At 39.1% G+C, this 72,089-nt stretch overlaps 1 protein-coding gene and 1 pseudogene across 1 annotated transcript; both read left to right on the top strand.

Annotated features, from left to right (window-relative positions):
* The first annotated feature begins 13,842 nt into the window (after positions 1–13,842).
* On the top strand, positions 13,843–18,831 carry LOC137079556 (uncharacterized; annotated as a pseudogene).
* Positions 18,832–36,960: 18,129 nt separating this feature from the next.
* On the top strand, positions 36,961–66,235 carry LOC137079089 (protein NLRC3-like). Its single transcript, XM_067447047.1, has 6 exons — positions 36,961–37,136; positions 49,951–51,945; positions 61,342–61,515; positions 61,609–61,779; positions 62,111–62,157; positions 62,231–66,235. The coding sequence occupies exons 1-6, from the start codon at positions 37,018–37,020 to the stop codon at positions 62,782–62,784; spliced, it is 3,060 nt and encodes a 1,019-aa protein (XP_067303148.1). The 5' UTR covers positions 36,961–37,017; the 3' UTR covers positions 62,785–66,235.
* Positions 66,236–72,089: the final 5,854 nt, after the last annotated feature.

Genomic DNA, 72,089 nt, shown 5'->3' with positions numbered 1-72,089 from the left:
GCCGCGAGGTTTCGAACCACTTTTATCCGAAAGCGATACTCAGAATGAAGCAATGACGTATTCAACAGAAAACGAGGCCTCGTTTGTCATCGTCACGTGATTTTCACGGAAACGATACAAGCCTCGAATCGGGGCTTCATCTGGAACGCCCCTTTTTGCTCGACACAAGCTCCGGAGCCTCGCTTCAGATGTCCCATCACTACGAGCAGTTAACTTTAGTAATCTCCAGGTTGCTGTCCATAGATGATAGGTTGCTTGCTTTGGAGTCGAAAAACTGTGTGGAAGATACTAACTTTAAGAAGAGAAGACGAGTGCCTAAGAGAAGACCAGTCCTAAGATTGCGGTAAGACTGTTATCTAAGCTAAAGTAACCTAAAGCAAAGCTTTTTAAGTAGCACAAGCTGAAATTAGCCTTGTAAAAGAACAAATGTAAGTTGCTTTATAAAAGTGTTTTCTTTTTCTGGTCATTTTACAGGAAGCAGTACGCCGTCTTCACAACTTCGCCATAACACTCATTTAATTGTTTTCCAGCTGTAAGACATAGAGACAGTACGCAGGAGCTTCAGGTACAAACATCCAGTTCTTGCATCGCACGCAGAAGCTGTGAAGAGTTCAGCTCGGAGTCGATTGAGAAGAAAGAGGGTAAGATTTATTAGATTAGATCCGTTTTTGGTCAGTGTGACTATTTTTCAGGTGCATTTTACGCAGTACATCGCGCAATACTGATTGTCTTTATTGTTTGTTTTTACAGCTGCTACAAGCAAGAAAGAGTGTGTTAGCTGAGGATGAGGTGGGCCTTTGGAAGTGCGCTACCATAGACCTGATGTCTGATGAGGAAGACGGCATCGTTCGCGCGGTGTCTGGATGGACTGTTCGACCAGCCAGGAGCTCGCCGAGCTCTGTGCCACGCTGCAATCGAGATTAGAGGCGATTCCAAAGAACAGGGCAACGCACGACAGACGTCTGAAAAATGGACTGAAATCAGACAGAATGGCGCTAGTTACCTACAGCTCTAAAGCGGAAAACAGAGACTTCATGGTGCTGTAGGATTTTGGGCTTCTCGTGAGCTTCCTATTGTTGTGTGGGCAGATCTCAAACGTTTTGCATTTGGTTGTGTGTTTGTGTTTATTCTAATAAAGCTCTTTCTTTGAATAAACTGCACGTCCCTGGCATATTTTCCTTTCCTCAATAAATGAATGTCCTTGATGGTTATAATAGCGTAGTCCATAGGATAACAATGACATGAATATAAAACATAATAGCATATCACATGAATATGAATATATACAATTAAAAAATAATATGCAAATCATAATTTTATATATGTGTGTAAAATTATTATAATTTGGGGGTTTAAATTTATTAATTTATTACCCAGGTTGACCAATAGTAACAGATCTGCCAACCAATCACGAGTGAGGAAATTCAAGCCATTCCGGCAAGGCGCCGCCCAGAGCTGCTATTCATATGCTAATTAGAGCCATTAGCGCCGGCACCAGCATGCCTCCGCAAGCTCCACATACGTCATGGTTCGTTTCCGTCAATATGTGGCACAGACGAACGCGACGTTCACAGGCTGTAAACTGACGTTAATTGTCGAAAATCAGGGAGATTTCCGGCCGTTTACGGGGACGAAAATCCCACTTTTCATGCAGTGTACCGGCCCCAAAGTGCGTCGGCCCACTGGGCAAATGCCCGGTATGCCAGATTACCAGTCCAGCCCTGGTGCCCTGGGCCCGTATTTATCAAACATCTTAGAATTACTCACAAGAACACTGCTAAGAATTGACTTAAGAGTAAAAAAAATTCTTGGCTCAAAGCTGCGCTTAAAAGTCAGTTATCAAGCGTCCCAATCATACTTTAAGTAAAATGTAGGACTAAATCTGAAGTGCTAGCCTTAGAGTGGATTTACGACACTTTGCTGTGCCACAAACAGGATTTTGGATGATGTCATAGGCATGGACCAATCACTGAAGAGATGTCCTTATTTAAGAATATCCTCAGATAAATTCACACTGAATGGTGAAATTCCTAAGAGGAGTTTACATCCAATACACATTTGACAATAAAGAGTTTAAGAGGATATATTATAATATACACATTTTAAATGAAAGATAAACATGTTTTCATTCATTTAATTACATTTTTTAAACTGGTGTGCTGTTAAATGGCCTGCCTATATATAGCCTAGATTTAAATATATATATAATCAGCCACAGTGGATTCCAAAAGAAAACCGGCATGGCAGGAGGAAGAAGCGATCGCTACTGCTTGCTGAATCACTCAAACAGTGTTTTTATTTTATTTTATTTTTTTATAAAACCCAACATTAACCAGCGCTGAAAAAGATGATGTCTGCTCTGTCCAAGCGATACTGTCTGATTAACTGCTTGCCGTCAAACATTTCGAACACTCCCTCTATTGAAAGATTTGTGCACGTCTCTGTCTCCTCAGCGCCATCACTGCCCCTACTGGCAACTCCTGACCACTTGAGAGACCTCTCGAGCTGTCTTAAATAACTGGGAGAGGAAGAGGGATTCTTAGCTTTAAGAAATTTGATAACTTGCTTTTATACTTAAGTTTGAAAGTAGGAGTAAATTTCATGAATTCTCAGCACTTAAGACTAAAATAGCAGTTTGAGAAGCTTGATAAATACGGGCCCTGGTTTCCTCTGTTGTAGGTGAGTGCTGTTTCCGGGTGCGATTTGTGTTTGGGCTCACATGATTTTAACCTGTGACTGTTACACGCTTTAATTTTACCACTGTAACTCTCTTTGCTGTGTCACTGTGCAGGTAGTAGCGCAGTAATTTTACCCGGCCTGTGGCAGTGCTCCATATATTCTCTCTCTTAACCCAATGGTTGCAGGTTGAGTGGTTTGGTGTTTCTTGTGTTCCAGGTGCTGTGGGTCTGGAGCAGGAGGGCTAGTTGCTCTTTTGGTGGTGGGTCCTTGTGAGACACAGAGCATGGTTTACAACCTAGAGTGGTTGACCCTTGGTTGCAGTGAGTGTGCGTGTGTGAAGTGTTGTGCACGTGTGGGTGTTCCCTGAGCATCGTCGACTCTAGCGACGCGTGGCACTAGCTCGTCCTGCTTCTGGTAACCACGAGCCCTGTGAGCTATCGTCAGTGTCATTCTTGTGGTGTGTCTGTGCCAGCAGTGATTCGCCCTTTTTGGGTGTTCAAAATACAAGTTATTCACTAGTGATCGACCGATATTGATTTTTTTTTATTACCGATGATTTGGGTGTTTATGTGCCGATAACCCGATATATAGAACCGATATTTATTTATTGTGTTATTTCTGTTTTTTTACAATTACAGCTACAGCACTTAACTGCGCTTTTTAAACACTGTAATTTTTGCGGTTTCACTCCCTTACATACAGAACAAAAGACATCTACATCAATAAATAGTCTGAAAAAAATTGCTTTTTTTTTTTTATACAGCGCAGTCCTTTTAACATTAATACTGTTTCAACTTTTTATTTATAAATGCTGCCATTTTAACAACAGGCTAAATACATTTATATAGTCTAATATTTTCAAATAGAGACCATAAATGAGAGTTGAGTCTATCAAATCCCCATAACTAAATATAAGCATTCATTTTTTTAAACTACAATTTTAAAAGGTTTATGTGTTTAATAGACTAAAGATTGAGTATTCTCTGGAACTGTAATAGCTATGACGTATTCGCGGGTTTGTTTCTTTTTCTTATCTCATCTAGTACGGTATCAAAATGAATGTTTGTGTATGTCTATGAAATGCTGACGACAGCGCTGTTTTCATCTCTGCGTTTAACTTACACATCTCGCGGAGATAGGCCTAAAAATACATTTTCACGGAGCTGTAATTAATTAGATATTTATTATAATAATGTTATATAGCAGACGTTAATATAATTAGGAGTTTTAAACGAGTCGGTCTTACATACGGTGACTATCCTATGCTGGAGCAGCAACTCCGTGAGAGAATGCGACAGAGCATAAACAACACCGAGAGAGAGAAATAAGTTTAGCGCTTTCCAACACGCTCTCATTCATGGTGGCCTAATAAGACGTTAATATAATTTAAGGAGTTTTAAACGAGTCGGTCTTGTTTAGCCTACATAGCCTACGGTAACGTTAGCATATATGCTGGAGCAACAACTCGGTGAGTGAACGGCTGAATGCAACTGAGCATAAACACACAGAAAGAAAGAATAACATACAACTTGTATGTCAAATAAATTCTGTTCACATTCATTCAATAGTTTGGTATGAGTACAAAAATCAGAATGTGTATCAGAAAAAATTCTCAAAGTCAATGAAATTTGAGCTCAACAGTCCTGAGTTTTCCTTCCAATAAATGTTAGTTTTGTCTCCCCTCAGAAAAAACAGTTAAGGAAAACAGCTCACTGGGGGAAAAAACAAAGTCCAGTCTTGTTGCGTGAAAGCGCAAGAAAAGAATAAGGGAAAAATAGCCCTTTAAACTCGATCCAGGAAAATTTTAATCACTCAGTCTCAAGTGATAGGAAAAATAGAGAAAGTGTGAGTGAAGATCCCACCTCAAATTGGAAGAAAATAGAGTTCACGATATAGGGCTTAAGCCTACTCAATCAGATGGTCTAGGGTCCAGATCCATGGGGGCTCGCCATCAAAGGGAATATCCAGAAATGTTTCAACAGGAACAAAAACCTGACCTGTATTTTAGGTCAAAATGATAATACAATTATTTCGATTTCAATCTTCTTACTTCTGAGAGAAATAACAGTATTAAGACAGCGGAGAGCTGCATTATTGTCTCGTTATAGCAATAATAACCCAAAATATAGCTGCAAGCAGCAATTGTCGGGGCCAAGCGCAAAGAAGAAGACAAGACATGCCAGCATGGCTGGAAGTGTCAAACCAACTGCAACAATGAGCCATTAAAGAATTATTAAGTTGATTTTAGGCAAAAAAGCAGTACAATTTTAAATACAGTCAATAATAATGGTTTAATGGTTTATCATTTTCGACCAATAGGTGGCACTGTTACTAAACTGATGTGGTGTAGTCAGATTGAGGAGACAATGACACATGCAAAGTTTGGTGTCAATATGTCAAAGCATTGCAGAGATACAGCCTCAAGAGTCATTTTTGCATCAGAGCTCAACTGCGTTGCTGTGGTATGACAACTGTTTTGTCTATCAACACAAAATCCATAATTATTTGTTCACATGGTCTGAAGACAATACGATTTAATTTTGGTGAAAATTGGACAAACGGTCTAGGACGAGTTTGAAAAAGTAGGTTTTTAACCAATAACAAGATAGAGGGGAGAGAGGTTTGCCAAATATGGGAAAAATTGGTATCTATATTCTCGGCATGAGCCATAGAATGATTTATAACCAGTCTCATTGCAATAGGCTAATTTAATCAAAAGTTATTAGCATTTTTGTACACTTTATTACAACTTTTGACCACAAGGTGGCGTTGCCCGAAAACTTTTTGAGTACCTTCAGGACATAGAGCGGAAGACACATACTGAGTTTTGTAATTATACACTAATGCATTCGTAAAGTATAGCATATGCATTATATACCCTAATACTGCATTGAAGTCAATGGGAATTTCATGTTTTGTTCTATTATAGCGCCACCAAGAGGCAGAATCCCACCATTTTTTATATGTCCTCAGAATGAGCCCATACATATGTGTGTCGAGTTTGGTGAAAATATCTCATTTTGTTTTGGAGTTATAAACAGTTGTATGAAAAAAACACGTAAAAAATGACTGACACCTGACTTTGATTGGATTTTACTACCCCTTACTATCAATATTTTGACATTTGGGAATTAGTGTATAGCTTTCGACCTATGTTTCCGAACTTCCGGCGCTGGTTTCGTCTCGATCGGAATGAAAATATACAATGAACTACTATTAGATATTACATATTTTAAGAAGTAAAATGAGTTTTAAAAGGAAGGGACATTTAATGGAATTTGTATGTTTCATTTTATTGTTGTGGATTTAATTAGGGCCAGAGCACTGACGGTGGTCTACATGTACAAAATTTAGTCAGTTATATTGTCACCTGTGGGCAAGAGTAAATTGTGATTAACTACTAATTAAGATTGAACCAAAACAACATCATATTTGGTCAGTCTAATAGTTAATAGACTTAATGATGTTAAATTTCAAAGATCTTGAGTTTTGTTGAACATGTCCGTGGTATCCTGACAAAGTCTGATGTTTCGGCAAAATTTTAGTTATTCATAGTGCTACTAGCTGGTCAAGTCGCCTTTATATATATAGCACTTTTAACAAGTCCAGTTTCAAAGCAGCTTCACAGTTTTAACAGGAAAATAATGCAACAGATTTTGTACAACTGCTCTGTTGAAAATGGTGATGTCATCCAGCTAATTTCAATTATCATGTAGTGTCAATGCGGGCAGATCAGTAATATAGTTGAAATTTAGGTGTCCCCAACTGAGCAAGCCAAGCCAAAGGCAACGGTGGCAAGGAACCAAAATTCCTTCAGGGCCAGGATGGAGATAAAAAAATCTTGGGAGAAACCAGGCTAAGTCGGGGTGCCAGTTCTCCTCTGGCCGACGAACAAACAGTGTATGATTATTATTTTGCGTATAACAGTGTATGATTATTTTTTACCTTTTAAACTGGCAACATTACAGTTCAGAAGTCATATTAGATAAATAGATATTCGTAAGATCATTTGATAGATTGGAGTTGTCGTGCCGGAGACAGGTTTATAAGGATGTCTTTTCGAGTCTGCATTTACAGGGCAGAGTTTAATTGACACACTCTCTTCAGACATTTCAGGGATGCATTGGTCATGTCCTGGCACAGGTCCACCCTCTGATCAGAGTACAGCCCAGTAGCAGGAAGTGTGGCAAATACAAATGATTGATATAGTCCTCCTATTTTTATATACTTAAATGCATATTGCCCACCGTGCTCTGTGTTCCTACAACCACAAGGTAGTGGTGGCACAGTTGCGAGGACCCTTTTATTCCTCTTGCAGCTTCAATGTAGTTTTTTATTTTTTACTTTTTGGGACCTCAGGAAGAGTAGTCACTGCCTAGGTATTGGCTAATGGGGATCCAAATAAACAAATAAACTTAGATCATAGATGGGAAAGAGCATTCATGGGTAAATTAACTAAGGAAAAATATAATATCATAGCTTTTTTAGGTGTCCTCAAAGGGGTCCATAAATATATGTCAAATTTGTTGTAAATATCTAATTTTCTTTTAAAGTTATAGCAAAATATATTTGAGAGCATGGGCTGCATTGATTGGATTTTTTTTTTCTTCCAAAATTTTGGCTTTGTTTTGGTCATTATTGTTTAGCTATTGACCTATGTAAGTATTCAGAATTTCCTATTGTGGTTTTGTTTTAATTGGACTAACTGTTTCCTACATTCGCAAAGGTTTTTTAGGTGCTAAAGTACACCTTTTTACAAACCATAAGGTGAAACCAGGAATGTTTGGTATTATTGGACTCGGCAAGGATTCAGGAGTCTAATGAGGTGAATACTGTGAAAAACACTGGCTTGAAAATTCTCAGGCTCCTTCAGTGCATTGCGCCAATGAAGTATGCTTTGTTTGTGATACGCCATTGTCCTCATAGACTATCATGGCACCAAGGATAAAGACAATGAATGCCCATTTTCATCTGACTAATGTTTGGGTGCGTATATTGCCAGTTTCATGAGTTTTTCGCCTGTTATAGCGCCACCAAGTGATCAATCGTTGCGATTTTTTTCATGTGATCTCAGACTGATCTCACTCACACGTGACCTTAATTTGGTGGAAATATCTCGTTCTGTTCACAAGTTATAGCCATTTTATTAAATAAGGTCCGGGTCACATCAAACATTTTGGCTCCCCTTAGCAACCATAAATCAAAATGTTTTTTTTTTTTTTTATAATTATTGATAGTCTCTCTCCAGAGAACATTTCTGCAGTGGTTTGGTTCCGATCAGTCAAATAAGCTGGGAGTAATTTGCAAAAGTAGGTTTTACAAAAAACCTAAAATATCTCGAAATTGGCGCCTGAAGGGCGAGCAAATCCGAGATATGCATTTTGTCCGTCTCGAGCCAAGGATTCCAGCAATATAAGACACTCGAGGCTAAGCCTTACGGTTGAGGAGTTATGAGCCGTTTCGTACTTTTGGTCGCCGTTTCGCACTTTTGATCGCTGTAGCGCCCCCGTCAGGCCGATCGGGGCGGGCTTCGGTGACGTCTGCAGTGGTTGTGAGTACTACCGGCCCTGAAAGTTTCAAGTCTCTACGACTTACGGTTTGGTCTGCCCGAGCAGTTTTAGCTGGAAAATGATGCATCATGGGGAAATGAACAGTTCCAATAGGGTTTCAGCCTGACGCCTGACTTTGATTGGATTTTACTACCCCTTACTATCAAAATTTTGAGATTTGGCCTCACGACTGTGCCTAGCGACCTATGTTTCCGAACTTCTGACGCTGGTTTCGTCTCGATCGGACCAGTGGTTTCGAAGATATCGGCTAATTTTCTTAAAGCGCTAAATTACAACGGTGCACAAACCATACGCCGAAACCTGGCAAGAGTGGTATCGTTGGACTCTGCAACGATTCAGGAGTCTAAGGAGATGAGTCGCGTGAAACTAAGTCAACCACACCCAAAGTTATAAGCACTTTTAAAAAAAAATCTCAACTAGGTGGCGCTGTTTCGAAACTTCTCAGGCTACTTCAGGGCATCGTGGTGATGACCCATGCCGAGTTCCGTAACAATCCGTTCATGCGTTCATAAAATACAGCATTTTGGCACATAATTCAAGATGGCCGACAGCCAAAATGGCCGACATGGTAAAATTGGACATCAGTTGACTCGGCATGACGTCTCGAATCTGACGAGACCACTTTTGTGATTTTTGGGCAAACGGTTCAGCAAAAAAAAGCAAAAATAGCCATTTTTCCTATCTCCGGGCCAGTAGGTGGCGCTGCGCCGAAACGCAGCAGGTTGCCTCAAGACATGCTTGTGCCAACATGTACCAAGTTTGGTCTGAATACGATAAAGCGTTGCGGAGATACAGCCATACGTCTGTTTTTGCAAGCGCTACGTAAAATTTGTTTGCGCGTTTAACGGAAAAGATTTGACGAATCAACTTGAATTCCATAACTTTTTGTCGACACTGGCTGCAGATGATCTGGTTCAATTTTCGTGCAAATCAGACGAACAGTCTAGGACGAGTTCGCAAAAGTAGGATTTTGGGGAAATTCAAAATGGCGGGAAACATATAATGTCGGAAATGACGTCATAGGGTGCTTTCGGATTGGCAGGAGCTCAGAAATCTGAGGAAACAAGAATTTTGTTTCTAGCCCTTAAGGTTCAAAAGTTATTAGCATAAACATAAGTGCAACTTTGGACAGGTGGTGGCGCTAGAGGGATTGAGTTGGAGACACCAAAATTGGTGTATTTAATGTTGGGACTGCCCTCTATCAGAATGTCAAATCGTTACAACTTTCCCGCAAACGGTTCTATGGGCTGCCATAGACCTCCATGGCGGAAGAAGAAAGTGCGACAACGGTTTCAATAGGTGCCTCCGCACCTTCGGTGCTTGGCCCCTAATAAAAAGGCAATAAAAAGGGTATAAAAAGGCATATAAAAAATAGACCATAGGGTTTGAGCACTTGAGTTTTGAGCTGCTGGTTGCTAAAACTTTATCAAGCCTGGTGACATGTGCATTGCAGAGGTCAAAGGTCAATTTTTGCATTTTCAGCTCATTTATCATGAAAATGGGGTGTTTTTATTTATTTATTTTTTTACCTTTTAAACTGGTATGCCTCTACTGATGGCCCGATCTCCGCCAAAGTTTGCACGCGTCTTTACAATAATGCGGCGCACATGCTCAGCCGATTTGGTGAAGTTCTGCGCAAAGCAGGCAATTTTTAGTCATTTAAATGTCATTTTGCATAGGATAATATAGGGCATTTGTTTTTCACCAGTTTAACAGTTGGAGGGCCCGATCTCCGCCAAAGTTTGCACGCGTCTTTACAATAATGCGGCGCACATGCCCAGCCGATTTGGTGAAGTTCTGCGCAGAGCAGGCAATTTTTAGTCATTTAAATGTCAATTTGCATAGGATAATAATAGGGCATTTGTTTTCACCAATTTAACAGTTAAAGCGCCCCGGCGGCCATAAAAGCCTGCAAGCCTCTTTAGGGTCACGTGACGCATGCGCACGCGTGATTTCGTAAAGCTGTATGCCAATCAGGCAGGAAGAGGGCCGCTTTCAGGCCTTTAATGGGATTTTCCATAGAAATACATCATTTTGACCCCTTTTTAACCATTATAGCGCCACCAAGTGGCCGGTCCCCACGTCCTTTTTCACTTGGCCACAGAATGAGCTCTTACATAGGCGTGCTGAGTTTGGTGAAAATACCTCATTCCGTTCACGAGTTTTAGCCAATTTAGTAAAAGGGGCTACTCCCCCTTCCAACGTTTTGGCTGCCTTTAGGGTCCAGGAACCCAAATTTCCGTTTTTTTTAAATGACTTTTGACAATTAGACTCCAGAGAATCTCGCTGCGCTGGTTTGGTTCCGGTTGGGCCAAAAACCTAGGACTAGTTGGCAAAAGTAGGTTTTGCAAAAAACCCGAAATACCCGAATTTTTCCCCACTATTCCGAGCCAATCCGGGGCATGCATTTTGTCCGTCTTGAGCCAAGGATTCCAGCAATATAAGACACTCGAGGCTAAGCCTTACGGTTGAGGAGTTATGAGCCGTTTCGTACTTTTGGTCGCCGTTTCGCACTTTTGATCGCTGTAGCGCCCCCGTCAGGCCGATCGGGGCGGGCTTCGGTGACGTCTGCAGTGGTTGTGAGTACTACCGGCCCTGAAAGTTTCAAGTCTCTACGACTTACGGTTTGGTCTGCCCGAGCAGTTTTAGCTGGAAAATGATGCATCATGGGGAAATGAACAGTTCCAATAGGGTTTCAGCCTGACGCTTGACTTTGATTGGATTTTACTACCCCTTACTATCAAAATTTTGAGATTTGGCCTCACGACTGTGCCTAGCGACCTATGTTTCCGAACTTCTGACGCTGGTTTCGTCTCGATCGGACCAGTGGTTTCGAAGATATCGGCTAATTTTCTTAAAGCGCTAAATTACAACGGTGCACAAACCATACGCCGAAACCTGGCAAGAGTGGTATCGTTGGACTCTGCAACGATTCAGGAGTCTAAGGAGATGAGTCGCGTGAAACTAAGTCAACCACACCCAAAGTTATAAGCACTTTTAAAAAAAAATCTCAACTAGGTGGCGCTGTTTCGAAACTTCTCAGGCTACTTCAGGGCATCGTGGTGATGACCCATGCCGAGTTCCGTAACAATCCGTTCATGCGTTCATAAAATACAGCATTTTGGCACATAATTCAAGATGGCCGACAGCCAAAATGGCCGACATGGTAAAATTGGACATCAGTTGACTCGGCATGACGTCTCGAATCTGACGAGACCACTTTTGTGATTTTTGGGCAAACGGTTCAGCAAAAAAAAGCAAAAATAGCCATTTTTCCTATCTCCGGGCCAGTAGGTGGCGCTGCGCCGAAACGCAGCAGGTTGCCTCAAGACATGCTTGTGCCAACATGTACCAAGTTTGGTCTGAATACGATAAAGCGTTGCGGAGATACAGCCATACGTCTGTTTTTGCAAGCGCTACGTAAAATTTGTTTGCGCGTTTAACGGAAAAGATTTGACGAATCAACTTGAATTCCATAACTTTTTGTCGACACTGGCTGCAGATGATCTGGTTCAATTTTCGTGCAAATCAGACGAACAGTCTAGGACGAGTTCGCAAAAGTAGGATTTTGGGGAAATTCAAAATGGCGGGAAACATATAATGTCGGAAATGACGTCATAGGGTGCTTTCGGATTGGCAGGAGCTCAGAAATCTGAGGAAACAAGAATTTTGTTTCTAGCCCTTAAGGTTCAAAAGTTATTAGCATAAACATAAGTGCAACTTTGGACAGGTGGTGGCGCTAGAGGGATTGAGTTGGAGACACCAAAATTGGTGTATTTAATGTTGGGACTGCCCTCTATCAGAATGTCAAATCGTTACAACTTTCCCGCAAACGGTTCTATGGGCTGCCATAGACCTCCATGGCGGAAGAAGAAAGTGCGACAACGGTTTCAATAGGTGCCTCCGCACCTTCGGTGCTTGGCCCCTAATAAAATGACATATATAACATTCACATAAAGGAAGTCAAGATAAAACTCAAATTAAACCATATATACATTCAAATAAACTCAAGACTACACTTAAAACACATGCTTTCTATGATTTCGTCACACAGTTAATGTCACATGTAAACACATTTACTGATCGCTGATCTCATTTCAACCATACAAAAAACATTAACACTCACCAAATCCTTGTTTAGTGATAACTTCTATAACTTCAAATATTTGGCCTCAAAATACCGATGTTCAAACAAAAACATCCACAGGACCTCTGCTCTAACACTTCTCAAAATGGAGGATTCAATTCTCCCTCTGCCTGAGAGCACGTTCTAGAAAGAGCAGGCTTAAAGGGGCAGTACTCTATTTTCACATACATGACAAAACCAAATGAAAAACTCAAAAATAAATTAAAACACATAGAAAAACAATTTCTTTTCACTTCTTTCTTTCAGAAATGTTACTTCTGCTTGTTTTTGTAATCAAACAAATTATGAGATTTTAATAAAATCAACATAATTGAATTAAATCACTATTGTGCATTATGTATTGTATCTCTTGTCACTATGTAGCTAAATCACCTGTGCTACATACGTCTTTATTGTGACATAACGGATTACCTGATGACTGTCAATCTCTACAGTGCCAAGTTTAAACTATATAATATCATCTCATATCATCTTATTTGTGCATATCTCAATTGTGCATTAATGTAATGTCAAACAAAGTTTATTAATTAAGGGATGCAGGTTATTTTACCTTTGAACACAACACCGTTGTTGACTCATCTCCCCTCAGACAGTCCATTAATGGCGTGCTCGTATGCAATTCTCAAAACGTCCACAAGATGGCGCCATTTATCGGCCAATCCGATATTACAAAACCAATACCCGATTATGAAAAAATGCTTAAATATCGGGAAAATATCGGGAATCCGATATATCGGTCGATCACTATTATTCACTCCAACACACCAACATTTTTATCTTGGCTTAATAAAGATTTTGTATTTTTGTAACTCCACGTCTCTGAGTTTATGTCAACGGGGAAATCGAACCTGTGTCCTTATTAGGATAGTTCCCTGGTCTAGTGACCAGGGTGGCGTAGTCAGCTCTTTTCTCTTTACTTTTTCTCTCCTTTCCTTTTCCTCACCGGAACGTCACATCTGCTTGGATACTCATCAAGATGGACATGTTGACATACTTTTAGTGTGAGTTTGTCCATTTAAGCGCAAGACTTGAAAGAGATCTCAATATTTGCGCGCTGTGAGACGAGTGCGTGCTTTCGGAGGAGTGCACGGAGACAGATCTTCTCTCAGCGTGCGCGAGCTCATTCGCGTCTTCTGGCTCTACATCGGGTGATGATGACGGAGAAAATGACTGCTCATATTCGAGCATACGGCAGCACTCGCATGCATTAAACAAAGTTTTTAAAGAGGGACTGTTTTGCTCACGGTTTTCTTTTATTATCGCTGTTGTAATGTATCACCGAGGAGCCAGCACGTGTATCCACTGACAGAAACACAGTATTACAGCATTATTTTCAAGTTACAACCCATATTAAAGATGCGTCACTGTGCAAGTGCATGATTTATTTCGTGGGTTTATTTCGTCTGGTCCCATCCCCCATCAGGTAATAAATGACATGCGTAAACTATGGCAGACTCGCATGTGGTAAAGACAAACCGTTTTGAGAAATGGAAATGCCTGCCTTAAATTCTTAACGAATACATTATCAATCATAAAGCACAGACGAAACCCGTAAGATGAACGAAAACATAGCGTAATTCTTCGAATGCACCCGATGACGAGCAACAACCTCCACACTGAACTACATAACTTATATTTTGCACATTTACAAAAATGCTGTAGTGTAGACGGAATAGGCTGCTGCAGTTAAAAAGACGAGGCATGACGTGATTGGCCGACAAAAATGCAGGCGTTAGTCATTTAAGTTTGATGTATTTAGATGTATATGTACTAATTGTATTTATGATGTTCTAATTGTTTTGGAGCTTTTTCATGTGCTATTATATAAAATGTAATGTGTATTTGTCTTTCATAAATACAAATACCCTCCCCCCGGAGATAACACATGTCCTGTGCCATCTATGCAGACAATTTTTTTTTTTTTTTTTACACATTGTGTTAAAACTCTACTCAACGTGTGTTGGAATGCTATCAACACAACCATGTGTGTTGTTTTTTGACACATCTGTTTTTGCAGTGTACTACACTACAAAAGTCCAAACGCTATGAGGGCCATGATGGACGGCTAGGACAGGTGAAGGTGTTCACGCTGGTCAACCGCTTCATCAATATAAAGCTGCAGAACTGGCACAGCTGTGTTGAGACGGCAGCAGATGTGGCGTTCACTGACTGTAAACGTGTGATCGTTAGAACAATACGCTTGAATAAAGCTTTGTTTCATGTGTTGACTTTTATTCATTTATTGGGATGTTTACTTTTATTAATTCTTTTACTCATTTATTCATGTTTCCTATTGTTGTCAGTAAATAAAATTATTCACATCGGCTGCATTTATTTGTCTAATGTGTATTCGTGGCATGCATCGCTATGTCATATGACAAGTTGCCTTTTGCTTGTTTTACTAAAACGATATAAAAAAGTAATATAATTAAGTATTGGTCAGCATTATTATTGTAGGTGTTTGCGGGTGTGCTAGCAGGGCAGTTCATTCTGGGGGAAATCTTTCTTTTTTTTTAAAGTGATACTTACATTTTTTTCAAGTATACAATCAACAGTTTCCTCCAAAGGCGAGATGTTGGAGCAGCTGATAGACGTCACTGAGGGAAACCGCACCGGTCAGGCTGTGGAGTTACTGATGCTATGAGCTCTTACTGCACCGCTCACTCATATCTGATCTTTTAGTGTTTTATAATTACATGCTGGTATATTTACCAATTAACAATCATAATGATAAAACTAATATGGGTTTGTGTACATTATATACACAGAAAAAACAATAACAAGGTTAGATATCTAGAATAAATCATCATAATGCAATAATTTTTATTTATTTGTTTGTTTTAGTTGTTATTTCATAAGCCTGGGATGAAACAGGAGTTAAATTTAACAAGAAAAAGGGAAATATAAAGGATATTTAGCCCACTTTTGCTTGTGGATGACATTTTTTTGTATATAAAATAAAGAAATTAACAGCATATTCAAGAGATCACGATTTGGGGTTTTTGCACGGATAAAAAAGGATGAAACTGTCAGATTAGTAGAGTTAAAATGTATTTATTATACTACAATGACAAAATAAATGGGCAGCTGTTTCTTAAAAAAGACCACAAAATGAGCAAGCATAAACCAATATTAATATATAGACAGATGAATTAAACCTGACACACGAGTTGTTGCGCTTGTGATATCGTCATTGGTCACATGATAACGTCAACATGGCGCATAAAGTGTGGATCGCATTCATACTTAACGAGATCTGGATATATAGTACCTACTCTTTTAGCGCTCGTTATGTAAGTACTTATTGAAATTGAGTACCTACTCAATGAGTATGCGGTTCCCAACGCAGCCACTGAGAACCCGGAAACCGGAAGTGCCGCAAACCCGGAAGTGAACTGAGTTTATGAGAAAGAGTCACACACTGAAGTTGTGATTTGAGTTATATATATATAATAAAAGACGTCAGCAGTCCAGCCAACCCCCGTGTCCTCTTCCTTCCTTACCTATCGAATCGTTACAGCTGTTTATTTGAATGCAGCTCTTTTATAACTTTACTTCACATGCATCAGTTTTGTCATGTTAGTGCAGTGCCAGTCGGAGATTATGGAAAGAGAGATGATTGAGAAAATACAAAACAGAAAAAGGTTGAAGGAAAGTTACTTGAAAATTAAGTGTTTTACAAACGGACAAAGTGATATGACCTGCTGGAAACAGGTGCAAAAGGCTGATGTTTATATGGTAATATGGCTGCTGTGAAATTGTGCCGTAAAATAACGATAATCTACTGGCAGCTGTGGTGCCAGCAATGTACTGTTAAATAACAGCCCTTTACTACTCCTTTTTTTTTTTACAGTATATTACCGTAATAATACAATGAAAGGTAATTTTTTTAATTTGAAAAACTGATTGCTTCAAATTGTTCTCATTTTAAAACTGTTTGTACTGTGAACTGATTTTATTTGAATCCACTGAGAAGGAACATTTCTTAATTTAAACTGCAAAGTGTAAGGTGTAGTAGTTAAACCATTAAAACATGACTTTAATCTTTGCAGTTCATGGTGAGCAATAGCACACACGCATGTGATAAATTACTCAACAAACGGCTCATAGCTGCATCAGCACACACAGTCACTCACTGCCGTTAAATAAAGCATCAGGCAGCATATCATCAATGTTTCTCTGCTCATCCTGGACTGAAGCACAGGCTCTACTCTTCAGCACAACGGTAACCCACAAAACTAATGAATTCAACTGAAAGATCTCTTCTATATCATCTTGTGCAACAACACAGGTCATATTTTCTCTCCTTATCCATTACTGACTTTGCACAACTTTTTATATGAACTTTGACTAATATATCAGTGAAAATATCTTGATTCATCTGGTAAATCTGACTTTTACAATTTACAGTGTATTGCTTTTTCCTTGATTTTACAGTAATCTGCTGAATTGCTGTTTTTTGATAGCACTTTTTTGTAAATTAATTTAGTTGCTTACTGTTAATTCATGTCTCACTGGGTTTTTTTTTCTCCATTTAATCCCTTTAACCCTTTTAACCTCTGCTAAATAACTGGGAGAGTAAGAGTGATTCTTATCGGGCCCAGGGCCTGTATTTATCAAGCTTCTCAAAGTGCTGAGATCTCATAAAATTTACTCCTACTTTCAAACTTAAGTATAAAAGCAAGTTATCAAATTTCTGAAAGCTAAGAATCCATCTTCCTCTCCCAGTTATTTAAGACAGCTCGAGAGGTCTCTCAAGTGGTTAGGAGTTGCCAGTAGGGGCAGTGATGGCGCTGAGGAGACAGAGACGTGCGCAAAAAGAGCTTTCAAGAGAGGGAGAAATTGTTTGAAATGTTTGACGACGAGTTAATCAGACAGTATCGTTTGGACAGAGCAGACATCATCTTTTTCAGCGCTGGTTAATGTTGGGCTTTATAATAAAATATAATAAAACGCTGTTCGACTTACTCAGCAAGCAGTAGCGATCGCTTCTTCCTCCTGCCAGATCGGTTTTCTTTTAGAATCAATGGTGGCTGATTATATTTAAAAAAAATCTAGGCTATACTGTAGATAGGCAGGTCAGTTAACAGCACACCAGTTTAAAAATTGTCATTAAGACAGATGAAAACATGTTTATCTTTCATTTAAAATGTGTATAATGTATTCTCTTGAAAACTCTTTATTGTCAAATGTGTATTGGATGTAAAAATGTGAATTTATCTGAGATTATTCTTAAAAAAGGACATCTATTCAGTGATTGTTCCATGCCTATGACATCATCCAAAATCCTGTTTGTGGCACAGCAAAGTGTTGTGAATCTACTATTATTCACGTTGGCACAAATGATGTTCGACTTCGCCAGTCGGAGATCACTAAAACTAACATCATAGAGGTGTGTCATCTCGCAAGTACATTGTCAGGAAGAGTAATCTGTTCTGGCCCCTTACCTGTTCGTCGGAGTGATGAAATAGTTAGCAGATTATCATCACTCAATGGCTGGTTGTCTAAGTGGTGTCCTCAGAATAATATAGGTTTCATAGACAATTGGCAAAGTTTTTGGGGCAGACCTGACCTGTTGAAAAGAGATGGTATTCATCCCTCCTGAGATGGTGCTGCTCTTCTCTCTAGTAATTTGGCACATAGTCTTAGAGCTGAAACATGACACACTGGGGCCCAGGTCAGGAAGCAGACAAACTGGCTAAACCAACCGTCTGCTGGCCGTCTCACATCACAGAAGTCAGATAATTTTCAGCACAAAAACCCTTCCAAACCTTTTACAGGTAAAAATTTAATTGATGTTCAACAAATTAAAAACACAGATAATACAGATAAACAAATGAGAAAGCTTGGGTTGCTGAATATTAGATCCCTTTCTTCAAAAGCACTTATTGTAAATGATATCATCACAGACAATAATCTAGATTTGCAGTGCTTGACAGAAACATGGCTAAAACCAGACGATTACATTACTCTAAATGAGGCTAGCCCTCAAGGTTATAATTCCCGTCACAATCCCCGAAGCAAAGGAAAAGATGGAGGTGTTACTGTAATTTATAGTAATATCTTTAATATTAATCAAAAGTCCTTCAAATATAATTTCTTTGAAGTTATGGTGCTTTCTGTAACATTATGTAAGTTGACATTTGTGCTGGCTACTGTATATAGGCCTCCAGGGCACCATACAGACTTTATCAAAGAATTTGCTGATTTTTTTATCTGAGTTAGCACTGGCTGCGAATAAAGTCCTTGTTGTCTGTGATTTCAATATCCATGTAGATAATGATAAAGATGCATAAGGATTGGCATTTACAGACATTCTAAACTCTTATTGGAGTTAGACAACACGTGTCAGGACCCACTCATTATCGTAATCATACTTTAGATCTAATATTGTCGCATGGAATTGATATTGATGCTGTTGAAATTCTGCAGTAGAGCGATGACATCTATACTACATTTAGCCAAGGCTACGAAACCCGCCACACAGTCATATATATGGTAGAACTGACACTTCTGCTACTAAAGATAGCAGTTTCGTCGCCTTAGTATACCACATAGTCTAGAAGACATCGATATTGCAACAGAAACGATGGACTCTCTCTTTTCCAGCAAATTAGACACAGTTGCTCCTCTTTGCTTAAAGATTAAGGAAACTAGTCCAACGAACGCCGTGGTACAACGAGCACACTTGGGCTCTAAAGACAGCTGCCAGAAAAATGGAGCGTAGCTGGAAGAAAACAAAACTAGAAGTTTTGTGCATCGCATAGAAAGACAGAATGATTAGGTATAGAAATGATTAGGTATCTTCTAATAGAAAACAAACACAATCCTAGGTATTTATTTGACACAGTGGCTAAATTAAGGAAAAACAGAGCTTCAACTTCTGATGTTTCCAAACAGCACAGCAGTAATGACTATATGAATTTCTTCACATGCAAGATTGATAATATTACAGAGAAAATTATAACCATGCAACAGTATCATGTCAGACAGTGTATTGTAGTGTCCCTGAAGAAAAATTGAATTTGTTCGTTCCTATTGGAGAGGAAGAATTCTCTAAACTTATTAAATAATCAAAATCAACAACATGTACGTTAGACCCTATACCTACTTAGCTATTGAAAGAGATGCTTCCAGAGGTCGTAAATCCTCTTCTTAATATCGTTAATTCATCTTTATCGCTAGGATAAGTACCGAAAACTTTTAAGATGGCTATTATTAAACCTCTTATTAAAAAAACACAATTTGATCCTACAGAATTAGTCAATTACAGGCCAATCTCGAATCTACCTTTTATGTCCAAAATTCTAGAAAAGGCAGTTTCATCACAACTATGTTCCTTTTTAAAAAGAAATGGTATCTTTGAGGTTTTCCAGTCAGGATTTAGACCATACCTTAGTACTCAGACTGCTCTAATTAGAGTTACGAATGATTTGCTCTTATCATCCGATCGTGGTTGTATCTCTCTATTAGTATTACTCAATCTTAGCACTGCTTTTGACACTATTGACCACAATATTCTTTTGAATAGACTTGAAAGCTATGTTGGTATTAGTGGAACTGCATTGGCTTGGTTCAAATCTTATTTATCTGATCGTTATCAGTCTGTATTAGTAAACGAAGAGATGTCACACTGATCACAAGTTCAATATGGAGTACCACAAGGCTCAGTACTAGGACCGTTGCTTTTTACCCTGTATTTGCTACCTTTAGGAGATATCATTAGGAAGCATGGCGTTTTCATTGTTATGCTGATGATACCCAATTCTCTAAATTAACGGAATGCATTGCTGACATAAAAAATTGGATGACCAGCTATTTCTTTCTGCTAAATTCTGAAAAAACAGAGATTCTAATTATTGGACCAAAAACATCTTCACGTAATAACCTAGAATACTGTCTAACATTCGATGGATGTTCTGTTAAATCTTCATCGTCAGTGAGGAACCTGGGTGTGCTCTCTGATACCAATCTCTCATTTGAAAGCCACGTTTCTAGCATCTGTAAAACCGCTTTCTTTCATCTTAAAAATATATCTAAACTACGACCTATGCTCTCAAAGACAAATGCAGAACAGTTAGTTCATGCATTCATGACCTCAAGGCTAGATTACTGTAACGCTCTTCTGGGTGGTTGTTCTATTAGGGTGCGTTCACACTTGTCATGTTTGGTTGGATTAAAACGAACCCTGGTGTGATTGCTCGTTTAGTGCGGTTCATTTGAACATATGTGAACACTGCCATCCGAACCCTGGAGCGCACCAAACAAGCGGACCGAGGCCGCTAAAAAGATGGGTCTCGGTCCGCTTCCAAACGAACTCTGGTGCGGTCCGACTGATATATGAACACAACACGGACCAAAGACATGTAAACGGACCAAAAACCGGACGTAATGTCACAAGATGCCACGCATAATGCAGCTGATTTGACGATGCGGAAAGATCAGTGTATCCAACATGAATAACGTTAACGATAGAGGGCAAACGTAGAGCAACGAGGAAGAGCCTCATCAATATTTGGTCTGACGAGCATTTTTCGAAAATGCTAGAAAAAACACAAAAAGCAAACCTGGCTCTTCTCATCAAAGTTCCTGTGCTGCCCATTATTAGCAGGTGCAGACGACAGCGGCCGTCTCTGTTCTGCACAACGGAGGAAATCCTGCTGCTGTTTTGAATGTTTTGAATATTTTATGAGCTCTTCTCAGCGGGTAAAAATAATGCCACACGCATAAAATGACCGCGCTTAATCAGCACCCAGCGTTGTTTTGAATGTTTTGAACATTTCATGAGCTCTTCATGAGTTCTCAGCTGGTAAAAATAATGCCATATGTACACGCATAAAATGATGGCGTTTAATCCAGCACACAGCGTTGTTTTGAATGTTCGGTAAGCAAGCTCCTACGACATATAAGCTGACCAATCAGGTTGTGAGTGTCTCCCTATGCCTTTGGTTCAGTAACTTTAGGTTCGTGTGTTAAAAATGCCAGTGTGAACGCTAAGCGGACCAGGACTATATGTTTTGTTTTTGTTTTTTGGTCCGGACCAAATGAACCAAACTAACCGAACTACAAGTGTGAACGCACCCTTAAACAAACTACAGTTGGTCCAAAATGCAGCAGCTACAGTTCTTACAAGAACCAGGAAGTATGACCATATTATCCCGGTTCTGTCAACACTCCATTGGCTCCCTATTAAATATCGTATTGATTTTAAAATCTTGCTAACTACTTACAAAGCATTAAATGGTTTAGCTCCCCAGTATCTGAGCGAGCTCTTAATACATTAAAGTCCTTCACGTCTTAATTCAGGCCAATAGATAATACCTAGAATATCTAAATCAACAGCAGGCGGCAGATCCTTTTCCTATTTGGCACCTAAACTCTGGAATAATCTTCCTAGTATTGTTCGGGAAGCAGACACACTCAGTCAGTTTTAAATATAGACTTAAAACACATCTCTTTAACTTGGCATACACATAACACATTATCAATCTATTTTCTCAAATCCGTTAAAGGATTGTTAAGCTGCATTAATTAGATCAGCCGGAACCGGGAACACTTCCTATAACACCAGATGTACTCGTTACATATAAAAGAATGGCATCTACGCTAATATTAGTTTCTCTGTTTATCCCGAGGTTTTCTGCGGTCAGAAGGACCTGTGCCTGGACAAATGACGGCGCAGCCTTGATGTGTAAGCAGAGATTCAGCCAACCGGATCATCTCCTGTGAAGACCTAACCGACACGGCGGACGGTGGCTCTGATGACTGCAATCTTCAACTAGATGGGACAAATGGGCTGTTGACCTGTAGCAGTGTCTGTATCAGAATCATGCACTGTTCGCTTTTGGCCAGAGCAGAACTGGTCCCCCGACTGAGCCTGGTTTCTCCCAAGGTTTTTTTCTCCTTTATCGCCTGATGGTGTTTGGGTTCCTTGCCGCTGTCGCCTTTTGGCTTTTGATTTAATATTCTGTAGTGTTTAATCTATTTTAATTATGTTTTATTCTGTCACCGCCAAGCATTTGTACTTAGGGCACCCAAATGACTAGCGCCGGCCCTGGCCATTTTGGTCTGACAAATCATATTTTGCGTCACCATATTTCTTTTTTTGTTGTCCCAGCCCTAGCCCTTACTAGCCCCTAGTTGTTAAAAATCAATATTTAATCAATACTGAATTTACTTATTAAGATTTTCACAACCTGTGACTGTAAAGCTGCTTTGTGCTTTGACACAATTTGCATTGTAAAAGGTGCTATATAAATAACTGTGTCTTGACTTGACTTGTTCAATCCTGTACTGTTAACATCTTTTTTTTTTCTTAGTCTGAGGTTAAGAAGCTTTATACATTTGGACAAATGTGATAATCAAGGTTTTGTTTTGGTGGCAACTTATTTGGCAGTATTGCAAATGTATGTAGCATTATTGCAGATTTTTGTGGAATTTGTTCAACACTTCAAAAAACTGAAATAAAAAAAAAAAATGATGAAAATGCTGATTTTAATGTATTTTGTTTAAATCTATATTTAAAAACTAATCACAAAAGCTGTTATAAAAGCAGTTATCCATTGTGTACTTTTTTATTTCTTTTTTTGCATTGCTTGTGTTATGGTATTTATTTAACTGGCCTAATTACATGACTTTGAAGTACCCCCAAACTAAGTAGACTGACAACCTGTCAACCAAAAATCCCAGAAACTTGAAGGTGATGTGGCATTCATAAAATATTTTAAAATGTAATATAAAAATATTTTGTACATATATCACATTTCTCTTAAATATATACATTTGTGTGGATTGTGTGAATACATATAATTGTCTGTGGTTCAGAAGTGGCTTAACAAGAGGAATACGACAACTGTAGCTAAATTCCTTGACACGTCTGTGTGTGGTGGCATTTGATCTGACCCCAGCCTCAGTCCATTTCTTGTGAAGTTCACCCAAATTCTTAAAGCTACACTGTGTGATATTTTCCCCCATCTAGTGGTGAAACGGTAAATGACCATCCAGTGAATAATAGTTTCTGATCCTCTCAATTTCGATTTCGTTTCAACTCCTACGGTGGCCGATTTAGTCATGGCTTCCAGTTCGACCTCTTCGGTGAGTGTTGCTTCAAGTGATGAGGTTACTTTTGAAAACTATTATAATTTGCAGTTATTTAATTTGCCACATGATCTATGATCAAATTAATCTATGTAAAATGAATAATAGTTTTACGTCTTCGTTATTTTTAACCAGTTCATTGCTAACATCAGCTATCAGGTTCCCAGACGAATGCAAGCTAATCTTAGTAAAGGAACTTTTATCAGTGCTATCGTTATTCTGTATATTGTACAACATCACTAGCGTAAGGCAAACAAATTATAATACAATTAAAATATTAATCTCATGTTATCCGTCATAGAACACGGATTTATGTTATAAGGTAATCAATACTTTTTCATCATTGACGCGAGAAAAACTATCCTAGACGTCGTTCTAGTGTTATGCACAGCACACCATGATATAATTAGCCAAGCAACAATAAAACTTCCAATATACACAAACAGGCTGAATTAATATTACCTGTCGCGCAGAAAGCAGGCAACGTCGGCATTCTTTTTAAAATCGTTGCTCCTCATGAACTCTTTCCATCTTGGAAAGGCCACTCCAATATTTACTTTTGTCTTGTTGATTTGCCCGTTGCGTTGCCGTCTTAATTCTCTTTTCCGCTTCCTTGGCGACTCTGATACATATCCCGCAATGTTACTAGGTCCCCGACCCGGGTCGAATTCGGTAATCAATTCCGGGACGTGGTTGCTTTCACACAGAAGGCGACCCGGCAATGCTCCGGGAATATTGCGGGTCCGACTTGCAGTGTGAAAGGGGCTTAAGAGTGATCCTCCATCATCATATAGCAGCCTCAAGCAATCCTCCTCTTCACATTCGACACGGTGCCATCGAGTGTAAAAACGCGAAAGGCGAAGCTTGAATTTACGGGTATGTCCCTCTTTGGCAAATGTACGTTCAAGATGGAGGAGCAACATGGCGACCGCCATCCGAACCCTCGCCCGTATGTATTTTCAATGGTATATTATAAAATTACGAGAATACTTTATTACTTGAAAGAAGTAAATATACATTAATGAGCACATATATTTTTGAAAGAACTAAGTGATTTTAGCTAAGAATAAACTAAAAAAGTTACACAGTGTAGCTTTAAAATCAATTTTGTTTCACAAACCTCTCGAGGCTGCAGTTCTCACGGTTTGTTGAGCATCTTTTTCTTCCACACTTTTCCCTTCCACTCAACTGTCTGTTAACATGCTTGGACACAGCTCTCTGTGAACAGCCAGTTTCTTTGTAATTAATGTTTGCGGTTTCTTCTCCTTGTGAAGGTGTCAATGATAGTCTTCTGGACAATTGTCAGATCAGCAGTGTTTCCTATGATTATTTGTCCTAGTGAACCAAACTGAGAGACCATTTTGAAGGCTCAGGAAACCATTGTAGGTGTTTTGAGTTGATTAGCTGATTGGCATGTCACCATATTCTAAGTTGTTGAGAGTGAATTGATGTGTTTTTTTATTTTATTTTTAGGGCCGAGACTCGATTAAAAAAATTAATCTAATTAATTAGAGGCTTTGTAATTAATTAATCAAAATTAATCGCATTTTAATTGCATATAAATATTTGACCTGGAACAATGAGAAGTAATGTTTCACATGGATTTTTAGCATACCATTGAATAATGACTGAATACATAAGCTTAATCAACAAAATATTGTTTATTTATTTCAGTCCACCAGACCAGTGCAATGTTTGCCATTAAGTGTAGCAAAAGCATATTTGTGATATTTGAGGCTCGATGTGCTGCGGTGATACGCACATTCCTTGTTCTATAGCAGGGGTGTCCAATCCTGCTCCTGGAGGGCCACTGTCCTGCTGAGTTTAGCTCTAACCCCAATTAAACACACCTGTACCAGCTAATTAAGGTCTTATTAGGCATACTAGAAACTTTAGCAGTGTGTTGAGGCAAGCTAGAATTTGTAGAATGTAGAATTTTTTAATTTATTAGAGTCGTTTGATTTTTTGCAATGTTTTACGGGTCCAACTCATGAACGCGGTCATACGCTTAACCTTATATTGTCGTTGGGATTCGCTATTGATAGCGTGAAGATTGTTGATACTGTTTTCTCTGACCATAAGTCTGTTATTTTAAATACTAACTTTCCTTGTGTTCCACTGGCTAATACTGTTTCAGCCTCAGTTTCGGCCCGCATACTCAATCCATGCACAGCTAATAGTTTTTCAGCTGTTTTTTATGGTTCTCCTTTATTTTCATTGATAGAGTCATACTCTCCCTGTATGGGTTTAGAAGAGTTGGTCGATCAGTTTAACTCTTCTTGCTTGGAGATTTTAGATGCTGTGGCTCCTGTCAAAGTCAGGGGGAGAAAAGACAAATCGCAGCCCTGGTTGAACAGTACTACCCGTGCTCTCAGACAGGAGTGTAGAAAGGCTGAACGCAAATGGGTTAAAGATAAATTACAAGTCTCTTATGAGATTTTAAAGAACCGTTTGAACGAGTATCAAAGATCTCTTAAAATGGCTAGATCATATTATTTCTCTCTCATCATCTCCAGAAACTGTAATAATTCTAGAGTACTTTTTTCTACTGTAAATGCTGTTCTTCATCCTACTGTGACTCCTGCACTTATTCCTTCTGCTGTTGTGTGTGAAGAGTTTTTAAAACATTTTATTGGTAAGGTTAATGGAATTAGATCTCAAATTTCAACTGTTGGCAATGATTGCTTTGTTTCTGTTGCCCCTCAGAAACAATTGTCCAGTTTCATGCCCGTTTCTATGCAGGAGCTTAAGGATATAATTGCTCATATGAAGCCCACTAGGTCGCCTGGTGATGTGCTCCCGTCTTCTCTGTTTAAGCAGGTACTTGATTCAATTGGCCCAAGTATTCTGTCTATTATGAATATTAGTCTGTCATCTGGTGTTGTTCCAGTTAGTTTCAAGCACGCGGTTATTCAACCCCTTTTAAAAAAACCCGCCTTAGACCCATTTGACATGAGTAGTTTTCGTCCGATCTCAAAATTGCCATTTATTTCTAAGATACTCGAAAAAATTGTGAATATACAGCTTAATGACTTTTTAATTAGGAATAATATTTTCGATAGATTCCAGTCAGGTTTTAGAGTTGGTCATAGTACAGAATCTGCTCTTTTGAGAGTGTCTAATGATATCCTTCGAGCTGTTGATTCTGGGAATCGTGTTGTCTTGCTGATGTTAGATCTTGCAGCTGCATTTGATACAGTTGATCATAACATTCTCATTGATCGTCTTAGGGATCAGATTGGTATTCAGGGCTTAGCCCTGAAATGGTTCTCTTCTTATTTGACAGAGAGGACCTTTTCAGTCTGCTTAGGTGATTATTCTTCTTCCGTTGCCCCCCTTGTGTGTGGGGTTCCACAGGGCTCAATACTGGGACCGATGTTATTTTCCCTTTATATGCTCCCTCTGGGCTCTATCTTTGAGAAATTTGGGATTCAGTATCATCTTTATGCCGATGATTCTCAAATTTACTTACCATTGAAACAAGGGCATAAATGTGCCATTCAGTCTCTTCATGCATGTTTGGCAGAAGTTAAGTGCTGGCTTGCGAAAAAATTTCTCCAATTAAATGAGGATAAGACCGAGGTTATTTTATTTGGAAATAAGGGGTGTGTGGATGATGACTGCCTAGGGTTGCTTCCTGGGAAAAAACTGTCTAGTGTAAGGAACCTTGGTGTTATTTTTGACTCTGAGCTGAAATTTGAGCCGCAAATCAACGCTGTCGTTAAGAATAGCTTCTTCCATCTTAGATTAATATCAAAATTGAAATCTATCCTGACTTTTAATGATATGGAGAAGGTTGTTCATGCTTTTGTGTCATCGCGTTTGGATTATTGTAATGTGTTGTATCTGGGTGTGAGTCAGGCTTCCCTCTCCCGTTTGCAGCTTGTTCAGAACTCAGCTGCCAGACTTTTAACGAGCTCTAAAAAGAGAGAACATATTACTCCAGTTTTAATTAAACTGCATTGGTTACCCATACGATATAGAATTCAATATAAAGCGCTGTTGTATGTTTATAAGTCTCTGCATGGTCTAGCCCCTGAGTATGTTACTGATTTAATCAGCCGCTGTCACTCCAGCAGGTCTCCGCGCTCAAATGATCAGTTGCTTCTTGTGGTTCCACGAACACGTTTAAAATGTAAAGGTGACCGGGCTTTCTCTGTTGCAGCTCCTAGGCTTTGGAACAACCTTCCGCTGTCTGTAAAGACTTGTCCATCATTGGGGGTTTTTCAGAGTGCGCTAAAAACGTATTTGTTTTCCTTAGCTTTTGATAATGCTTTGGAAGTTGTGTATGTCATATGTTTGTATTGTTTTTGCACCTATTATTTTTAAATTTTCTTGTATACCTCATGTACAGCACTTTGGTTCCAGTTGTGGTGTTGAAAGTGCTCTATAAATAAATGAAGTTGAAGTTGAAGCTGGAGCTAAACTCTGCAGGACAGTGGCCCTCCAGGACTGACTTTGGACACCCCTGTTGTATAGCTTGCACACAACCATGCTCTTGTCGACGCTTCATTTCGTTTTTTAAAACAAAATTTCCCATCCACGGGGCCAAGCAAAGCGGTCTCATCAGCTTCTTCGTTCATGTTCACTATGGTTTGTTGTTGTCGTGACCATAGACCGTAAAAAAATATGGACGACTCGACATCATCCGTTTCCGCTTGCCATATTTGAAGCTTTCAGGCGGGGGTGTACGGCGCGGACATCTTGGGACCGAGTCTGCGCAGTAGCGATTTCGGGACTGGAGTTGTGCAGTAGAGCGCAGGAAGTAGAGCAGGAAGTACAGCTGCGATATCAAAAGCCCGCCCACACTCTCGCAGATGCAGAACAATTAATTATGATGGTGTGAAATAAACAGTTATGGAAATGTAGAAATTAAAGCTAAAGCTCTAATCTGCTCCCAAAAATTCCGAAAAAAGTCCGTTAGTGCCTCAGTGACAACTTCACTCAGAGAAGACGTCAGTCTCAGCTGTCAATCATGACGTCACACACCCCGTTTTTAAAGCATCAGATAACTAACTAAAACTAAACTTATTTTAAAAACGAACACTTGAAATGAAATCATCGTGATGATAATTGCCTTCAATGACATAAACTAACTTTGGGGAAAAAATATTTGAAGTGTAATTTTATTGTTTAGTTTGTCTCGCGTCCATTAGAAAACACAGAGGGGCGGCTATACTGGGACCGGACACCGGGGGGCGATCGAGGTGCGAAAGCTTCAGTAAATGAGAGGGAGACTGCAGGCTTGGTCGTGACTCATGAGCGCTAGTTGGTGTTCCAGTATAATCGGTCCGTCGAAACTCATTCATTGAAAAACGTTCCGCGGGGCAAAAATAAGTGATTAATTTTATTTTATTTTTTTGCGTAATTAATTAACGCGTTAAAGTCCCGTAGTTAATTCATCTTAATTAATGCGTTAATGTCCCGGCCCTATTTATTTTATTTTTTTATGTGAGCCAAAATCATCACAATTAAAAGAACCAAAGACTTAAAGTACTTCAGTCTGTGAGCATGAATTTATTTAATACACAAGTTCCACAATTTGAGTTGAGTTACTGAAATAAACTTTTCCATAACATTCCAACTTATTGAGATGCACATGTATATATATATATATATATATATATATATATATATATATATATATATATATATATATATATATATATATATATATATATATATATATATATATATATAGGTAATTTAGGCTGGGTTTGCTTCTGTTCAGGTTAACCAGACCGTCAAAATGTATTTATGATTTCTGGGTTCAGATGTTGTGACACAAATCATATTTGGCCTGAAATCTACAGCCTAATTACACTTTTTTTGTAATTGCTGTCTGAGGTGATGAAAAAAAAATCTCATCATGTCAGCAGCCAAATCACTACGGCAACAACACTAACCCTCCGAGAAAAATACAAGTGGTCAGATAAGTTAGACATATAGCCTACACGGCTCAAAGCTTCTTTTTAACTTTAAATTACAGAAATAAGGCATCCAAAATACTTAATTACATATTAAATAATTACATATTAAAAACAAAGTTTGAAACAGCTATTATTGTTCAACAAATAATATTTCATATGTCACTGTTGGCTTACTAATCCCCTTAATCTTTTACAGGAAGCTATAACAAATATATGATATGAAGGAGATATGGCTGCACTCTCACTTGCAAATACTTTTTCACCAACATTTTGGAAACTAGGATTTATTTTATTAACATTATCATTGAATAATTCAAGCAATTTTCAAGTATACATAAATATGACTGTTTTCAAGGGTGACAATTCATCCAAAGTTCAACTTACCTCCACAAACACAGTCTGAATCCCCAACTCTGACATCATTATGCACCTGATGAGACAATCTGCTTGAGCTTCTTTCAAGAGGCTGTACAGTGCTTAAGGGTATCCCTCCTGGTGATAGGGGCACATGTCTTCTTTCTAAGGAGGGCAAATGGCTAAAATTTGGGGACAAAGACTGACAGTCTAGTAGGGGGAGGAGGATTTGGCGTTCCAGGTGAAGGTGGCTGATTATATGCTGCAACAGGAGAAGAGTCCTCATCTTGGAAGTATAAATGACAGGTTTGAAGAAATTCATACCAATAACCAAATCCATCAATGTTCCACAAAAAGTGGATTCATATGGACTAGATCAATACATCCAAAAAGGAAGCAATAGATAATGCTGTGTCTATACAAAATGAGTTACCTTGATTCTGACATACACTGCAGACCTGTTTAATTCAAGGCACTCTTTTATGTCACGTGGTGTGATGGCAGGCAAATTCAGGATGATGATGTCATGGTGGGCATCTATCCGACAGAGTTCAAATGGCCGATAACCAAGCCTTGGAAAAACATGCCTTATTTCACTGATAAACTCCTCCTCTATCAGGTCCAAAGACACATACAGACTTACAATCCCCTGGCTCTCTGCAAGAAAAAAGAAGACAAAAGAAAAAGTAAAACCTAAACAATTCCAAAACCTAACCCTCACCCCAACTCTAAACACTCCCACTTTACAATCTGGAAATACGAGATCTACAAAGCTAGAATCTAGTAACTACAGGCAGAGGCGTCCCAAAGGGGGGGAAAGTTGTGACGATTCTAAGGGCCCACACACTTTTGGGGCCCCTGGAGATAATTCTAATTGGTAGTAGTATTACTAGTTATAATGTAATACAAATTATAATAAATGTGTCTACCCAGGAGTTAATAATAAAACAAAATTAAGGCTTGTTTCTGCATTTTGATAGCTGGTAGGAGGCCCAGTCTGATTTTCTTTCATAAGGCCCAAAATTGCTAGTGGCGCCCCTGACTACAGGAATTAGGAGGCTATGTGAACGCACCTTTGGTTTCACAGAGTCACATGATCGACAACAAATTAATCCTCACATCAGGTGCGCATTTCGAACCCCCAGATTTATTTTGTACTAAACACCAGATGGTTTTGTTTTATAAAAATAAAAAAAAACGAAACAGGGGACCGCCTCAGTGCTTAATGCGTCATCTTTTGCCCATGACTAACCTCGACCCATTTCCAAAACTGACTACCTTTCATCAATACAATACTCATGTCGAGTAACAGGTCGACTGGTTCCCTCATCTATGAATCCCAAGCGTACTCGTTAAGTCTGCAGGGGATTTGTAACCCTCCTCCTTCTCCTTGGCGGCCTTTGATTAGTTTCATTTCTGAATTCACGCAACCTACAAGTACAAACGTTACACCAAATCGGACATTTTGTTTTAGAATATCACAAAAACAGCAATAAGGGGGGGGGGGGGGGGAAGAGAGAGAATACTATAAGCTTATAAATGGTGCTTGGGAGGGTCTGACCATCAAGGTTTTTGATGGCCGTAGTGAATGGGCGTGGACTGGGCATCTCTCGGGTGAAACAGCTAAACTTTAATTTTGTTGTATCTGTCATACATTTCACACCATTTGAACATTTTGTTTTTGGTTGGGAAAATAAATAATATCTAGCAGATCCATATAAGCCCACTTGAACAATAATTGCATTTCATACAGATTGTTTTGCTCGTTGAGTATCACAGCCCTCGTCCGATCCCTGTTAAGTTTTGTCTTTGTCTTTACAGCAGAATATGTAAACAGAATCATTTGGCTTCTTTTTAGCATGATCACCTACCACACGGTACCAGACATTCGGGGTTACCCCGTCCCACTCAGCAACGTACAAAGGCTCTTCACCGCAGTCTTTCAGATCCATCCAGACAAAATTGTAAAATAGAGTCTTTTTCAGGAAATACAACACAGGCATCTTCCCCGGCCTGAAACTCTCCTGGGGTGTCAATGGTGTAGAGCGTAACAATTTGAGTTGGTTTATGAAATCTGTACCCGAATACACAGTGACTACAGATAATAAATTCAGCGTTTGTCCATTCCGAAATTTCACAGAGAAAATTTGTCAGACGGATGTGACCGTACAGTTTTCTCTGCGCCATAGGCAGACTCTCTGGGGATTTCGAGGGGGATAAACCATCCATGCTCGCGTAGCTCATGCTTCTCGCACTGATTGATATAGAACGCATAGACCGTTTATATACGATGCTCTGGAATGCTGAGGGGGGATCTTGATAACAGCATCTTCATTAAAAATAATATATTATACCAAAACCTTCATCATCTCAGATGAATTGTAGCCTACACAAATCATGTCTGTTCATTATTCCTTCATTTTTAGAGAAGTCAGCTGGGTTGTTTTGGCTCTGATATCATTGCTTTTGTTTAGTTTCAGCTTTAGCAGGACGATAACACACAGAGCACCATTCCTCCTTCTCAAGCAGTCTCTCTCTCTCTTACACGGATAGTCTCTTATATTAAATTCATTAACCTTTAACCTTCACAAAGTTTTACAAATTGGTTTATCCTTAAAGAATAAATTTGTATCGGAAATTTAAATGCTTAACTTTCCAATTAGAGATATATAATCATTTCAAAATAAGTTATGCTATGAATTTTTTTTTCAAGTTACTTTAGTTAAATACCTTTTGTTTTCCAGACCTCCTCTTTAAACTTCAACAGCTGTCCTTATCTTAAGACACCACCATGCCTCCAAATTCTCCGCTGCCATATCTAATGACCTGCAGGATTAAACTCATGATGTGGAAATATTAGTTCAATATCACAGTTTTACTGATTCAATTAATACATTTTTGTTCTGGTCTCCACAAAAGTTATTGACAATCACCACATGGTCTCAGCTGGCTCTTGAATGACCCTTACCATCATAACTTTCACTCAGGGTCTTCCCTGGCATCACAAACAGTGCGGTACTTGAGTGAGCGGTATAGAGGAGCCATTATTAGGGCAGGCCCTGCTGTGTCTTGTCTGGACTCTCGGCCCCTACAACCACAGCGTCCCCCCTTACTGATGCTGCTGGCCTCACAGACATCGGTTCAACTCTCATACACACCTCACATAAAAACACCTCCCTCCTTGGAAGTGCCCAATGCCGGTGACCCCCATGTCTTAGGTCGTCCCCCGCTGGCCAAAAGAGGATCTTACCCGTCTTCGGCGAATCACCCTCATTCACATTGGTCATCGCTTGAGATCTTTGACCCTTAAAATGGATCAGATGTTTTTCTGGAGTCTTGGGGAAAGTGCATTCAAGAGTCACCAGAGCCATTTAGTCTGCTTACTATAAGTAGAACATGGAGACAGGTTAATCATAACACTATTTAATCACTGATACCATTTTACATCCTTCAAACCGCAACATATTAGTGCGTAGATTATACTCAGTGAATTTAGCCATAACCACTGTCCACTTAATTTTATGTCCTGCATGTTGACTCTGACCTGATCCATTGGTCCTGTGCATGGTGGCTGCTAAGATTAGACAAAGATGTCACTGGTCATGGGATAATTTATTTAAAAAATTTCAGTTCATTAAAATTCTGTATTTGAAAACATTTGATACCTTTATTATTGCCCTCCTAATAGCACTTTCACTCTTTTTAACAAATCACTGTCTCTATGATTTTCAACTGATGCACTGTGCTTTTACTATAAATCTCTTATCACCTATGACACAGGCTCAGATAACAGCATTGAGCTGGTTTTGAATGAGAGAGAGACTCTGAGTTATTCAGGATGGTTCACTGTGTTTTCATAAACTTTATACTACTCACACTAGCTCAGCATAAGATCTGGCTAGAAATTAAAATTGTTTTCAAATAAGACATCAAACATTTCCTTTAAACTCTATCCTTAGACAGAGATCACATTTTCAATTAATTAATTTTATATTTGTCTTTTTCCCATACAATTAATTTAGAAACTATACGTTTCTCAGATTAAGTCTCTGTTACTGTAGCAAGTTCGGTCATAGCACCAGAAACGGTGGGGGCCAGATTCAGATAAGCAAATTGTTTTATTACAGCTCTGCACCAGCTTATCTTTTTAAAACAAAAACACCAGCATCTAGGGTCTTTAACATATTAACACCAATTTATCTTATAAAAACTGTTATTACCAACATTGAGGCAAATTAACATTATTAGAATTTTTCAAGAGTTACAGGAACCACCTTTTTCATACATTTGTCATGTAAACTTCTACGTTACTATTTATACATTTTCTTGCCTCACGTTTTTCAGTCAATGTCTTTGATTTTACCTCATAATTTTAATTAATTACCATAGATCTTTCCTTCAAAAATAATTACTTAAGACCTTATATTCATATTTCACTTTGTTACTTTCTTACTTTGTTTCATCTACAAAATTGAATCTGATGGGCTGATTTGCCACCATTTCTACACCTTATGGGTGGGAAGTTACAGTTACATACAAAATGGCCCTGCTGACCACAATTAAAACACTCTGTCATTTAGCAACTGGCATGTTTCAGTCTAGTTCCCAGTCTGTAAGGCGGTGCCTAAAGCGGCACTCACTCGGACAGTCAGAGAAGAGAAGAGAAGAGAAGAGAAGAGAAGAGAAGAGAAGAGAAGAGAAGAGAAGAGAAGAGAAGAGAAGAGAAGAGAAGAGAAGAGAAGAGAAGAGAAGAGAAGAGAAGAGAAGAGAAGAGAAGAGAAGAGAAGAGAAGAGAAGAGAAGAGAAGAGCGCGCGAGAGAGGAGGGGGCAGACTGGCTGCTCACACATCTTGGTGTTTTCGCTTTTTCAAAAACAATCTCAAGCCCTTTTTTTTTTTTTTTTTTGACTACACCTCAATTCCGGTAATTTCAGACAATTTATTACTTTTGGCAATTGCCTGAGAAATGAAGGGGGCATCATGAATCGCGGCAGCCTTCATCACACCGCTGTTACGCAATCGCACTTCAAATGCGGCCTTCAAAGTGCGTGCACTTCACTTTGGGACACAGGTATGGTGTATCATACTTACTACTATCCTCAACTTACTGTTATGGAACCAATTTAAGCGCGGATGTTTAGCTCGGCTCACACAGTAAATTCCCCGGTGTTGAATTAACACCGGTCAGTGTTCATATGGGAACCACCAGCAGGGGGTTAAAGTAACACTGAAGCAGTGTAAGAGTTAATAAGACACTTAAGTGATTAATTGAGTGATGATTGTTTGATTAATGATGACACCTGATAATAATGAGCAGAATCACTGAAGGAAAGATGTTGCTGATTCTGCTCATTATTATCAGGTGTCATTAATAATCAAACAATCAGCACTCAGTTAATCACTTAATATCTTATTAACTCTAATCTACTTACTAATCTCACTGCTTCTCTCAAAGTGAATCTCAGTTCCACAGCGTGTGATTGGCTGTTCACTGCTGATGTCACCGCTAAACTCCTGAACTCAGGATCAAAGCCTGAGTTGACAGAGAAAGCTGATGATCAGCATCATGGGACCAACAAAGCCTTAAGACAATGGTTTGGTTTTGTCAACTCAAAACTAATCCTGTAACCCTGAGTTTGTTAAACTACCATCATGGTACAGGCCCCAGGAGAAAAATATAATCTATCATATTTTTATACTACAGCTCTATACTCGATATAGATTGCTGCCTGGACACTGACGTAACAGGACCCCTGATTGGAGGAAACGTGGTGTGGGGAGGAGACGGAAGAACAAGAATATCAAATGAATGAGAGTTGTTGTAAAAGCATTCTGGAGCGTCCAGATGCTTATCTCTGCTGTTCAGAAATCAGTTAACTTTTTTTACTCACTGTAATCCATAATCCATTATACTTTTGATTGATAATTTGACTCCTGGCCGATCATTGAACTTGAGGAGGACTTTGAAGAGAAAAAAACACCCCTCACATTAATTAAGAACTAAAAAAAAAATGAAATGACTTTATGTGCCGAGTACATGCAGTGAGGCAATATCCTTATTTGTTTTTTTTTTCCGTTTTTTTTTTTAAAACTCTGAACAAAACTGGTTTGACCAGACATATCTGGCATGTGCAGACATTCTTTACTGTATCAAACACACCAGAGCTGTGACACATTTCAAGGTGAGTGCATTATCATTTTGTCTTTACATTCGTTCAGCATTATGTACAGTAAATATTGTACATTTAAGTTTAATTGTATCACTCATGTAGTGCGTAAGGTTTTTGTTTGTTTCACAAAGGCATTTTATAGATGATAACGTTATTTGAGAGGGCCATCGAAATCTACTTTTATTATCTAACTACAGGGTTACAGTTTTTGATGGAGTTGTTTTAACTGCAAGTTTGTGTGAGACATAAGTTAAATCAAATTTCATAACAAACATTTAAAATCAAAGAGTTGACTATATATTTTCATACATTACATGTTAAATATGTACTTTTAATTAATACCCCTGGTTTCACAGACAAGGTTTAAGGTAGGCCTAGAATAAAATGCATGTTTGAACTGTTTTAACTGAAAGTGACTCTTAAAATATGCCATTGCCATTGTTTTGTATCAAGATGCACACCAGTATTTTTTTCTTTTCTTTTTTCTAAGTTATGTTTATAAAAGCTACTTAAATGCCCTAATTAACCTAAGGCCTAATCCTGGCTTAATCCCCTTATGTAAGATTGCAATAATTTGTATTTGCTTTAACCAGAAAGCAGTTTTGGGAAGTACATAACTAATGAGTTTAAATGCCTGGAAACCTTTAATCACTTCACAGAGGTAGATAGAAAGAAAAAAGATTGATTGTAGCGGCCAGCACCATGACAGATTGTTGTTGTTTGACTAGTGTTTCTTGTTTTTTTTCTGGCTTGTTCTCAAAAAATGCATAAGAGGAAATTGAGACAAAATGGAATTCGTACAGCTATACTTTTTAAATTAGGAATTAGGAAAGACCCTGATGAACTAAAACCCAAACTCTGTCATGATCACAGCACTCTAGGCTATAGCCATGACATCCAGCCCAAGCATAAAAACATAAAAAGGTAAGAGGGAAAAACCACAGGGCATCATAATAAGGAAATGGCTCTAAAATTGTCTTTTAAATTGTATTCTCTCTTTTTTTGTTCTAGATGTGAATTTCCTCAAGTATAATAATTACAGTTACATATAGATTCAGGATTACACCAAAAAATGAATCTCTATGAGAAGAAAGAAGAGGGGGGTGCTGTCAGCTGTGTCTCTATGAAGAGCAACTGTTCTCTTAGACAACCTATTGAATTTCATGATAAATCAGGATTCAGTAAAACAAGGTAAGCATTGATAGTAATTGATAGTTGAGTTTAGTTTAGTTGATTTTTTTGTATGCATACACAGCAAAATCCTCAGTATTAAGTTCACACTGCTGGTGTTCATATGAGTCCACTGTAAAAGGTAACACTGAATCAGTGTTGAAGTTAATGCGAATAATTAAGTGATGATTGAGCATTAATGATGCACACCTGATTTTAAAAAGCAGTTACCTGATGAAAACAAGCAGAATATCTAAAGAGAAACACAAGAACTTCAACTGACTTCAGCCAAAGCCTCAAATCAAGTCATCTGAAGATAAAAGACATTAAGGCCTTGTCCACACGAACACAGGTATTTTTATAACCGTGACTTTTTTACACAGTTCGGCCGTTCGTCCACACGAGAACGCAGTATCGGGTCACTGAAATCGAACATTTTTGAAAACCCCTGCCAGGGTGAAGTTTTTCAGAGACGCCGGTTGCAGCGTCATCGTGTGAAAAGTAAAACCGCCGTTTTTGCCTTGGCTTCTGATTGGCCAACATGCCTTTATGATTAGGGTGATATCGACGCCTGCTGGTGTGGCATGCTCTTGACAGCGCTTGATAGCGGGTTTTGGGGTTTTCATGTAGACAGAGATTTCTTTACTTTACAAACCGCGCATGTGTGGACGGGATTTTTTTTTTTTAAAACGCAGGAGGAAAAACTCAGGTTATAAAAATACCCGTGTCCGTGTGGACTATGCCTAAGGCCCCGTCCACACAAAGCCAGAGCTTTCCCAATCCGATCTTTTTCCCCCTTGTTTCAAGAAGTATCTGCGTCCACACAAGATCACCGAAACCGTGTGCATGCTTCAAATAGAAGAGACGCCTATTTTTCTCGCGACACGCGAGCGTGTTGGAAGCATTTCCAGGCAAAATATAATAGGAAAAGATGTTTATATGCCATTTTGACACGAATACATATTAATAAATGACATTTTCATGTTTGAAAGTCTGTAGGTTAACATAAATGCAGATATAGGCCTAATTGTAATAAAAAAAACAACATAATTATCGATTTTGAAATATTAAACCTGTCAATACAGAACGAAATATTCTGTAGCCTATTTTGCCGTCAATACCATAGATATGGTCAATAGGCTACTGCCGACGTTGTCTTTGCTGTATCAATAGGCAATATATTTATATTTTACATGAAGTATAGGGCTTCCCTGTACATTAATAGCAGCAGCGCCGCGTCAGACACGCTTCTGGTGTGCAAAACAGAGAAAACGCCAGGCAGATTCCCCGCGGATGACACGCAACAGAAACGCCACGCTCACACCACGCTAGCAGTGTGTCTCCGGCCTAAAGATCTCATCAGAGGATTAAACTACTACACAAACAGAACTACCAGCTTCACACATTACTAACTGACAGACTTTATTTCTGCTATACATCTACATAAGCTAGATCTAATTAATAGAGTTTTTATGTCACCATTATAGCGATCAGTGTTTTCTTTATTTGGGCAGTTTGATGACTTTTAAATGGCAAGAAAAACCATGATCAGAATGTGATCATTGTGTAGTGGCTTAATCCACCAGTTTTATGACAGAGTATGAGTGATATACTTTTAACTTTTTTTGTTGTAAGTCTAGAAAAGATCCAGATACATTAAAGGGGGGGTGAAATGCTGTTTCATGCATACTGATCTTTTTACACTGTTAAAGACATGGAATCCCATACTAAACATGGACAAAGTTTCAAAAGTTAAGGTGGACGTTTGATGGGAGTATTTCTTTGTCAAAAATACTACTTCCGGTTAGTCATAAGTTTCGGCAAGTTTTTTGCGATCATGCGTCCCCATTGACGTTAATGGGGGCGGAATTTCCTTGTATGGGCCTTACGGACAATTCTACCGGAGCATGAGCGTGAGAGAGAGAGAGGGAGAGAGCGAAAGCAACAGGCTATGCCCATCAAAGCGCTCGTAGGCTGCGCTGCACAGGTAATGTGCACATAACAATGACATCAAAAAGTGCGTTTTTGGTTGCCAGACCAAGACAGTCCTGCACAGATTCCCCCAAAACCCCGCGGTAAGGCAACAGTGGATGTAATTTGCTTTTCCGGATCAGCAACTGAGTTGCGCGAATGTTTATATCGGTTCGCTGCATTTCGGTGCCGACTGTTTCATAAACATGGCCCAGCATGACGCCGGATTTTCCAATAGCCTAATGCTGAAGGATGGAGCAGTCCCAACGTTAGAACCGCGGGCGGTGAGTTAGACTGCTTCAAATGTCTGTGTCTATGCTCATCAAGTAGCCCAAACATGATCACGTATAGTTACTATATATATTACTATATATAGAAATTGATCAATGGAGCATGGGATGTGTAGTGCGTGTACATTTGTTTAGCTGGCCACTATATGTGTAACTTTATGTTTGTGTATTGTAAAAGCACTCAACAATACACAAAGAGGGGGGAAATATGTTGAACTAAATAAGCACGCTTCTTCATTCAAATGCGCTACTATTCCATGTCTTTCTATGTAAACACTAACTTAGCCTGTCTACACAAACCACGCGTAAACACACAAACACACGTGCACAACTGCACTTCCACATGTACACCTTCAAAGACAAAAATACGACGATATAATTCAAGTATAAATATGTAAATAACACAAGCCGCTAAGCATATTATATAGTTAGTGTATAACTTGTAGCACATAGAGACGTCCTGCTCTAGTCGTTTTTGCTGCTGCTCCTGTTCAACTGCAGCCTCTGGGTCTGATTGCGGATCATAGATGTATGGCTGTATCTGATTAAAAGCCATATTTTTATTTTGAATAAAGTTTTTTCCCCGCTGTTAGGGATGACAGCTTTACGACGCACTCGACGCACTCAACACAATAGCAGCAGCGAGCACACGTCATTATTTAGCTCCGCTCACACGACACGCCCCCACCCGCTCGGCTTTTTTCGGAAAGACTCGGAACAGCGCATCTTTCTTATATAATTATTAAAAAAATAAAGACTTTTCGGAGATATGCAGGATGCAATGCTACTCTATAGGTACTCAAGATTGACATGACACTGACTGAAACTGAGTGTTTCACCCCCCCTTTAAGCACTTTGTACTTTTGTGAGATTTACTCACGCATAGACATCAAGAATCAGCCTATGAATGTCAACAATGGTGACATGTTTCATGCCACAATGCATTCTGGGAGCCAGGGCTGGACTGGTAATCTGGCATACCGGGCATTTGCCCGGTGGGCCGACGCAATTTGGGGCCGGTAGTGTTTTTAAAAAATAAATAAAAATTTGTACCACTGACAACATGCAGCGACAGCGGCCCATTGGTTTGTCTTCTGCATTGACAAGCCGAAGCGAGAGAGACCTCCCCTCCATATTAGGCGCTATTTTCTATTCATTTATTTATTAGTATTTGAGCGCATGGAACTGCAAAAGGCGAATATCCGCACAACGCAGCCGCTCCGAATTTTGTTTTATACAATCATATGATATGGAAACATTACAGGTTCTGTGTTGAATCAGCTGAAAACAGCCGCGAGCATGTGTTCGTGACGAGGTAAAGTGGAAAACGGCAACACACACAAATGTTTCACTTTACCACTACCACAATTTACTTTGCAGCTAACAGCGAATAAATATGGTGTTTTGGAAGAAACATTTATTAAAAATGTTGCTATATTACTTAAATTAATATTGCAGAAAAGAAATCACTTTTATAGAGGCTGTTTTCGTATTTTCTACAGGTGTTTAATTTTTTTTACTTACAAATATAATAGTTTATTATATATGTTTTATATAGTTTTAGAAACCATATAGCCATATAATGAGGAGCAAGGTTTTAACAGTCTGTTTTTTACCCTGTGACACCATGATCTTACATTTAAATGAAACTGGCCTACAGTTAAACTACACAGTAAAATCCCCAGTGTTAAATCAACACTGCTCAGAGTGTATTTGGTCCCACTCCACAGAGAGTTAAATTAACACTGAAGCCGTGTTAAAGTTAATGAGATAATTAAGAGATGAATTAAGTGGTGATTGAACAATTAGTGATGAACACCTGATGATAATGAGCATAATCACTGAAGGAAAGAGAATCACAAGATCTACAAGTGACTTCAGCCACAGCTTTAGATGAAATCAACTGAAGATAAAAGAAGACATTAAATCTCTGAAGATCTCAGCAGAGGATTAAACAACTGCACAGTTATTCCTGTCATACTGTTCGTCTACATAAGCTCTTATTGAGAATTAACAGGTTTAGATGTTGATGTTTTATGAAAAATGTTTGGTCACCATTATGCTGATCACTGTTTCCTTTAGTTGGGCAGTTTGACTTGGCTTTTGAAGAGCAGTGTTGCTAACAGTGTTTTCTACACTTACTTAGTTACAATGGAATCCAGAAGCAAATCAGTTCATATGGTTTTTATAATGAAATGGAATGATATACTAATCTCATCAGTGACCAAATGTGTGAGTGTATATATATATATATATATATATATATATATATATATATAAATAAATATTTGCCACGGGTCAGATTTTGAATTTAGATTTTATTTTATTTTTTTCAAAAGTTACAGAACCAATTATTTTAGCAAAACATCAAGAATTAGCATATGATTCTCAAAAATGGTGATATGCTTCATGCTGCAATGCATGCTGGGAGCCATGAGTTTTATAATTGGTCAGCTCCCAGAAATGCATTGTGGCATAAAAACATGTCACCATTGTTGAGATTCATATGTTGATTCTTGATGTCTGTTTCCAAATACCCCCCCCCCCAATTAAGATATCTAAATTCTGTTTAATTTGTGCCAAGATTTTCACATTGATGATCAATTTACTTAAAAACAAACAACTGCTTTTGTTCAGTGTAAGATTGGTGAGCTTGATCTTTAAAACTTGACAACAAACTGTATGATGCATGTAACAAGATCACATTTCTTTGCAAAAAAATGTGTTTTGGCAAAACACTGTTACAAAGATTGAAATGTTAATTTAAAGTCAAACTGCTCAACTAGATGAAACACTAATCACCACAATGGTGACCAAATGATTTCCATAAAACATCAGTATCTAAACCTCTGTTCATTCTCAATAAAAGCATATGTAGAAGTACAGTATGACAAAAGTAATTGTGGAGTTGTTTAATCCTCCTTCAGAGATTTAATGTCTCCTTTTATCTTCAGTTGATTTCATCTAAGACTATGGCTGAAGTCAGTTGTAGATCTTGTGTTTCTCTGTCCTTGAGTGATTCTGCTCGTTACCATCAGGTGTTCATCACTAATGGTCAATCATCACTTAATTCATCTCTTAATTATCTCATTAACTTTAACACCGCTTCAGTGTTATTTTAACTCTCTGTGGAGTGGGACCAAATACACTCTGAGCAGTGTTGATTTAACACTGGGGATTTTACTGTGTACAGTCTATAACACAGTTTTAAAGTCTGGATCCCATGAATTAAGGACAAAGCTTTTTTTTCCTCTTTAAAAGTTTTTAAAATAGATTTAATGAAATTGAATAGCCTCATGAAAGATAGATATCAGTGTCTTACTTAAATGATGTGTTAACTCTTAAAAAATATGATTGTTCAACCCAAAAATGTGATCATTTGCTCACCCTAATGTCATTCCAAACCTAAATGAATTTATTTCAGTGTAGCATAAAATAAAATAATTTGAGTCTGTTTTTTTGTTCATACAATATTTAAATGGTAGCCTAACCAAAATGGCTTGGTAGCCAATAGGGCTGCACGTTTTCAAGTTTTTCATTAACCGTTAACCGAGGCCCTTAGCGGTTAATACTCGGTTAACCATAGTGTGCGTCAGGGTTATTATTTTTAGTTTATTAATTTGACGACCGCCATCTCTGTAGTGAACGCGCCTACATAGAGAAATGCACATCATGGATTACATAATCAGAGAGTAGCCTATTTCTTTTCGTTTTAAATTGTTAAAAGACATTTCAAGTTTCTTAAGATATATTTCATGTCTGTGAGGCGTACGCTGAGTTTCGTTAAATTAGGATGAGATGCGCTCCAGTTCACGAGCAATGCGAGTGGCCGCGAGGGCGCAGTCATGATTAGGGCATACAGTAAAATATGCAGCCGAGAATGATTCACACAGCATCCGTCTCGCGCGGCTGAGCCTCTCCCGACAGAGAGTTCGAGCATCTGTGGACTCGTCCCTTCAGCTCTGGCCATCTTGCTTTCAGTCCGCAATTAGCTTTTTTTGTTTTCTTCATTACAGTTAAAGTAACGTCTGCTTTTCTCTAGTCATTCACAAGTTTCTCACTTCAAACTTTCTTTCTTCTGATCCGTTATGCTTCCGCTCTGCTTCTGCCCTAATGCGACTTTTACTCCAGTGCGACGTATGTTATTTTCCTCTTCATGACGCATATTTTGACTGATGCGACTCATACTCCGGAGCAACTTATAGCCTGAAAAATGCGGTAAGCACTGCATTGCAATACTTGCATTTTGCCCCGTCACCAGTGGTGGAATGTAACGAAGTACAAATACTTTGTTACTTTACTTAAGTACATTTTTCACGTATCTGTACTTTACTTAAGTAGAATAAATAGTGCATACTTTTTACTTTTACTTCGCTACATTTTGCAGCAATTATTATACTTTCTATTCCGCTACATTTCTACAACGTTTCGTTACATTTTCGTTACATTTTCTGATCAGTTTCAGGGCTCGAGATTAAGGCTTGCCCGGATAATAATATATAATGTATGTTATAGGCTAATGAATTGACGGTTGCGCTGTTGAGGTTCGCGCAGCCTCTCGAGGAGAAATGGAAACAAATCAGCCCCGCTCACACAAAGAAACTCAGTAACATACTGCATTAAAAATTCAAAATGTTTAGTTTTTATATTTTATAACAGTTAAAAAAACATCACATGACAGGACCAGTGTAGTTTCACGACGGAAAATGTGACACTGATTTCATTTGACAGTTCCATAAACAATTAATTAACATCAAGTCACTTACATTTTATTGATTGCGTTATTGCTTTTGTTCTATTTCAGCAGCGAAAATATTTCCACACCCGAGCCATAACGTATTGCACAGCAACAGTGCGTTACGAATCAAAGATTCAATGCCCTATTCATAAACGACTGCCTCATTTATGAACGAATCAGCCGTTTGAACGAATCAACTCAATGACTCTCTCATAAGGATTCACCTGCCGCCATCTACTGGTGGTTTAGTTCACTTTTTTTTAGTTAAAACTATCTCATAGCATTATTTAGTGCAGTTGTAATTTTTCAGTGTTAATTATTTAATTTGATTGGTAACAACCCTATTGTATCTTATTCTAATTTAATGTATTAATCAAATTCAAGAATATAAAGGGAAAGCTGAAGCAAAGCCTATATTTAATAAGATTAGGGTACATGTCCTTTATAAAAGGTAAAAATATAATAAATATGAAGATTTAAATACATCAAAGCTGATGAGAATGTTTCTTCAGAAAAATGACATTTAACTTTGCAGATAAGCAGAATTGTAAGTCTGAATGTAAACTAGGCAACAGATGGTAAGAACAATTACATTAACCCAAAACTAACTCAATTAAAATGCCACCGCTCATACTGTTTTCTTCTTTTTAATTATTAGAATTAGACATTAAGAGAATACATTTTTAAGCAAGTACTTTTACTTTTAATACTTAAAGTACATTTAAAATCAGGTACTTTTTACTTTATACTTAAGTAGGGTTGCCGTTGTAGTACTTCTACTTTTACTAAAGTAAATATATTTCTGTTTACATCTACTTTTACTTAAGTACTGAGATTCAGTACTTCCTCCACCACTGCCCGTCACTCTCATTTTTAAAGTGCTCCCACGCTTTCTTTGCCTGCTTCATTGCCCGCTTAGAAAGCTGGTCATGACTTCTTCTTGTGGATATTACAAATGTCTGGGAGCGCTCTGGCGGTCTCTAGGGGTGCAAACATATATTACAACTAAATTCAAAGCACGTCATTGACGCCACTTAACCGAGCAAAATGTTTCACTCGGTTACGCAATTTTTAACGGTTAATCGGTCAATCGGTTAACCATGGACACCCCTAGTTGCCAACATTCTTCAAAACATCTTCTTTTGTGTTTCCCAGAAGTCATACAGGTCTGGAACGACATGAGAGTGAGTAAATGATGATGACAGCATTTAAAAGCAGTAAATTTACTTTTACTTCATCCTAGCTCTAAATCATCAGTGCTTTACTGCCAAGGGCATTTCTGTGTGACAAAAAAAGCAATATTAAGTTTATCTGCATTTGCAGCAAATTCGATAATATCTATCATTATTTGTCCTTGTCCTAGTTTTATTTATTTACTCCAATTTAAGGCCCCAACCCCAGCAAAAACATTCACGGGGAACTCATGGGCCGGATGGGCTGGGTATGCCAGAGCCGAATTTTAGCCCCAGTCCAGCCCTGCTGGGAGCCATGGAAGAGTTTTGCATGATGCACCCAGAATGCTTTGTGGCATGAAGCATGTCCCCATTGTTGAGATTCATAAGCTGTGTCCCAAAGTGAAGTGCGCGCACTTCGAAGGTCGCATTTGAAGTGCGATTACGTCATACCTGCACTACGAAGACTGTCCCAATGTGAAGGCTGCACCCTCTGAAGGCCGCATTTGAAGTGCAATTACGTCACAGTGGCACTACGTAGGCTGTCCCAAAGTGAAAGCTGCACCTCTGAAGCGCTCTGAAGGCCGCATTTGAAGTGCGATTGCGTCACAGCGGTGCGACGAAGGCTGCCGCAATTCATGAGCGACTTCAAAATGCGCCCTTCGGTTCTCAGGCAAAGGAAGGGTACAGCAGATGGGACCTTCCCATAACTTCGCAGCCTTCCCTATCCCAGAATTCATAGCACACTGGTGACTACAGGATTTGACTGGTCCGCATTCCCGCGGCACTCGATCAGATTCCAGTAAAGACGGTAGCGGTCGGTAACTCAAGTGTAGCCTGCTGCGGGTACTATTGAACACAACAGCGCAAGCGCTTGAAGTTAATAAAACGTTCAACGTTAGTGCATTCACACAGTTCCCAGTTCCCTGCCCTGAGCAAGATAAACTTTAATTTCCCAATTTTTAAATGCTATTTATTTCTCAACCATTATCTCAAGAAGAGGAATCAGTCCATTATCAACCTTTTCGCTGTTTCTTTTTTCCCCCATACACTTTCTTTAAATAGCCTTCAAAGTATAATCTGCGCGGCGCTGTATTTTCGTCCTGCTCCCGCTATTCCGCACCGCACCATTCCGCTCGCGCAAAATTTACTCGGTGCTCACCCGCTATAAATTATTTTATTCCCGACCCGACTGATCCAGCTAAATTTAGATGTTGTTTCCAGAATCTATCTTTTAAATTTCCCTTACAGAAAGAGAGACACTGGATAGGAATTGTCCGTGCAATCATTTATTTTTCTTACAGCAGGCTGTATGTCAACACCGTAACTAAAACAAATATCACAGAAAAATAGGCTGATTCAAATGTGACATCTGTCACTCAGAATTATAAGAAAAAATACAAATAAACGAAAACTGCTGACTAAGATGCTAAAATAAAGGTTTTTTTTTTTTTATATGAATGAATGAATGTTCACTGACGACGGTCAGCGAAACATCGATCCTCCAAAGGCTGAATGCGTGGCCGACACAGAACAATTTAAATGGCTAGCTTATTCTTTTTTATGCAAGTTATTTGTAAATTAAACGAACTGCTGTCTATTGTTCATTTTCGTTAACTTCAAACGTAGGCTAAATTAAATGGTTTTTCTATAGCCTAGCTATTGTTTATTTTTGTAATGCACGTTATAATTTGTAGCTACATTACATGTTTAGGCTATACACATATTTTCTTGTCATGTAATTTAAAATGCGTAAATGAAAATTAATTGGTCTATTAGCCTACTTAGGCTTTTTACAACTATAGCCTATTTATAGACCAATAAAATAACTTAAGTTTAACATTAGAAACAACAAATTTTTATTATCAGCCAAACCAGAAGAAAACACTTTTCAACACTTTCATTGCGCTGAGCGGGAGAAGCTGGAGCTGGACCGGGATGGGGAATAATGCACAATAGAGACTCTGGTAAGGCCTGAGCGGGACATCATCTTCTGGGATGAGCAGGGCATATTTCCACTGTCCGCAGCTTTGCGGGGCCGAATCGGTCGACGGCTGCATGGCATGCCATAAAAAATGCATCTGAGATGATGAGTTGAATAAAAATAAGTAGGCCTACTTAAAAAAAAAAAAAAAAAAAACTTGGACGTATAGGCTAAATGTTTAAAATATATTGTAACAGTTACATTTAACATAAGAAATAAACTGTTAAATAATATTTGCAATTTGACAATATTTAACCGGCTACAGATTTACATGCTTATGGTCCAGCCCATCGTCGCAGGCTTTGAAGCATGTCAAAACCCAATAGAAAGCTCAAAAAAAGTATATATATATATAATCTAAGTAGTAGTATATGCTCCATTTCTCTTTTTAAAATCTCCTCACGAACGTCCGCTGTCAGTTGTCAGAACCTGCTAGGCCATTAACGGCGCTTTGGTTCATTGTTGCCAAGTCTGGAATCGGGTTGCATTTAGGCTTGTTGCTTTGGGGTGTTTGTGGCCTATAGTCCACAGGTTAAGTTGTCTTTACTTAAGCAATATTTCTACTGCCCGCGCCCCGCATTTTGGGATATTTTGGTCCATTCTGGCCGTGATTCCGATACTTTTGAATTACAATTGGAGGGGTTTTATTATTCAGACTTGGCAACCCTGTCTCTCGGTTCGCCCTTCGCGCACTTCGTGCACTTTGAAGGCGTGGCCTGGTCTGGCCTTCGAAGTGCATGGCCTTCGAAGTGCGCACCCTTCACTTTGGGACACAGCTACAGGCTGATTCTTGATGTCTGTGTGTGAGGAAGTTGTTCAAAGTGGAAGTGTATTTATAATTTCTTAAAATGATGGGTTAAATATGTAGAATATAATGTTCTGTTGCACACTCTGAATGCACTTAATTAAGCTGGTTGACAGCTGCCATTCAAAAAAGCAAAAAGAAGAAGGGTTCGAAGTGCTTAGTGTACAATCTGTTTTAAAACTTAAAACTGTTTTTAAAACCAGACTCAGTCGGGGTGCCAGTTCTCCTCTGGCCTATTAACACACAGTGTATAATTATTATTCTGGCAACCTTATAGGTTAGAAATCATATTAGATCAGAATATTAGAAATTTCTGGGTATCACGCAAGAGACTGGTTTATTTAGGATGGCGCATTGATTACACTAGAGTATGAATACTTGAAAGATCAGAGTCATCGTGCCGGAGACGGGTTTATTGAGGAAAACACTGATCGCCGTAATGGCAGTGTTGGGCAGTAGCGAGCTACATGTAACTACATTTTCAGTAGCTTGTCAGTAGCTCAGTTACTTTTAAAACAGTGTAGCTTTTCCAGTAGCTAACTACTTTACACAGCAAGTAGCGCGACCAAAAGCTACATTCCGTTTTTGGGCTCTGAATCTGACGACCGACGAGAACGAGCATGTAAGGAGCGTAGCTGAGCGGTGTGACAGACGCTCAGCTCAATAATCTGCTCTATGCAGACACTACTTTTTAATCGCAACTTGTAGTGTAGCTAACTACTTTTTCAAAATGGTAGCTTGAATGTAACTTAAAGGTCCCGTGCTTCGCGTGTTTTCGAAGCTTTGATTATGTTTACAGTGTGCAATATAACATGAGTTCACGTGTAAAAAAACAGTATTTTTCACACCGTTGTCTTATCTGTACAGCGCTGTTTCCTCTGTCCTAAAAACGACCTGATGATTTCCTTGTTCTATGAAGTCCCTCCTTCAGAAACACGTAACGAGTTCTGATTGGGCCAGCGCTTCCCGTGTTGTGATTGGACAGCAGCTTAGCGCACTTTGCCCGGAAAGGTCCCGCCTCTTACCATAACGGGGAGATGCAAGTGCTGAATGCACGCTCTTCTCCACGTGGGAGAGCAACGAGACCACGCCCCCTATTTTGCGTGTTCTTGTGGGCGGAGGGTTAGTCAACAAACTGTTCTAGTGACGTCATTACAGCAGGAAGTCAGGGGTGTAGTCCAAACCGGCCGTTCGCTGTAGGCTTTGAAAGGGAACTTCTGTTAAATAAAATATCTCGCTTGGCATTGAACTTTGAGCTTTATAATTTTACAGGTATTATTTATGCTCTTACAGCAACATTACACACTAACTAAAGTTTGAAAGATGGACTCGTGAAGAACGGGACCTTTAACTACTTTAACTTACAAGTAGCTTGTAAAGCTACAGTTTCAGAGTAGCTTCCCCAACACTGCATAATGGTGACATAAAAAAACGATTCATTCTCAATAAGAGATTGTAGATGTATAACAGAAATGAAGTCAGTCTGTTAGTAATGTATGAAGGTGGTAATGCTGTTTGTGGAGTTGTTTAATCCTCTGATGAGATTGAATTTAGAGATTCAATGTTTTCTTTTATCTTCAGTTGGTTTGATCTGAGGCTGTGGTTGAAGTCAGTTGTAGTTCTTGTGTTTCTATTTCCTTTAGTGATTCTGCTTGTTATCATCAGGTAACAGCTTATTAACAGCAGGTGTTCATCACTAATGCTAAATCATCACTTAATTATCTCATTAACTTCAACACTGATTCAGTGTTACCTTTTAACACTCGGAGTGTGGACTCATAGTGGACTCATAGGAACACCAGCAGTGTTCATTTAACACTGAGGATTTTGCTGTGTACAACAATTATGGCAAATCTTTTTTCTGGGTTTCTGCAGTGTGGTGAATGAAGATCTAATCCAGTGTCAGTCTAGATGTGGAGTCTGTAATCAGGTTCTGGCAGATGCAGTCTGTGGCGAGGGTTTAAGCAGACAGTGTGCTAGCTGCTACTCAGACAGAAAGAGATCTAGAACATGCCCTGTCATGGAACCATCCCCGATTGAGGACACTGGAGATCTGCAGCAGGATTCTCACCAATCATGTGACGTTCTTCAGAAAGTCAAAGACCAACACAAAAGAATGATGAAGAAAAAGTATGAGAGCTTATCTGAGGGAATCAAACTGCAAGAGAATCAAACCCTACTGAACAGGATCTACACACAGCTCATGTTACAAGGAGAGAGTGAAGGAGTGAATAAACAACATGAGGTTTTACACATGGAGAAAACAGCCAGAGCACAACACTCACAAGAGACTCCAATTGACTGCAATGACATCTTTAAAGCCTCATCTGAACCAGGTTGTGAGGAGAAAGACCAAATTAAGACTGTTCTCACTAAAGGCATCGCTGGAATTGGAAAAACGGTCTCTGTGCAGAAGTTCATTCTGGACTGGGCAGAGGGAAAAGCCAATCAGGATATCGATTTCATGTTTGTGCTTCCATTTCGAGAGCTGAACTTGATCCGAGATCATCAGTACAGTCTTCACAGACTTCTGCTGGACTTTCATCCTGAACTTCAGGATCTGGACTCAAACACTTATGAGGATTGTAAAGTTGTGTTCATCCTTGATGGTCTGGATGAAAACAGAATTCCACTGATGTTATCAGACGCTCAGGAAGTTTCTGATGTGACTGAGATCTTAACGGTGAATGTTTTGATGTCAAAGAAAGTTTGTGATGTGACTGAGATTTCATCAGTGGGTGTGTTGATTTCAAAGCTCATAAAAGGAGAACTGCTTCCCTGTGCTCTCATCTGGATAACCTCCAGACCAGCAGCAGCCAGTCAAATCCCCTCCAAATACATCAACCGTCTGACAGAGATTCAGGGATTCAATGAGGCTCAGAAGGAGGAATATTTCAGGAAGAGAATCAGTGATGAGCATCAAGCCAGCAGAATCATCTCGCATATCAGAAGAGCAAGAAGCCTCCACATCATGTGCCAAATACCCATCTTCTGCTGGATCTCATCCACTGTGCTTCAAAACATCCTGAAACAAGATCTGAGTGCGGAAATCTCTCACACTCTGACTGAAATGTACATTCACTTCCTGCTCATTCAGATCAGTGTGAGTCAGAAATATGAAGAGATAGATTCCAACAGAGAAGTGCTTTTGAAACTTTCTGAGGTTGCTTTCAAACAGATGATGAAGGGAAATTGGATGTTCTATGAGGAGGAACTGAAAGAAAGTGGTATAGATGTCATTGACGCCTCAGTGTGTTCTGGGATATGTTCTGAGATCTTTAAGGAGGAATCTGTGATTCATCAGAGCAAAATCTACTGCTTCATTCATCTGAGCTTTCAAGAGTTTCTTGCTGCTTTTTATGTGGTTTACTGCTATTTATGTAGTGCTAAAGAAGCACTTTTTGATTCACTACATAATTTACATGTACGTGTATTCAACAAAGTCAAAGAGAGTGAAAATGGAGAGTTAGATCTTTTCCTACGATTCCTGTTGGGCATCTCACTGGAGTCCAATCAGAGACTCTTACAAGATCTACTTACACACACAGAGAACAGCTCAGAGAGCATGAAGAAAACATCACTGTATATTAAAAATACACTTAAGAACAACAATATCTCCACTGAAAGATCCATCAATCTATTCCTCTGTCTACTGGAGATGAAAGATCAGTCTCTGTGCAAGGAGATTCAGGAGTATCTGGCATCAGACAAACATGCAGAGAAACTCACTCCTTCTCAATGTTCATCAATTACCTACATGCTTCAGATGTCAGAGGAGGTGCTGGATGAGCTGGACCTGAAAAAATACAACACAACGGAGGAAGGTAGAAGAAGACTGATACCAGCTGTGATCAACTGCAGAAAAGCGTTGTGAGTGTTAATCATCTATTACAATTAATAAAGAGTACAATAAAAAGCCTGCAGAGAGACATTACCCTCCCTGAAAGGTTCAATTCTTTGAAAAATGTTGCTGCTACCAGCACTGCCTTTACACAATTCAGTAAAGGCACGACTAGCCGAAGCAGGTTTTGGAGACCTACATTCTAGTGTTGTAGTTCAGGGTCCAGCTGCCATTGACCCATTAAGATAATAAACCTTTCATTTTGACTTTGTCACTGTTGTTTGCAAATAAATGAGGAATTAATTATCCTATTTTAAATGGAGCAGTTTAAGTTTATTAAACAAAGAACCCACACTGTAAAATCCAATAGTTCATGAGTTCACACTTACAAATAATTCAGATAGAATAAATGGTATGCGTATTTGGCGTGCTGTCCGAGGAGAGGGCTCCGAGCTCGGTATTTGGCCCGAACCCAGAGTACTCCCCCCGTATTTCTGGTTAGGAAAGTTAACCAGGTGCGTGTGAGGTAGAAGGGGTGGTGGAGGGATGCTGCAAACTTTGTCAAGGAACGTTGGTGAGTTGACTGGGTATTTATGTGATCCTCCACTTGAGCTGATTGGTAGACATGTTGATTACTGATTGTTGACAGCTGGTTGGAATGACATCATGATTAGGTAGATCATTTGAACGTGCTTCTCCCGAACTTAGTTTTTTAAGAAACATCATTTCATGAGTTCACACTTACAAATAATTCAGATAGAATAAATGGTATGCGTATTTGGCGTGCTGTCCGAGGAGAGGGCTCCGAGCTCGGTATTTGGCCCGAACCCAGAGTACTCCCCCAAAAAATTGCTACTAGCATAGGACAGCAGCCAGTAAATGATGTTGATGCCCCCCAAAAGTTGCAGAGCATGAACTGGTGCTGTGCCAATCGAAGGGGGGGATAGTCACTGGATCGGGAGATCTTGTTCATTATTGTCTGAGGTTTGTATGGTCGTGATATCAGAAAGGTGAACCTCGTTGGTAGTCAGCTGGGGTGGTTGCGTGTAGGCGAGAGGAGATAGCAGTGCTGTGGCAGTGGAGACGAGCTGTTTCAGCATACTTTCAAACGTATCCAATGAGCTGGCTGTACAAAGAATTAGGCTCCTGTATGAGTTGAGAAGATGACACTGCTCTGAGGGTGGGACAAGTTTGGATGGAGGAACAGAACTCCTGCGGGAGTGAGGTTGGTGATACTGCTGTGGCAGTGGAGATGAGCCCTTTTAAATCTGCTTTCCAAACTATCCGAAGACCCAGTTGTACAGAGAATTGGGCTCCTGTGGGGTGGAGAAGGTGAGACTGCTGAGACAGTGAAACAGGTTTTGAAAAGACGTATCAGAGCTCCTGCGGGAGCGAAATTGACTATAACTGCTGCGGCAGAGGATACGAGACGTTTCAACTTGCTTTCCAACTATCCAAACGAACAATTTGCACGGATGATTGGGCTCCTGTGGGAATGGAGATGACGACATTGCTGTGGTATTGAAACGAGTTTCAATGGAGTATCGGGCTTTGCGAGAGCTGAGTTGTCGATACTGCTGCAGCCGTGGAGACGAGCCATTTTAACTTGTTTTTCGAAACCAGTGAGCCGGGTTGGACGTAGAACTGACACTCCTGCGGAAATATGGAGAAATCACTGCTGCGGCAGTACAAGCAAGTTGAATGGAAAAATTTAACTCTTGCGGGTGCTGTGGCAGTGGAGGCCTTTGGGTGGAGGAACTGGCTTCTGTTGGAGCGGAGGAGATGACACTGTTTTGCAGTAAAGTCGGTTGGAGAAACTGGGCTTCTGCTGGAGCGAATGAGATAACACTGCTGCAGCAGTGAGAACTAGCTGGATGGAAAAGCTTAGCTTCTGTTAGAACGGAGGAGATACTGCTGCGGCAGTGAGAGCCGGCTGGATGGGGAATACTGAGCTTCTATTGGAGCGGAGGAGATAACACTGCTGCGGCAGTGAGAGCCAGCTGGATGGAGAATCCTGAACTTCCATTAGAGCAAAGGAGATACTGCTGCGGCAGTGAGAGCCAGCTGAATGGAGAATCCTGAGCTTTTGTTAGAGCGGAGAAGATAACACTGCTGCGGCTGTGAGAGCCGGCTGGTTGAAGAATCCTGAACTTTTGTTAGAGCGGAGGAGATAATACTGCTGCGGCAGTGAAAGCCAGCTGGATGGGGAATACTGAGCTTCTGTTAGAACAGAGGAGATAACTGCTGCGGCAGTGAGAGCCAGCTGGATGGAGAATCCTGAGCTTTTGTTAGAGCGGAGGAGATAACACTGCTGCGGCAGTGACAGCCAGCTGGATGGAGAATCCTGAACTTTTGTTAGAGTGGAGGAGATAACACTGCTGCGGCAGTGAGAGCCAGCTGGATGGGGAATACTGAGCTTCTGTTAGAGCAGGGGAGATACTGCTGCGGCAGTGACAGCCAGCTGGATGGAGGATCTTGAGCTTCTGTTAGAGTGGAGGAGATAACACTGCTGCGGCAGTGAGAGCCAGCTGGATGGAGAATCCTGAGCTTCTGTTAGAGCGGAGGCGATAACACTGCTGCGGCAGTGAGAGCAAGCTGGATGGAGAATCCTGAGCTTCTGTTAGAGCGGACGAGATAACACTGCTGCGGCAGTGACAGCCAGCTGGATGGGGAATCCTGAACTTTTGTTAGAGCGGAGGAGATAACACTGCTGCGGCAGTGACAGCCAGCTGGATGGAGAATCCTGAACTTTTGTTAGAGCAGAGGAGATAACACTGCTGCAGTGAAAAATTTGAGGTGGGTTCCTGCAGGAGTGACTGGAGAGATGCTGCTACGGCAGTGAATATTATTGATTCATTTAATGAATTTGGTGATGTTGAATTGGAGTGGATGTGGTGATCCTGTAGGATTGAGTGTATGGAAACAGGCTGAAGCTGAAACAATTTTAGCTGATGAGGGTCTGTTGGGCTTCTTTGATGTGGGAGCGATTGGAGCGGATGTAGCTCTTGAAAGCCTCTGACGACCAGCGACCAAGTTTTTGGATCTGGTGCTGGGAGAGACCTTTTTGAGCAGTTGTGGTTGCTGCACCTATGCGGAATGAATGGCTAGAAAAGTTGTCTGCCGAGATGCCGGATAGAATCAGTATAGACTTGAGGTGTTTTTGGAACCAGAAACGTGTGACAGGGCGGTTAGCATCGTCTGTGAAGAGTGGTTCAGATAAAAGTTTAGTCTGCAAACTTCTGAAATGTAGGTTGGCTAAAATGGATTGATACGGCTGGATTGGTGATGGAAGGTTGAAAATGTAAATGGATTGCCCTTTTTTCATTTGATCCGTCTTGCTTTGTTTGATGAAGTAAGAGATTGTTTCGTCATCTAGCACTGCTAGGTCTGAAATTATAGGATGAAGCTTTGGATTGAAGGTGGACGTGATGGTAATTTCTGAGCTTCTGAGAAAACCGGAGCCAGCCAATATGAACATTGCATCCAGAGTGCGGGCAGTATTGGTGGAGTGGTAGCCTTGGCGGAGGGTGGAGATACATTTGGTAAGTATGTCTAGAGTTATTGGTTGTCTGGGTGGGTGGGTTGAGTTTTTTGGATGCCTTTGATGAGCATGGAAGTTTGTGAATTGGTTATTTCTGGAGAGGGCAGACCAAACACAAGTTTGTTGAATTCAGCTTAGATGACCCTTGATGGAGCTGACTTGGAGGTTCTTGATGCTGTTGAAATAAGATATGAATGAAGTGATGGTAAGCAAAGAATAATCTGGAAAATTCAGCTTGTATATGGAGTGAAAAGACTTGAAACACTTCCATGCAGTTAGGTAGGATTGAAGGGTTCTGGGGGAAACAGCTTGAAGGATGGAATTGAGAGAAGCGTCAATGAGGGGTCTCAATGGGTGGTTTATGGGAATTTTAGCTCTCAATACTTTGGTACTGGGGTTGGGAATGGGAATGGGTCCGCCTCTGGCGCCAACAGCCTGAATTTCTGTGAGGATCTGTGCTCTAATGTTGCTGGCGACAGGGGGCAGTTCCAAGGCTGTAGCATTCGGCGGGAAGGGCATCTGTGTTGCAGAAAACAGAGTGAATGGAGCACTAGTTTGGGAAAAAGTGTTAGGCGGATAGAAACCAGGGACCGAAAACCGCTTGCAGAGGCAACCTCTCGTTTCGGTCGGTCCCCGACAAAGGAGGAATGGGAAAAAAGCGGAAAGAGGAAAGCTAAGGAGGACAAAAAGCAGCTGGGCCTGCACCGCTAGCGGAGGCAGCCACGCGCTAGAGTTTGATGGTGGGGCTGCAGGCCAAGGGAAGGGGTTAGAAAAAGTGACAGGAAAATGCTGTGATAGAAAGCTTGAGCTGCTCGCGGAAGCGTACTTACGCTTAAAGGATTGCCTGGGGCAGAGGAAACTGGTATTGTGACCTGAGGTGCAATGCTGGAAACACCCACGGTCTCTAGCTCGGCGGAGCAGAGAGATGAGATGGGCTGGGTGGCGGCAACGATGGCAGCGGTGGCTGGAACTGGGGCGCGGCCCAGGCTAGCTGAGGGCCTGCTGCAGTGGCCTGGTGCTTGAGGAAGAACCAGTTCTGAGGGAGAAAGGGTCTTTTGAGAGCGTGAGTTCGGATCCTTATGTTTCCTTGACCTGTTTGTAGTTTTGGAAGGTGGAGTGGATTTTGGAGATGGAGAAGCTGCTTGAAGTGACACGTACAGGTTGTATAATTTGGCTTTATTAATTATTCTGGAAAAATTATCATCGACACTGATTAGCACTTGTCTTAACCCTAGTACGGTCCATTTCTCTATTGCTGGAATCGTAGGTTGTACTGAGGAGTAGGAGGAAGCTGGAGATGGTGGATGTCTTGAAGGTGGAGGTGATGGCAAGCCTCTGCGTCTCGGTGTACGGGATGTGGCTCGGCTGGGCCGACGGCCACACTGTGTTGCTGGAGATTCAGTCACGGTGTCTTGTTGGGTTGTGGTGCTCCTTGCAGCTGTGGGATGCTGTAGAGGATCTTCGTCAGATGGATAAATTTCATTCTCAAACATTGCAATGGGTAGGACCAAATGCTGATTTTCTTCAGCTCCTGTGGAAGCATAAAGAGCAACACTGCTTTGGCAGTGGAGAAACGGTTAGCCAGAGAAACCGAGCTCCTGTGGGAGCAGAGGGAACAGCACTGCTTTGGCAGTGGAGAAACGGTTAGCCAGAAAAAACTGAGCTCCTGTGGGAGCAGAGGGAACAGCACTGCTGCAGCAGTGGAGAAACGGTTAGCCAGAAAAACTGAGCTCCTGTGGGAGCAGTGGAAAAACGGTTAGCCAGAAAAACTGAGCTCCTGTGGGAGCAGAGGGAACAACAACTGCTTTGGCGGTGGAGAAATTTGCCAGAGAAACTGAGCTCCTGCGGGAGCAGAGGGAACAGCACTGCTACAGCAGTGGAGAAGAGATTAGCCCGAAAAACTGAGCTCCTGTGGGAGCAGAAGGAAACACACTGTTATGGACACTGGAGGAATTAGCCAGAGAAACTGAACTCCTGTGGGAGCAAAAGGAAACACACTGTTATGGATACTGGGGAAATTATCCAGAGAAACTGGGCTCCTGTGGGAGCAGAAAGAACAGCACTGCTGTGGCACAGGAGAAAAATAGCCGGAGAAACTGAGCTCCTGCGGGAGCAGAGATAACAGCGCTGCTGTGGCGCAGAGGAGAAAAAGATTAGCCATAAAACTGAGCTCCTGTGGGAGCAGAGAGAATAGCACTGTTATGGCAGAGGAGAAATTAGCCAGAGAAACTGAGATCCTGTGGGAGAAGATGGAACATCACTGCTTCTGTGGTGGAGAAAAAGTTAGATGGAACAAAATGGAAAAGCATGTTTGTAAAACCATAATGGGACTCTTATTTTGAAAGAGACCCATTTGGGTCCAACTCTTATTAAATTTAGCATACAACATTACAATATAATCACAATAAAGAAAACAGTCCTGGTTCATAAGAACTTGGCGCCATACATTGATTGTAAATGCTCTGAAACTGTAATATTCTGAACGCAACACGGCGCCACATTCAAAAGTTTAATCACAATTAGGAAGATGTGATGTATGTTTCTGTCTCCAAAATATAAGATGGCTTAAATAATCATTATGCTGTATTGTCAACATTTAAGTTACTTAGCCTCACGATACATTCATTCGCTTTGCGAGCGAGTAAATTTATTGTTCATCACCACGGCAAATGCACTTTGTGTGTGACAAGTTTCTGTCTGTTGTACACAGAGGCAGCAAGATCACAACAAAGCTTGATGCATGCCGGAACTGTTATTTAAGATACATTTCTATTTCTTGGGACAGAAGCTGTTGTAGCTGTCCTGCTGCAAGTCTGTGCAGTGTGCACTCTTTACAGTGTCTGAGCGCTGCTCAAACAATTGACTCCTCATTGATTGAATTGTGGCAAAGACCACATTACACTTTGGAAAAAACAGGAATTCTTTTACCGTGATGTTGAGGAGCCATTGGTTTGAAATAATGCTGATGAAAAGTGGCCAAAAGGGGCTTTAGGTAGCTTAGGAATTTGTAAGGAAAGTTTTTTAGCATTGTAGCATAGCTTCGAGCAGCGTGTGGAGCCATGTTGACAGCGTGGGTAGAAAAAGTGACCTGCCAGAATGCTGCAAACTTTGTCAAGGAACGTTGGTGAGTTGACTGGGTATTTATGTGATCCTCCACTTGAGCTGATTGGTAGACATGTTGATTACTGATTGTTGACAGCTGGTTGGAATGACATCATGATTAGGTAGATCATTTGAACGTGCTTCTCCCGAACTTAGTTTTTTAAGAAACATCATTTGTTCTTTCTTAAACCTTTTTAATTAACTTTACTTAATGTCCAATATTTGCATGCTAATGCATCTGTTACTCAGAAAACCCAAATTAACATTACTTGACTGGTTTGAAAAACAACAAAAAAACAAACAAACAAACAAACAAAACAAAAAAACAGGTGGCTGGGCAAAAAGTTGAGGCGGGGCAATTCTTAGTAGACTTTTCACTAATTTCCTCCACTTCTGCAGTCATCGTTCTTCTTAGTTGCATTCACTAATTTTCCAGTCATCTTGAATGTTATTGACAATACAACTAAATACGTTGGGAGAGGGTCACATAAGCTGACTCCATAAATTTATTTTGATTTCCTAAAATTTCTCACCTATTATGGTGATCAGTGTTCCCTTTGGTTGGGCACTTGGAACTTCATTTAAATTATTGTAAATCTCGTCCTTTTAATGCAGAGACACAACACAAAATCAGTTATCTGATTTCAAATATATATTTACGGTAACACTTTATTTTAGGATTCAGTTATTAGCTAGTAGCTTATTAGCATGCCTAATACTAGGATATTGGCTGTTTATTAGTACTTATAAAGGACATATCTTAATGCCTTATACTTCATGACCTTATTCTACATCCCTTAATCCTACCCAATACCTATTAAATGCTGTTAAATGCTACAAAAACTACCTTACTAACTATTAATCAAATTTACAAAATTCAATAATGAATACAAAAGTGCTGCTTAATGTACAAAAGTGCAATAACATATGGTTTGCAAACATTTTAACCAATTAAGTTGCTTTTTACAGCAGTTAAAAGTTAGTAACAGTTACAATATTTCTTGTAAATATCAACTTAAACATTCATTAAATCAAATTAAATTAAATTGGTGGTATACATATATTGATTCTGTAGTAATATTCTCATCAGTGTTCTGTCAGCTTTTACATAGGCCTACTTAAATCTGCATATTTGTGATATTGACCCCAGGGCGTTATTTAATTTTATAAAGGCCATTTTTTTTAAATCTTATTAAATGTATGCATCATCTTTCATGTTAAATTCTTACATTTGATTAATAAATACAGTTATAATAGTAAAAACACTATAGGCTGTTACCAATCAAATTAAATAATTTAAATTGCAAAAAATACAGCTGCAATAAATAATGTTATAAGATTGTTGTTCTAAATAAAACATGCAATCATACTTTTAAACATAACCGCCAATAGGGGGCAGCAAGTGATTCGTCTTCATAAGTGAGTCATTGAGTCGTTTATTCAAATGATTCATTCAAAACGCTGAATCATTTAGTAACAAAACACTGCGCTGAGTGTTGCTTTCTTTTGGAAAAAAAAAGTGTTGCTTTTCTTTTTGTCGGTGAAATCATGGTTGAAATGGAACAAAAAAGGTTATTTGGATCTAAAATGTAAATAACTTAAAGGGGGGGTGAAACACTCAGTTTCAGTCAATCTCATGTCAATCTTGAGTACCTATAGAGTAGTATTGCATCCTTCATATCTCCAAAAAGTCTTTAGTTTTATTATATTTATAAAAGAAATATGGACTGTACCGAGTCTTTCCAGAAAAAACAGAGCGCCTGGAGGCGTATCGAGTGGGCGGAGCTAAAGAATGACGATCGCGCAAAGCGGTGACGTCCTCAAGCGTGGAGAAACCCATGGCTATCAATCTCAGCTAATAGATATGATCCAGAATCATTCGGAGGCTGAAATAAACTGAACTGGAGAAACAGCAACAGCAGGACGTCCGTCTCTGTGGTATGGACTGTATTTAGTAGCCTGTCAACATTTGTGTGTGTTTACCCGCAGTTTATGAGGACATGATTAGGTTTATGGACTACTGTATGCGACTAAACCTTAGCCGTTGCAAGCAAAACGGTTTTGCACGTCAGACTAGTGTAACGTTATACATTGAACAACAATGGAGTCCGTTAGCGCATTTAAATGACGAAGCACGCGATCGTGTCGTTTACTGATGTTTACTCGCAACGATAGCCGACAGCACAGACATTTGAAGCAGTTTTACTCACCGGCTGCTTCCAAAGCAGGACCGAACCTTTATCACTGGGACCGCTCCGTCAAAAACACACTTCTTTGGTATTATTTGGTGAAGTCCTGACAGCAGTCACTGTGGCGATCCACTCTGCGACCCGACTGAAGCGATGTTAGGAAGCTTCCCGTCATTTCTGCGTTCACATCGCTTTAAATGCAGCGCTGCCTTCCCGGAATGCCGTGCTGAAGCGTTGAAGTCGCTTGATGTCACCCATAGGAATAAAGTGGAGTGGCGCGGAGTGTTTATGGGCGTGCATTTAATCTCTCGCTCTAGTCCTCTCTCATTCAGAATCCCTGACAGCACATGCATGCTTCATGTGAAGTTTACACAAGCTAAAACGAGAAACTCTAAAATAATCCAAAAGGAATATTGAAAATGATGACTAAAGCAATAAAAAGGTATCATAATGAACGACTGACCAACAGGCTCCATCATAGACCTTGCTTAAGAAATAGAAGTAAATAAACACTAACAAAAACAGCACTTGAACTCTATTGAAATATCAATAAATTTGGATAGGAATTTATTAACTATTTCATTGTCTTTCAGGCTTGTTGACTCTAACATCACTGGTCAATGCTGTGAAATTGTAACTTCAGCTCTGCAATCTTCAATGTCCCTCCTAAGAGAGCTGGACCTGAGTAACAATGACCTAGAGGATTCAGGAGTGAAGCTTATCTCAGATGCACTTAAGTCGACAAACTGTCTCCTGGAGATTCTAAGGTACTTAAAGTATTAAAACGCATTTAAAGAAAGATGTTGTGGAGAAAATGGGAAATACTGTTGCACAATTCAAAATTAAATTTGTTTTTGTAGATTATCTGGCTGTATGGTTACAGAGGTCGGGTGCTGTTATTTGGCTTCAGCTCTGAGGTCAACATCACACCTGAAAGAGTTGGATCTGAGCTACAATCAACCTGGACAATTAGGAGTCAAATGTCTCTCGGAGAGACTTAATGATCCACTTTGCACACTGGAAAAGCTCAAGTATGTGAACATAAGTAAAAAAATTTACAGTATAAGGAAATTGGTGGACATATTAGTCATAATAGTTACAAAGTCATATGAAATTTACTTTAGTTTCTAAATAAATTGCTCTTGGAGTAGAAAGATAGATGGATGGATGGATGGATGGATGGATGGATGGATGGATGGATAGATAGATAGATAGATAGATAGATAGATAGATAGATAGATAGATAGATAGATAGATAGATAGATAGATAGATAGATAGATAGATAGATAGATGCTTTCTCAAAGGGCAGTATCATTCAAGAAATAATGACCAATTACTTTCATTTATGTGTGTTTCTTTAGTCTGGATCACAATGAAGACATTCGAATCACACCAGGGCTGCAGAAATGTATGTACTCTTTGCTACTTTTGACACACATTCACATGTAGTTTTTGGTTCTAATCACTGTTCTTGTGCACAGATGCCTGTGATCTCACACTGGATCCAAACACAGCATATACTCGTTTATTTTTGTCTGAAGAGAACACCAAGGTGACATATATAGAAAATCAGCCATTTTTTGCATATCCTGATCATTCAGAGAGATTTGATAAAAGTCCTCAGCTTCTGTGTCGGGAAAGTCTGACTGGACGCTGTTACTGGGAGGTTGAATTGAGCGGAAAAGGTGCTTTTATATCAATGGCATATAAAGGAATCAGCAGGAAAGGCGAGAGTGATGACTGTGTGTTTGGATGCAACGAGAAGTCTTGGACTCTGGATTACTCCTATGACAGATTTAGTGCCTGGCACAACAATAAGAGCAATTACATACCTCCACCATCACCTCCCTCTAATAGAGTAGGAGTATATATGGACTGGTCGGCTGGCACTCTGTCCTTTTTCAGCGTTTCTGACACACACACACGCACGCATTTACACACATTCAACACCACATTCACTGAACCCCTTTATGGTGGACTTGGTATTTATCTTGGTTCTTCAGTTTCTCTTGTCAAACTGAACAAAAACAACTGAGAAAGTGACTTCCATTTTCACACATTCTTCAGTGAAACACGGTCTTCTTAAAGCTGTAGTGTTGTATGTTTCAACTGAAAAATGTGTGGAAAGACACATTCAGTGTATAATTACAAACAAATATATTTTTATATAACACCTTTCTGTCAAGCTCCTGCAGTTTACAGATTACACTCCACCATACATTGATAAATATTTAGAGCCAAAAAGTCTTACCCAGTGACACACAATGCCAAAGTTGAAAAAAAAAACCCTGAAATTATAAGGAAGATGGTAAATGCATCTGTCTGGGAAGTGTTAGAACATTATTTCAAAGGCTCTTGGACTCCAAAGAACCAAAGTTGGAACCATTATCTCCAAATGGAGAAAAATAAACATGGCCCAGTAGCAAACCTTCCCAGAAGTGGCTTACCATCCAAAATTGGCACAAGCTCAACTGCCACTCTAGGCAAAACACCGTCGTGACTCGTGCCACCCCCATTTCACACTAGCGATGGAACAATTACTGGTTTCACGATAAACCACGGTACACTGTCAAAAAAAAAGAGTACAAAATTGTACCTTTTAAGGTACAAGTGACCGGCACTGGGGCTGTACCCTTAAGGCTTAAGGGTACATTTGACTAGAGGTCAGAGGTAAGGAAGTTCAGTCCTAGAGAGCTGATGTCCTCCAGAGTTTAGCTCCAACCCTTCTAACCCACCACAGTATAAACCTCACGGCTCCCAGCATGCATTGCAGCATTAAGTATGGCACCATTGTTGAGATTCATATGCTGATTCTTGATATATGTGCACGTCTAAATGGGCCCCCCTTAAAATGTTTTTAACAATAAAAAATTAGTACGTCTGATCTGTAGCAAGAAAGTATTGCAGGTGAATATTATTATTATTTTTATACAGTGATGAATTTAGTCAAACATTATTCTTCATGACACATTTTGTTTATGGCTTCTTTTATTTTAAACAATTGTGCTTTGTTTCTGCAGTAACAAACTTACTTAAAAGTTGTCAAACTGCACATCCCTAAAGGAAATCTAAACCTGTTAATTCTCAATACGAGCTTCTATAGACGTCTTTCAAGGTTGGAACCAAACTCTGCAAGACATTGGCTCACTAGGACCAAACTGAGGAAAACTATGGTATAGTTGTACCCTAAGGACCAATTGTGTACCTTTAAATGTACAGTTATACATTTTATTCCCCAAGGAACAAAATTGTACCTCCACTGTACCTTTTTTTCTGAGAGTGTAAAATGTATTGATGGTTAGTAATATAGTTTAAAATGTAATTATCATTAAAACCATGTTTGATTATCAAGATTTTGAAACCTCCCATTAAATTCTGTCTAGTCAGTCTGGCGCAGTGCGCAAACCTGTTTTTTGAAAAAGAATAAATTGCAGAAGGCAGTGACTGTGCTCAGGGGATTTTCCAGCCTTCTAAAAGGACCAAATCTGAGGTGTGGTCATATTATGGCTTTTACAAAAGTCCTGAGGGAAACTTAATTAAAGACTGTCACCCTGAACATCCAAAAAGAAAGTAGCTGTAATAGGAGAAACACTTCAAATCTGCGAATGTAAGGCAACTGGACTTTGACCTCAACACACAAACTAAGTCTGGGAAATAATAACATGAAGCTTCAGCTAAAGACGAACTAACAAGTTCAGACACAACTAGAACTTTTCAGACCCTGAAAGTGGATTAAGTGCTACCCTAAGACACTAAACAGGGCAGAAAATGTCCTGTTTCTACTACAGACTTAGACAAACCTGGAATGGAAGGAGGACACCAGCTTCAAGAACCTTCTCCTCCAACACTAGTTAGTCACCTTTTAGGCCACACTGCCAAGCCCCAAACTGCCACACTGGATCCAAACACAGCATATACTCGTTTATTTTTGTCTGAAGAGATATGGATCTTGGATATCCTGATCATTCAGAGAGATTTGATAAATGTCCTCAGCTTCTGTGTCGGGAAAGTCTGACTGGACGCTGTTCCTGGGAGGTTGAATGGAGCGGAAAAGGTGCTTTTATATCAATGGCATATAAAGGAATCAGCAGGAAAGGCGAGAGTGATGACTGTGTGTTTGGATGCAACGAGAAGTCTTGGACTCTGGATTACTCCTATGACAGATTTAGTGCATTCACTTAAACCAGTAATTCTTAAAGTGTGGTCCGCCATCGACCCCTAGTGGTCCGCGAAAAGATGACCTAAACTAGGCAAGTGTTTATAAAATCGTCACTTATTTAAGTAGATTTTTAATGTACTTGCGAAACAGTTTTAATAACGTAAAAAAGGATCTAAAATCCACAGATCTATTAGTTTTGTAATGTACTAGTTTTTGTTTCATGTGTAAAATCCCAGTAATTTCAGTGATATTGAACATTAAAGCCCCTTTCACACCGGATGCGTAACGAAAAAGCAAAACGAATAAGCGAATATTTCGCGTCAAAACCATTCACATCAGCCGCGACACGAATTTGCAACGTTTCAGGGCTCCAACATTCCAAAACATTTGCTGCATCAGCTGAGAAAACACGGACAGTGAAGATGAGCTTTTCATTTTATTTAAAAGACGGTTTCGGGTGCAACCCAGTCTTGAAGGACAGAGAGTCTGAAGGGGAGTATGCTAATCATGTACAGGAGCTAAATCTTTATCATGGCCGGTTCTGCACTTAGTACTTTCTTAAGTCTGTGGGACAATCTGAGGATCTCATCCCGAGACAGCACCGCATCTGACGAGACAAACCGCGCACTTTAGGAGCAGATGTTTCCAGTCAAGTCACAATGTGAACATTTAAGTGCCACAGACATGGCAACACATTCACTTTCCATAATCGCGGACATAAGGTTAAAAAAAACGATATATACAAGGTTAACTTAGGTTATTGCTGTCTGTAAACACAGTAGTAAACATAGCTGCAGATGCACAGCTTTGACTAGACCTACAGCTGTAATCTCATGAGATATCCCATACCTGGCAATGGTTAATGTTGAGTGAATAGCTCATGACATCAACTGGACATTTCATCACATTTGTTTCCTTGTATGTGTTTGGTTGAAGCCGTTTTTGATGCCGCTAGAGTAAAAAAATATCGAAACTGAAACAAAAAAAAAAATGCCATTTTTCGCCGCAGCACATTCGTGTTCGGCGTGGAAGCGCTCATTACACAAACAGCTGACCAAAAAATAAAACCATCGTGCGAATTATTTGCACGTCAAAATCGCGTCCAGTGTGAAAGGGCCTTAAGGGGAACATTCTTTTCAGCATTTTATTGTTACCATAGTTACAAGCATAGACTTACTATACCCACCACCTCAGTTTTAAACTAATGGCTCTTTGGAATGGCATTAAGTGGGTTACAGTATGTTTAATTGCATTTTTTTTCCCACATGTGCAGTTTGTTGTTCATATTAAGTTGCAACTCATTTCACATTAAATTTTTCAAATGAAATAAAAATGTATATAATAATTTCTGATCATTTTGCATTTGTGTTTGAATAATTAGTTTTTGACTTGAAACAGTTGCATATTAAACTTAAATTTAGCTTATCCTTCCTATTTTGTTGGTTTTTGGGGGCATGTTAGAGGGGGATTCTGTAGATGGTCCTCAGAAAAAAATTGGAAGATATAGTGGTCCTTGGGCTGAAAAAGTTTGAGAAACACTGACTTAAATCTAAAGGTCTGACTTTGATAACTTCGACGCATGACATTCTAGTCCATACCCACATGCAGATCCCTACACTGTAAAAAAAAATTCCCATCAAATTTACGGTAAAAAACCGGCAGCTCTGGTTGCCAGAACTTTACTGTAAAAAATACGGCAGTAACGTTTTAGGTTTTACGGGACAACAGAATTTAATTTAAAGGTTTATAATGTGGTAATTACGGTTAAAAATTGTTTATTTTACAGATAAAAACCCTATAATTTGAAAGTTTATATTGAAATAATTATGTGTACACAGTACACTATAAAACAATAATGGTAAAAAAAAAAAGTATTGAACTGAAATATTAAATTACCAACTTATTGAAATGCTAATATCTGTTATTTTCATTTTATATAATTTGACAATCACCAATGACAGTGGTGATGAGAATCACATGATGAATCAAAGCTCATCACATGCAGCTTTTGAAGGGACAATATTAACATATAGAAGGTGCACACACAAACACTAAACACCAAACACCATCATGGTGAAGGGGGGATTTTGAAATCCACTGCCGCTTCAATATACCTGTATATATTTATATCCTAATTAACTTCATAATCAAAACTTTAATCAATATTTATCCTGTATTATTATAATGATTCTATCCAGTTATGATTTTGTTTTAGTTTCTTGTTTTCTAAAGTGTATATTTGGTCTCTGAGGAGTGACTGAGGGTCTGGCCTAGAGATGTGTGATGTGTCACTAAACACTGGCAACAAGGTCATGTGTTTGGATTTGAGGTATCACACACCCCTAACATGTCAGGAGTGCAGTTACAGCGTTTGCTCACTTAGCCCGGCTTCCAGATATGAAATATGGATTTGTCTTTCATTTAATTATGTTTTATTTCTTTTATATTTCCTTTTACTGCAACACTAAAGACTCAAGATGAATATTGCCTGTACTATTGTGTGTCCCTCTCACTGAAAGAAAGCACATGTTATCAGTATGTTTTGGTAAGAACTAGTTAGAACTGGAGCTTAATCAGCTCCAACCTTGGAGAGACTGTGTATCTGTGTATGTGCGCAATATTCTGTGTTACAGATCAGAATGCTGTTCAATGGGCACCCTAAGAGATGGGTGGACTTGTTGTTCTGGGCAAGCTGGCGCCTGCTCCAGATCTGGAAGGTCACTACGGGCCTAATTCTGGGTGAAAGCATCAACAAGTGACACATCAGTGGAAACGTGCATCAGATTAACTGACTCGAGTGGAAATTTACCATGACTGTGCATTGTCTCTGAGCCAATCAGAAGCATCCACATTGCAGTAATGACGTGGATAAGACCTTGAAAACGGTATAACTGTTGGGACAATTGTATGTACGATAGGGCGAGGCAACGAGACGGTGAGAGAGGGAGCGCAGCCTACGAACTCCTTGTGAGACTTGAAGCTGGCTTCTGCTTTTGAAACTGCAAACTATTCTAAGTAAATTTTTCTTTTAATTAATTGCAATCCTGACTCTGTCTTCATTTCTTCACTACTGGTCCTGGGTCATAAACTGTTAACCCCTAACAATGGTAACACACATGATGTTTTAAAAATGCAATAAACATTAATTTAACAACATTAGATGTAACATAAAACCTTAATGAACATATGTGATTAGAAAAAACTAAGAAGAAACAGTTAATTCAATGAAAATGCATCAAATGCGAAGTGTCATGTGGGGAATTCTGGGAATGTCAATTTACGTTTTTTCACTGTTAATTACACAATGCCCTGTTCTTTTTCACTTCGAAAAACTGTACATTTAACGGTATTTTACTGTAAAATAAAATAAAATGTATAAACCTTTAAATTATACAGTTTCGAACTGTAAAATAAATGGTTTTTAACCGTATTTATTACATTATAAACCTTTAAATTATATGCTGCTGTCCCGTAAAAACCTTAAACGTTACTGCCGTATATTTTACGGTAAAGTTCTGGCAACCACAGCTGCCGGTTTTTTACCGTTAATTTTATGGGGATCTGTAAAAAGTGTACACTGTAAAAAAAACTACAAAAAACTGTTATTTTTACAGGAAAATGCTGGCAGCTGTGGTTACCAGAGAATTATGAATCTATGCGCACTATGAAATTCAAAATTAGACGGACAAGTACAAGTCTGTGGTTAGAGGAGGCACAGGTTTTTTTTTTTTTAAATTAAAAATAAATAGAAAACCAGTAAGTATTACATTAAAATGTAAAGCATAAGATTTATGTATGTAAACTGCATATACATTTTCAATGCATTTGGATTATTTTTACATAGAAAAATTAATAAACTGAAGGTGATTGATAAATGCCAGTTAATACATACATGAAACGGTTAGGAATTATGTAAAAGTACACAGAAAAACGCCCATGTTAAATTAACACTTCTAGTGTTCATGTGTGTGCTCACTAATGAGTTAAAGTACCATTGAAGCAGTGTTGAAGTTAATGAGATAATTCATTGATGATTGAGAATTAATGATGAACACCTGATGATAATGAGCAGAATCAGTGAAGGAAAGAGAAACACGAGAACTACAACTGACTTCAGCCACAGCTTTAGATGAAATCAACTGAAGATAAAAGAAGACATTAAATCTCTGAAGATCTCAGCAGAGGATTAAACAACTCCACAAACAACATTACCAGCTTCATGCATTACTAACCAAACTGACTTTCTTGTTGTAATTTATGTTTTAATTAAAATAATAGTTTTATATAAAGTCACCATGATGGTGAGCAGTGTTTGCTTTAGCTGGGCTCTTGACCCTTGACTCTCCTACATTAGTTTTCTGGCTGCTTAACCTGTGTTTATAAGGCACTTTTGTTATGGCATGGAAAGCCAAAAACCATGGCCGGGTGATTTGGCTCTTTAATGATGATTATATAATCATCATGTTGTGGCTGAATCACTAAACTCATTCAGATTCTAATGCTCTGGTTAAAAAGGTAATGTGTTAATTGTGTAGTATGCGTAATAAAAGCCTTTTGGTTTACATTATAAACTCATGCATCATTGTGGCAATCAAACAATTTGCAGGACCAAAAAAAAGGTTGAATCTACAGCATTATTTAGACAAACACAGACATCAAAAATCAGTGTGTGCATCTCTACAATGGTGAAAAAAAAACCAAAAAAAACAATTACAATTCAGATGCATAATTTATTCATGCCGCAATGCATGCTGCGACCCATGGGGGAGTTTTGATTGGTGGTACCCAGCATGCACTGCAGCATGAAGTTTTCATTGATTGTCACCATTGTTGAGATTCATACACTAATTCTTGATGTCTGTTTGTGTCTAATAGCTGTCATAGATTAAACCTTTTGTGCACTATTTTTTTTTAATTCTGCATATTAGATTGCCACAACAGTGCTCATGCTATAGAATCTACTGGCCACTATTATGATAAAACTAAATTAATAACACATAAACAGAGTCTTAGACTCTGAACCAGTGATCACTATGTGATCTTCATGAACAAAGAGAAAAATCATCTGACCATTTTTTTGCTTGGCTTCCCATGCCATAACAACAGTGCTTTATAAACACAGTTAAAGCAGCCAGAAAACTAATGTAGGAGAGTCAAGGGTCAAGAGCCCAACTAAAGCAAACACTGCTCACCATCATGGTGACTTCAAATAAAACTATTATTTTAATTAAAACAGAAATTACAACAAGAAAGTCAGTTTGGTTAGTAATGCATGAAGCTGGTAATGTTGTTTGTGGAGTTGTTTAATCCTCTGCTGAGATCTTCAGAGATTTAATGTCTTCTTTTATCTTCAGTTGATTTCATCTAAAGCTGTGGCTGAAGTCAGTCGTAGATCTTGTGTTTCTCTTTCCTTCAGTGATTCTGATCATTATCATCAGGTGTTCATCATTAATGCCCAATCATCTCTTAATTATCTCATTAACTTCAACACTGCTTCAATGATACTTTAACTCATTAGTGAGCACACACATGAACACTAGGAAGTGTACTATTACATAAATCTTAACTGTTTAATTTACGTGTAACTGTGATTAATCAGTCACATTCAGTTTATTAATATAATTAAATAAATCTTACCTGTTTCATTTATAAATGATTTACAAATACGATTTTTTATTACTGATTCTTAGATAGTGACTCTTAGTAAGTTGATTAATTTGTTTGTTAAAATCACATAATCCAAATGCATGGAACATTTATATGCAATTCAAATACATATTTAGACATTTTTAAGTGCATAAACGTGTAAAGTGAATTACATTTTTAAAAACAACTGCCAAAATTTTTAATTGTCACAATATTTGCATGTCAAATTAACAAAATAGTTTTTACAGTATTTAAACGTACAGGTTTTTAATACCAATATTTGTAGTTGTATCAAATAAAATGTATTATAATCACATGTTGTAAATATAACAAAATATTCTGTTTAATAGTTAACAAAAGTTCACTGTGATTCAAACAAAAAATATATGCTTTTGGGTTTTCTATAATTTTCTGTTGGGATTTTACATCGTTTTTCTGTAAATGTCACGGGCATAAGGTTAGATCAATTGCAGTTATTCACCGTATATAGTAAGGAAACTTTGTGTTAACCAAATAACAGTTTTTAACTGTAGCATTTTTACAACCTTTGACCGTTAAAATCACGATCATTTTTTACAGCACTGTAAAAAAATACCCTTCAAATTTACGGTAAAAAACCGGCAGCTCTGGTTGCCAGAACTTCACCGTAAAAAATACGGCAGTAACGTTTTAGGTTTTACGGGACAACAGCATATAATTTAAAGGTTTATAATGTGGTAATTACGGTTAAAAAAAAATTATTTTACAGTTAAAAACCCTATAATTTGAAAGTTTATACTGAAATAATTATGTGTACATAGTACACTATAAAATAATAATGGTAAAAAAAAATGTATTGAACTGAAATATTAAATTACCGACTTATTGAAATGCTAATATCTGTTATTTTCCTTTTATATAATTTGACAATCACCAATTATAGTGGTGATGAGAATCACATGATGAATCAAAGCTCATCACACGCAGCTTTTGGAAGGACAATATTAACATATAGAAGGTGCACACACAAACACTAAACACCAAACACCATCATGGTAACACACATGATGTTTTAAAAATGCAATAAACATTAATTTAACAACATTAGATGTAACATAAAACCTTAATGTACATAAGTGATTAGAAAAAACTAAGAAGAAACAGTTAATTCAATGAAAATGCATCAAATGCGAAGTGCCATGTGGGGAATTCTGGGAATGTCAATTTACGTTTTTTCACTGTAAATTACACAATGCCCTGTTCTTTTTCACTTCGTAAAACTGTAAATTTAACGGTATTTTACTGTAAAATAATATAAAATGTATAAATCTTTAAATTATATAGTTTTGAACTGTAAAATAAATGTTTTTTAACCGTAATTATTACATTATAAAACTTTAAATTATATGCTGCTGTCCCGTAAAATCTTAAACGTTACTGCCGTATTTTTTACGGTAAAGTTCTGGCAACCACAGCTGCCGGTTTTTTACCGTAAATTTTATGGGGATCTGTAAAAAGTGTACACTGTAAAAAAACTACAAAAAAATGTTATTTTT

This window comes from Pseudorasbora parva, chromosome 6, assembly GCF_024679245.1.
Source record: "Pseudorasbora parva isolate DD20220531a chromosome 6, ASM2467924v1, whole genome shotgun sequence".
Classification (NCBI taxonomy): Eukaryota; Metazoa; Chordata; class Actinopteri; order Cypriniformes; family Gobionidae; genus Pseudorasbora; species Pseudorasbora parva.
The sequence above is the reverse complement of the archived record's forward strand: the minus strand, read 5'-3'. Positions and strand labels throughout refer to the sequence as shown.

Coding starts and splice junctions, on each gene's coding strand:
- LOC137079089 (XM_067447047.1), top strand. CDS start 37,018: ATGAATCTCTATGAGAAGAAAGAAGAGGGGGGTGCTGTCAGCTGTGTC. Junction 51,946..61,341: donor ATCAACTGCAGAAAAGCGTT/GTGAGTGTTAAT, acceptor ATTGTCTTTCAG/GCTTGTTGACTCTAACATCA. Junction 61,516..61,608: donor TGTCTCCTGGAGATTCTAAG/GTACTTAAAGTA, acceptor TTGTTTTTGTAG/ATTATCTGGCTGTATGGTTA.